Below are 72,089 nucleotides of genomic sequence, written 5' to 3' on the forward strand. Positions count from 1 at the left end.
AAGTTCAATGTTTTGGTATAGAAAGTTTTATACAACTTTGCAAGAATAACGTTATCAGCTCTTTGCAAATTTCTTTTATTACTTTATTATTCTATTCAGTATTCCACAGTTTGGAAAAAAGGTTTGTTAAAGTGTTATAAAACAATAGTCTAAGAGGCAGTATATTAACTTTGCAATACAATATTTAAATTAGCGTGCTCGAGAGCTCTGCTTTTCTGTAGCTTGGCAATGTTTTGAAGTATTATAAACTACGGTAAAGATGTTATGTAAGTATTTCCTCAACAAGTCCGTAGCTTACCCCAGACTACTCCACTTCACGATGAAATTTTTTACGAAGTCGGTTTATTTAAATAAAGTTCTAAAGCCTAATGTGGTGAAGTTGTCGGTGAATTCAGTGTATTGACAATACTGTCGTCTAATTATATGAATAACCTATAATTATATGTTTACCTTGTGTTTTATACACGCTGTTTCTTTGTTTATAAACACTTTGAATAAATGAACAAGCAAAATTGTCTTATATTCATTGATAATGGGCTTTAATTAGCGCATTTTATGTTTAGAAAAATTAAAAATTTTGTCTCACCACCAAGCCAATTGCAGTGAGTATTCAAATATATATGTGCGTAATGGGTGTCTAGGCTGTAACTAACAAGAATGCAATTAATTAATAGTTTTTTTAGTAGGACATCACTGTGGTTTAGATGTGATATTTATTTTAAATTAAACAATATTCAATAAAAATAACGATAATTCTTATTATGAAATTATACCTTTGGAAACAGAACATGACAATTCTACGTATTTAGGAATTCCTCCTCTTATGAGAATTGTGATTAATACAGTATATCATATAATTAATACACAAACAATTATATTTTTTACCTATCTGGTTAAAAAAAAATTCTCAGTTTATCTCTATAATATCACTAGTATTATGATATCGTAAGTTTGGAAAGATCAAAATTATTACTCAGCAGAGATGTAACAATTAACGAGAGATAACCCTCCGAGCAGTTGTAGCTCTGAGTAATCAAAGAAGCTAGGAATTCCAAATGTAAAGAATAATTAATGATCAAACGTGTCTGTTGTTTAATCAAATGTGGAATACTGAACTACATTTCGCACCCTTTACTTGAAGAGATATCGAGAGATAGATGCATCATCACTGATCAACACATGCCTGTTATATGCAAACAGGCTATATGCAAAATACAGACACCGAGTGAAACACGTTTAGGGGAGGATCCCGAGGAGATCCTGCCTCTCACCTGGCAAGAGATGCATGCGCCACTATTGACCAAGGAAATAAACAACTTTGTATAAAAACAGGCAATCTCGTATAAAGGTTTGGTACGTTTCGAGATGGAACACACGAGAATTGTGCGAGATCTCATCCGCTCTGATTCCATGAACAGTAGAACGGACTTTTATTTCCATAACTTTTCTACTTCATTTACTACGTCTTTTTGTGAACATTTTAATTTCTCGTTGAAAAAATCTGTAGTATTTTTGCTTAAAAGTATTTCAGTTGCTTCAGTTCACCCTGTAAATAAAATATTTAGTTCTCCTCTTTACACTATGCTGTTTTAAAATTATACCACTCCAGGCATTAAATTTGGAGCAATTTCTTGTTTAAACTCCACATATTCCAGGTACGTCACCAGAGCCGCTCGGGTACTGTCCCCACCCACATGCAGGATGTAACTGATTGATCTGATTGAAGGAAGTAAGGAGTCGTAGCCAGGACACCGAGGTGAGCAGGTCTCTTCCTATCTCCTGTATTGTTTACACCACACATCGTGTTTTTATTTTATTTTACATTTTTTTATTTGCGTTAAATATTATTTTATAAGCAGTCCCCTTTCAGATCATAATATCTTATGAATATGGAGATTTTAAATCATGTTTTTTATTTAACATATTATTTAAAATTAAATCTAATGATTTTGTTATCTAGTTACTTGTATAAATAATAACGAATGTTTAATAGTTCTTAAGTCTTGATTTTAATAAAATTATATATCCATATTCTATTAATATTTTAAAGTACAAAGTTTGTGAAGAATTGTGTTTGGATATTTGAGGATTTGTATGTTTGGATGTTTGATACTCAATCTCACATAATTTAGTGGAGAGATTTATTTTGGCATGCATATTGCTTACACATAAAAATAAAACATAGTATATATATATAGAATATATTCTTATTCAGAAATACTATTTATTATAAGTACTGATTCCAGAACTGGGTATATTTGCGAAAACAGAATACAATCTGTCGTAGTACGCCACAAATAGATATACCTAACAGTACTACTAGTTTATCCAACTACTACACCTCATGTAGTGTTATCTATAGGCGCATCAGTGAGGAATTTTGAATTTTTCATTTTCGTTACTCGAAATCATTTTCCTTTGACACTGGGGGATGATGGAATATTTACATTAGCTGAACGAACAAAATAGGGAGAGACCGGTAACTAATATGACTCGACGAACTAATTTGTAATCACAGTATGATTACTTTAATTTTTTTTTATTACAAGTTTTGAGGTAACAAACGAGCGTCACGAGCCTGTAACCATTGCAAATTGAATAACAAAACCAATTCCAAAGTGCAATTTTTATAGCAGAAAACCATTGAAGGGGCACTCCGTGGTGCACTGAATAAGAGGTACAATACTGATTAAGTATATAAAATATATAAAAACGCTGAACCAAAAAAATAGGCTGATTGTCGAAGAGAGATTAGGAATTAAGGGCATACGGTGAACTTTATCAGGTTTTCAGATATTCATACCTTTGAAAAATTATTCACTGTTATCGTGATCTCTGTCTGTAATTCTGTCTATAAACTAGACAGTTATGAATTGAGTTAAAATATCAGTATTTTTTTTTATTTTATTAATCATTTTAATTTTTTTATGCATTCATCAGTAGACAAGACCTTGCAGGTGGAAGTCACCTTTAAGCCGTTGGTCCCCTGGTTAAGTGTTAGAGAGGGCTTCTTAGCCCTAACTTCGCCTGGTAAAATAAGACTACTTTACTTTATTTTACAAGAGTTTATATGATCTTACAATAATTATAAGTTTGTTTTAATACTGAACAAGTTCTGTTACAGTTTCATTTGAAACAATGGAAAACTGGAAATTGATTGACAGTAATGATTTTAACATACATTTTAACAATAAAAATTAATTTATTGGGATTTATTAAAATATTCGTAGTTTAAATGAAAAATTTTATAATGTTTTAGTATTTTTAATAGTTTAGTTAAAAACCTGATATAATTGTTGTAACAGTAGCCAGGACTCTGAGTAAGGAGGAGCCACAACACAGTTGGCTACGATGTTACTGTTTCTGCAGGCAGAGGAAACCCCGTATTTTTTATTAAAATTAATAAGGAATTTTATTATGAGGGATTGGAGTGTATTATTAATAGGGCTGATTCTATTTTCCTGGCATGTACGTTATCATCTACTATAAATATTAACTTTTTGTGTTGTAGATGGGAGGGTTTACAAAGTGTATTCTTGGGTAGTTAGTACCTATAAAAAAGTGACATGAGAATTAATTTAAAACCAAATGAGAGAAATTTTGAATGTTTAAGTATTGTTTCAGTAAATGGTTTAGAATCTCTAATCGATATTGATACGCGTATTGAACCAGTAAGTGGAAGAGGGACATGTATGATCACATTTTCACAAAAACAAACAGTATTTTAATCAAGCCGTGTTGGTATCATCAGTAACCACAGATCAAGATAGTAACTAAAAGAAACTATTACAGTACATTTTTCAATAATAAGTAACAAGATTCTCGTAAGATGTTGGAGATGAGAAATAATACTACAGGTAAAAATAACAAAAATCTAAAATTAAATCTATTCTTTTTTGTTTAAAATCCAAAAAATCTATCACTTTTCAATTGACAGTGTTAATAATGACTACAATGGATACATACTAATACTTTCATAAATGAAAACTATAATTTCTATGTTTTCTCTCCAGTTTTAAATCAAGAAATTCTTTATGTAATATACAATTTAAAAATCGGGAAATCAACAAGTAAAGTCATTGTGTCCCCACATATTCGTTAAATCAAATAGTGATATCATTGCACCTGCTCTTGTTAAATTAAAAAAAAAGAAAAATTAAGCTTATTCTTAAAAGTATTCCCTGTTGAATTAAAAATTGCAAAATATATTCCCACTTTCAAAACAGGGCCAATTCATTCAGTTGAAAATTGCAGGCCCATTTTTTATTACTGCGTATATATTCAAAATTATTAGAAAAAGCAGTTATGAGAAAAGTATTAAATGTTTTAAAATTAAACCATTTTTACTCCCAGTTTGGATTCTGTCAAATACTGAAATTGCTCTATATAAATTTATGTCTAATATTTACAACGACCTAAATAATAACAAGTCTATTAAAGTACCAGGTCTCTTCCTGGATATTACAAAACCGTTATATACTGACAGTCACATCATACTAATAAATAAACTACATGCAGCTGGAATCCATCGTGTTTCAATTGGAGTGGTTTGTATCGTACCTTAAAAACGACAATAGTTTATAAAAATAGGTCAGTCAACCAGTTTATTGTATATCATAACGTATAGTGTACCTCAAGTTATTAATGATTTAATTTCCTGCCCTTTTTAAAGGTAAGATTACAGCTTTTGCAGATAATACTACTTTTTCTTATCATGCGGTATATATTAATGAGTTTTATATTCATCCCCAACATCACTTGAATTATTTGTCCTTATCGTTTACAAAAAAAACAAATTATCTCTTAATGACAAAATGAGTAATTATCTACATCTCTGACTATCCAATTCAGTGAGAGATCAATCTACATATTCTCTCCACCAATCTACATCTCTCACTATAATTGTGATTGCAGTTTAATAAAGTAACGTACTTAAATGTAACATTCGAAATGAAAATAATTGTTAATGTATCTATGAACGAAAGTATAGGTAAGCAGCCATTAATTATATGTTACATTTACATATGCGAGGATTATTTACATAATCCTTCTTAAATTTCACACAAAAATCAATGACTTGTTATTATAACAATGTTTAACAGTTTATACACGATAGTAACACTGCTTTGGTAGAGTTCACTTATATACATAGTATAACAACTGCATCTCTATACAGGATGAACCAGCTAAACGTATAGTTCACCTAATTAGAGCTACAATAAAGAAACGAAATGTAACCATCCTAAATCACACACAGTGAATCTATTTCAAGTATTTTGATCAAATTTAAAGAACAAGGCGTGCCAAAATTACAGGTCCCAGGTTGGAATAACATTTTTTTAGTGTAAACTCGTGATGGAAAATAGTTTTTTTAGTCAAAATAAACAAGTTTGTAGTTGGTTTTCAAAAATATTTTAAGGTTTAAAAGTTGGACCAAAACAATAAAACTATGGTTTCACATAAAATTTAGTATTTTCAAAAAAAAAATAAAAGTAAAGTGGTTAAAGACTAGAACATTCTTCATTTGCAATAAAATACCTTTAAAAGTATACGTTGCATAAACATATCAATAAAATTATCATACATTTTAGCACACCCTTAGATAAAATGTGATGTGAGTATTTAAAATAGATTCTCCGCTTGTGAGTTTGGTGGGTTTTCTTTTTTTTTTTTTTTTTTTTTTTTTTTTTTTTTTTTTTTTTTTGTTGTATTTAATAATCAATCATCAACCATCAATAATCATTAAATGCTAAATTTTAAATATAGTAACCTCTTTTAAGGACACGAGATCCATATCCGTACAATTTGTATCCCTCCAAGTACTGAGGAAGCTTTATCTCCCTTTTTGTTAAAGCTCTTACCCTTAAACTAGAAGTGACTAATAAATAATTCACTTGCAACTTTCACTGCAATCTATAGTAACACTTTAGATATATATATATATATATATATATATATATATATATATATATATATATATATATATATATATATATTATGTATATATAAATAACCCTATATATATTTATATATATATATTTGTTTGATCTTTCATAACGAGTAACTTACACAATAGCCTCGCTTCGCCACTTAAACCTGAATCTGGAATGACCTCAGAGTTTCAGACAGTTAAATTATTCCGTTTCTCAAAATCCGTACGCAACAACAATTTACACATCAAGTGTTCACACACAAGTATTTGCATAAAGTGATTACCTTTGAAGTGAGGGTCGTCCCCTTCCTATCCTAGATACTGATAATTCTAGTACATGTTACTGAAGATTCTAGAACCAAAATGGAAGTTCCTAAAAACCTAAACCTAAAAAACCTAAAAGTCTTTTAATCGTTTTATTATATTGGCTTCAACATTAAAAACTTCAACATAAGTAAATAAATTTCATGTTCATACAAATTAAGAATTTGCAACATTATTGGTCCAACTGTATCCAAAATCTCTAATTGAACTATTATAATTATCTTGGCACATTATAATAATCAAGGAATGATAGCAAATACATGCCATTATAGATGCTTTAACTAAAATTAATTATACATGGAATTATATTCATATAAGTCAAGCACAAAAACAATAAAGCTTGTAACAGGCTTACGAGTTGTTAACATTTACTTATCTGGTCAACTTCGCTATTAACATTTTTCTCTCACGAATTCCTTTTCCATTTCACTTAAACAATTTTGCAACAGAGGAAAGTGAACAGATAAGCTAGCTAACCCACTTATTTCCAACATAGAGTATATAGTATAAGAGTCCTGCAGTATAAACGTGTTCCTATATGCTGTATGTTACGGGAAGAAAGGAATGGAGGATGAAAAATAATTCTTTGTGAAATGGCTATCAAAATTAAACTTCTCTTTAGATAAAAGAAATGAAGAATGAACACAGAACAGTATCCCATATTTTTTTACTAACGGTAATTACACTATTTTAAAATACATAATTTCACAAGACAAGGGCACAACATTCCGATATAATATTGAACACTGCCCAGTAAACGCCATTTCACATGACAGGGGCACAATATTCTGATATAAGAATGAACAATGAACCGGTAGCTCGCCATTTCACATGACAGGAGCACAGTATTCTGATATAAGATTGAAAACTCACCCAGTATCCTGTCATTTCATATGACAGGGGCACAATATTCTGATATAAGAATGAACAATGAACCGGTAGCTCGCCATTTCACATGACAGGGGCACAGTATTCTGATATAAGATTGAAAACTCACCCAGTATCCTGTCATTTCATATGACAAGGGCACAAAATTCTGATATAAGAATGAACACTGAACCGGTAGCTCGCCATTTCATACGTCAGGGGCATAACATTCTGATATAAGAATGAAAACTCGCCCAGTATCCTGTCATTTCATATGACAGGGGCCAAACATTCTGATATAAGAATGAACACTCACCCAGTATCCTGTCATTTCATATGACAGGGGCACAACATTCTGATATAAGAATGAACACTCACTCAGTATCCTGTCATTTCATATGACAGGGGCACAACATTCTGATATAAGAATGAACACTGAACCGGTAGCTCGCCATTTCATATGACAGGGGCACAACAATCTAATATAAGAATGAACACTGAACCGGTAGCTCGCCATTTGATATGACAGGGGCACAACATTCTGATATAAGAATGAACACTGAACCGGTAGCTCGCCATTTCATATGACAGGGGCATAACATTCTGATATAAGAATGAACACTCACCCAGTATCCTGTCATTTCATATGACAGGGGCACAACATTCTGATATAAGAATGAACACTGGACCGGTAGCTCGCCATTTGATATGACAGGGGCACAACATTCTGATATAAGAATGAACACTGAACCGGTAGCTCGCCATTTCATACGTCAGGGGCATAACATTCTGATATAAGAATGAACACTCGCCCAGTATCCTGTCATTTCATATGACAGGGGCCAAACATTCTGATATAAGAATGAACACTCACCCTGTATCCTGTCATTTCATATGACAGGGGCACAACATTCTGATATAAGAATGAACACTCACTCAGTATCCTGTCATTTCATATGACAGGGGCACAACATTCTGATATAAGAATGAACACTGAACCGGTAGCTCGTTATTTCATATGACAGGGGCACAACAATCTAATATAAGAATGAACACTGAACCGGTAGCTCACCATTTCATATTTCAGGGGCACAACATTCTGATATAAGAATGAACACTGAACCGGTAGCTCACCATTTCATACGTCAGGAGCATAACATTCTGATATAAGAATGAACACTCGCCCAGTATCCTGTCATTTCATCTGACAGGGGCCAAACATCCTGATATAAGAATGAACACTCACTCAGTATCCTGTAATTTCATATGACAGGGGCACAACATTCTGATATAAGAATGAACACTCACTCAGTATCCTGTCATTTCATATGACAGGGGCACAACATTCTGATATAAGAATGAACACTGAACCGGTAGCTCGCCATTTCATATGACAGGGGGACAACAATCTAATATAAGAATGAACACTGAACCGGTAGCTCGCCATTTGATATGACAGGGGCACAACATTCTGATATAAGAATGAACACTGAACCGGTAGCTCGCCATTTCATATGACAGGGGCACAACATTCTGATATAAGAATGAACACTGAACCGGTAGCTCGCCATTTCATATGACAGGGGCATAACATTCTGATATAAGAATGAACTCTGAACCGGTAGCTCGCCATTTCATATGACAGGGGCATAACATTCTGATATAAGAATGAACACTGAACCGGTAGTAGCTCGCCATTTCATATGACAGGGGCACAACATTCTGATATAAGAATGAACACTGAACCGGTAGCTCACCATTTCATATGGCAGGGGCACAACTTTCTGATATAAGAATGAACACTGAACCGGTAGCTCGCCATTTCATATGAGAGGGGCACAACATTCTGATATAAGAATGAACACTGAACCGGTAGCTCGCCATTTCATATGACAGGGGCACAACATTCTGATATAAGAATGAACACTGAACCGGTAGCTCACCATTTCATATGGCAGGGGCACAACATTCTGATATAAGAATGAACACTGAACCGGTAGCTCGCCATTTCATATGACAGGGGCACAACATTCTGATATAAGAATGAACACTGAACCGGTAGCTCGCCATTTCATATGACAGGGGCACAACATTCTGATATAAGAATGAACACTGAACTGGTAGCTCGCCATTTCATATGGCAGGGGCACAACATTCTGATATAAGAATGAACACTGAACCGATAGCTCGCCATTTCACATTACAGGGGCACAACTTCATAATTATAAGAATAGGAAATTCGTACAATATAACAATATATGGAATGTACTAGAGAACTGGTATATACATTTAAAAAATTTTGACGCGGATGTTAAACGTGAGGGTTATCTATGTAACTTTTGAAGAAGTATAAAGCAAGGTTTACTAGAATCTCTTTAGCAGTTTATATAATTGTACCACAATAACTCTCTTTTATTACCTCTTTATTATGTATTATTTACCATAATGCCTGTGTATTACATATGGTTAATACTATACTGATATAATTTTTATAGGTGTACGATAGTGAACAATACTATAATTAAAACCCTTTTTTGTACTAGCAACATTTATGTACTGTTTCGTTTTTGACAAGGGAAGAATTGTGAAGGAAACAAGATTTTGCGGACATTTGACATCACTCTCACACAACAAAATTATTGGTTTTTTTTGTCTCTATACATACAAAATTATTTTACATTATTACGGTTAATATACAATTTACTGGTATATTAGCTATTTTGAAATAACTGTAGAGTTTCTGCTTTGGTTGTGATAATCCACTCATTTACATGATCCACAATGTTCTAAAAAAAAACTATACTTTGTTTCTTTACACAGACAATATTAATAAGTTATTACCTGACATATTATCTAATTTCTTATGTCTTATTAGAAACCCTATTGGTGTTTACACGATTCTAAATTATTCTTAAAATTTAAGTTTACCAATTAACTCGTACTATTTATCAATGTTTCGTGTTTTTATTTGATGTTGAAGCACGAAACGATGGAACACACAATATTCTGCAATGTTCTTGCATCAATGCAAAGGATAAAGCTATTCTAATTTATTCTATAAACATGCTGAACATGTAATCAAAACTGTCAAAGCTGAGTCTGGCAGCCATTTGTGCATGTTTACTTTGTCAAAAATGTATGTAGAGCATTTTACCGATAAAAACATCAACTTACGTCAATTAGAGTAAGTAATATAGCCTATTACATATTAACCTACTAAATTCGTATTTTTATTAAGTTCAGAACATTAGCAAGAGAAGTGACGACCTGAAGTTCGACATGTATCTGGTTATACGTAAGGAGTCTTTATCTTTTATATTTTAAAAGATTGATACTGTTACGAGAATATCTGCCCATGTTATGGAACGAAGTTGGATCTGATAATTATTATGCACTAGCAGACGGCGTGAAACTGTAAGCCTTATCGGGAACCAAAGATTCTTGATATTAAGGAGATTGTCATTTTGGAATTTTGGAGGAGGATTAAGATTATCAAAATGTCCTCATGATAAACATACGGATATAATAATGTTATAAATGACAAAATACTAACGCAAATACACTTAATTTTTCTTATAATTGTTTCGGGCGAATTCAGTTTTAAAAACAACTAAAAATATTTATTTTTTTATGTGTACTTTAAACAAATAAAATAAAATGTCTGCTACAAAGCAATTCAGAGTGGAAACTTTTATTTGTGGGTAAATGGAAATTGTAGCTTAAATTTTATGATAAAAAATAAATCAGAAATTTTAAGATCTGCAATAAACATAAATTGACATTTTCAGATGTAAATCTTACCGTTAACAGGGCCGCGGGACTGAGTGAGGAGACTAGCCGATCGCGCTCAGAGTAGAGCCCCAGGGTTGGCTTCTTTGCACAAACTGTCCCAAATTCAAAATGTTTGTAAATTTTGCTAATTTTCAGCAAAATCATAGCTAAATAGAAAACCTTTTACATTCTCAATTAGACAGGTTACAGAAAGAACTGTCGTATCTCACGATTTAGCCAAAAAGTGATGTCAAATTTCAAACTCACCAATTTTCAGGAGTTTTATAGCAGCCGATTACGATTCTTTTTGTATCGTTAAAACGGCTTACTATGGTATGGTGCTAGTCTCAAGTGAAAATTATTGGTATTAGATGTAATGAAAATGTTATTAGTATTTTTTCCGTTCTCCATGTCGCGTCGGACAGAAAGGATTTATTTTCGCCTGTCACGATTCTAAACTTTGTTCATGAAGAATCAATAGCATGCTTTATAGATGTTATAGGAATCAATAGCATGCTTTATAGATGTTATAGGAATCAATAGCATGCTTTATAGATGTTATAGGAATCAATAGTATGCTTTATAGATGTTAAAACTGTGTTATTCATAGTAATTACAGACATAATCACCAGCTTATTTTAGCACAGGAATATGTTTATAGTATATTTTGTAATTTCCAGATGAAGTTTGGGGTTGTAGGAACAATGTTGGTGGTGGTGGGAGCCGCATGCTTGGTTCACGCCAAGGAACCTGAACATTCAGGTACCCCTAAATTTAAACATTGTTGGTCACGGTTTCCTCCTAAATAAACACATAATCTACGTTACTTTGTTACTAATTTGGTGCATTGTACTCGTATTTATTTAATTCTTTTGTATTATTTGTATTTTATGACTTATTTTTAAACTTATGATATTATATTAATTTCGTTAGTACTTTTATCGTATATAATCCTTATTATAATAAAGTAATTAATTAGTATAACTAGTTAATAAACTATTTTTACTTTTATGAAAATAACTGCAAGAACTTTACAATAGAAATAATTGCATTTCTCTTAATTTATTCTCTTACTTGTTTGTGTTATCCGTATTATTATAAGGCTTTATAAAAATCCCAAGAAATTAAAAAAATAATTGACTAAAATACTATTGTACAGCTATAGCCGGTGATGTAAACGACCTGGTGGAGATGGTACCATGTGATCAGCTCGCTGCTCTCTTCTTTGAGTACCTGTCCTCAGACGTACAAGTGAACAAAGTCCTACATTACCTCACTGGCGACAGCTTCAAGTCCAACCTTGTTCAGTTCGAAACATCCTCGGCATTTCATGAGGTAGAGTAAATCTTCAAACTACATTGAAGACATACAATTTGTTACAAAGGTTCTTATTGAAAGTTTTATTGGTGATAAAATAATGACAACACATTGCAATCGTCATTATTACGACATTTAGAATACGTTTTCTTCCCTCTTCTTTGGGATTCTAATCATAAAACATAAGATGCATAAAGCTTTGGGATTCTTATCATAAAACATGCATGCAAAAAGTGAACAAACACTTTTTGTATATCATAAACACAACTACATTCCTGAAATCCAGCAGAAAGGCAGAAGAATCGCATACGAAGGAATTTATGTACGTATCAAAGTACTGAATGTTTTCTCTTTTGTATTCTTAACCTATGTTTTAGGATTTGACACCTAAAGAAGAGGATAGATTACAATTCTGGAAACGTAATGTACGATGTATTGTGCATCAATAATAATGAATACTTTTCCTATAGTCAATCCTAATCTTGCTATGCTTTTAAAACTATTTCTGAGATTCAAGAGGTAACGTGTAGTCGGAAAATGAAAAAAATAATTTTGTAAATATTTTTATGTATAATACTTGCATATCTGACTGTCACTTGTTACAAAATACGTTTTAATTAAAGAATTCCCATACTGTCAACTTATAACCTACCTCGTTATGAGCTACTTTAAAAAGGGGAAACTCTTAGTAAAACTATCAAAGGGTCATTGCTCTTGGTGAAAGGTATACACTAATTTACATTGTGTATAAGAGTCTGTGATGTCAGCTACAAAGCCTAATTGCGAGACCTAACTATAAAAGAGTTTCTAAAAAGGTGTACACATGGAGGCACGCAGAATTGTGTTGCTCTGAACAGTGTCATATAGACCAGGATTTCTAAATATAACTTTGTAAGTCTCCTTACCTTAGAGGTAAGTGTATGTGATGCCATCAGTACCAACAACACGGGGGTTGGGAAGAATGGGGGTTTTAGAACAATTATATGGTGCTCCAGGGAGTAACTCTGTAAGCCTCCAGCAAATTGGCATTGTGATTTTTTGCTTCCAACGAAAATATTTATGTGTTTTGTAACACAGGGAGTTCATACCAACCCACAGTACACATGGTTGCAATGAAATGCCTGTAATTTATTCGAATGACTTTAGTTATTGTGACATTCAAGCAGTATAAGGCTAGGAGAGCCAACTGCCGAGCACTCTAAAACATCAGATTTCGGATATTAGTTTTATATAATCAGCGAACTGATGAAACCTTGGTCTATTGCGTTCGCTAGACATATCGCAGGTTCAGATCCTGTCTGTGACCGTAGCACGGTTTATGGATACTGTCGACCTTGTACTGTATGGACTCTTCCCCTTGTTATTTTCGATAAGATATCGCATAGGCCATTATTCCACGAGAACGAGCAAAATAAAGGTTAAAAGGCACTGACTTCTCTTTAAAAATTATATATTATTTATAAAGTAAAAATATAAATAGAAAACTAATTAGAAATATATTCATTGTATCATAGCACCAAGCACGTGCATCAAGCTCTATAAAAATAAATAAAGCAAGTACTAAAAATAAATTACCTTAGAACGACTGTATTTCAACTACATACATAAATTATAATATATATTTGCTAGTAAAACATACTATTTCACATAAAACTCTATATAAATATTTATTTCACTAATGCCATTGTCCAGTATTTATTAGACGGCTTGGTAGAAGCATCAGTTTTAATTTGTTCCAGTGATAACACATAAGTCAACACTGACGCCACTGTACAAACAGCGCCACTCCGGCCATTGGCCTGGAAAAACATTAATTTAACTTTGGCCAAATACTCTTACTTTCTAAGACTCGTTGAAGAAGGTTGAAGAAGATACTGAAAATCTAATTTATCAAGAGTTCACTAATTAATTTAATGGAACGAAATAATCTGACATTAAGAGTGGCCGTGCCTTGGGACTGCTTGTTGTCGGTCTCCGCTTTGTATTAAAATGTTCCTGTCTTCAGAATACTCCCTTCGAAAATATAATGGCTTACATACATTTCCAAAGTGTGTTTTTGTCGAAACATATTAACTCTGAAGTAATTTTGTAATTTGTTTTATTTTAAAATACATTGTTCATCGCTCTATTTTCGTGCCTAATTTAGTTGTTCAGCATGTGTTGACCGACTTCAAAACTGTAATGGTTGTAAGATTCAACCTGTTTCCACGTGTTTTTTATGTTCCTCCATCGATTTTTTTCCCCGAAACTGCCAAACTGATTTTGATGGAACTTTTCTATTGAAAGAGGGCTTTCCACAGGATCTCACTCAAATGTTTTTTCGAATGGACCTGTATATGACTAGGAAACATATTGGAGGTCACACATAAAAAATATTAACAAAGTAAATTGACGAGATGCGTGTCTTTGAGTAAAAACAACTTTTCTCAGTAATACTAGGAAACGTCGCTTTTCGTGTTCGGCTTCGGGGTGACGTCGCTATTGGAAACAATATAAAAAGTTCGTCTGAAGCAATGACATGAGACAGAGAGCGAAGAGATTTATATTTAACCATAGATTACCTCAGAAGTCAGAAATGCTCTAGGAAACACCCCGGTGTCCAACAGGGTTCCAGATGACGTCGCTATTGGAAACAATATAAAAAGTTCGTCTGAAGCAATGACATGAGACAGAGAGCGAAGAGATTTATATTTAACTATAGATTACCTCAGAAGTCAGAAATGCTCTAGGAAACACCCCGGTGTCCATCAGGGTTCCAGATGACGTCGCTATTGGAAACAATATAAAAAGTTCGTCTGAATCAATGACATGAGACAGAGAGCGAAGAGATTTATATTTAACCATAGATTACCTCAGAAGTCAGAAATTCTCTAGGAAACACCCCGGTGTCCATCAGGGTTCCAGATGACGTCGCTATTGGAAACAATATAAAAAGTTCGTCTGAATCAATGACATGAGACAGAGAGCGAAGAGATTTATATTTAACCATAGATTACCTCAGAAGTCAGAAATTCTCTAGGAAACACCCCGGTGTCCATCAGGGTTCCAGATGACGTCGCTATTGGAAACAATATAAAAAGTTCGTCTGAAGCAATGAGATGAGACAGAGAGCGAAGAGATTTATATTTAACCATAGATTACCTCAGAAGTCAGAAATTCTCTAGGAAACACCCCGGTGTCCATCAGGGTTCCAGATGACGTCGCTATTGGAAACAATATAAAAAGTTCGTCTGAAGCAATGAGATGAGACAGAGAGCGAAGAGATTTATATTTAACTATAGATTACCTCAGAAGTCAGAAATGCTCTAGGAAACACCCCGGTGTCCAACAGGGTTCCAGATGACGTCGCTATTGGAAACAATATAAAAAGTTCGTCTGATGCAATGAGATGAGACAGAGAGCGAAGAGATTTATATTTAACCATAGATTACCTCAGAAGTCAGAAATGCTCTAGGAAACATCCCGGTGTCCATCAGGGTTCCAGATGACGTCGCTATTGTAAACAATATAAAAAGTTCGTCTGAAGCAATGACGTGAGACAGAGAGCGAAGAGATTTATATTTAACCATAGACTACCCCAGAAGTCACAAATGCTCTAGGAAACACCCCGGTGTCCAACAGGGTTCCAGATGACGTCGCTATTGGAAACAATATAAAAAGTTCGTCTGATGCAATGAGATGAGACAAAGAGCGAAGAGATTTATATTTAACCATAGACTACCCCAGAAGTCAGAAATGCTCTAGGAAACACCCCCGTGTCCAACAGGGTTCCAGATGACGTCGCTATTGAAAACAATATAAAAAGTTCGTCTGAAGCAATGACATGAGACAGATAGCGAAGAGATTTATATTTAACCATAGACTACCTCAGAAGTCAGAAATGCTCTAGGAAACACCCCGGTGTCCAACAGGGTTCCAGATGACGCTCCTCTAAAACATTACTTGAACGGAATAAGTTGTCGCCATTTAGTTTTCTTCATATGAAAGTCACTTACCTAACTGAGGCCAGGGAAACATGTTATTGTTAGTGCCAATTGTTAGTGTTATTCGGAACAACCTCATGTGCCTGTACATTGGGGTGAAGCCATTTAAGGCACTGCTTCATCAAAAAAACCGTCGAGGCAAAAATAAAATGTTTTGGAAATAAAATCAAAGCTCTCCTGCTAAAATAATGCTACTATATAGCATTGCCGAATTTTTGCCTGGACGTAGATAGAGTCACAGAGCTTTGATTTATTTCAACTTGTTGCCAACCTCTGCTATATCAGAATAATAAATATGTACTTTGACGCAATTCTGCAGTTTGTACCGTGATTAATAAAGATGACTCAGATTGAGCTACGTTTCTGAACTAAATTCCTATTGGAAGCAATGTGAAGTCTACCTTAAAGCATTCGGGGCTAATAAAGAATAAATATTGGAATTTTAAAAATGAACTTAGCCTACATCGGAAATGGCATTGAACATTTTTTTCCTTGTGTTAGGGTTATAGGTGGTCCACGTTACTTCGATGTTTAAATAGTATAGTCCTACTTTAGTACTATAGTATAGTGTATATTCGATAGTCCTAATAGTGTACTACTGCGATATTTAAATTTGAGCTTCCTGAAACTAATAATTACTTTCGTACTTTTTAATAATATCAGGATTTTCTATATGTTACAAAGTTGATGTATTTAGTTAAATTTGAAATGCATCACCCACATACAAAATAAAATCTCTGCGTCATGAAGGTGGGTCACTTTGATCTTCAAATACAGCGTCTCTTCAACACCACTCGCGCATCAAATTGAATTTTGTTTTCGTTGTTTGAAACAAACCTAATGTGATTAGCTCAGTAAGGTTAAATAATGTCATTCACTGATTTTCCAGTGTACAGTTATAAAAGGTTATATAATAACTATACACAATGTGGACTTGATATGTTTCAATAAAATAACTAGATTAATTTGGAATTGAGTAACAGTGCCCTAAAGAAAGATACTAATTCGTTTTATCTGGAAATTATATCATTCATCCAATTATCGCATTCGTTTGATAACTTTTATTTCAATCAAACTCAGTATAGTCTGGCAGGATGTGTGAATAAATCACATATTTCCTTTTTAATATTTGCAACGTATAAATCCAGAAACGGAACATCTTTTCCAGCACAGGCTGGCTAAATATATAGGCTTCATCTACAATTAGATATTGAAAAATCTTATTGATTATACGTTAGGTAAATGGTCATATACAGTTATAGGCTAACATTTTAATCTGAGTCCCATAACATAAATAATCGTGGCGTATAAAGGAAAGTAGAAAATCTTAAATAAATAACTACATTGTCCATATTATGTTTAAATAACCCAGAAATATATTTGTTTCTCCATTCATAATAATTGAAAGCATCCGATGTACTGAAACTTATTTCAGTTAACATTGTTTACAAACCCGTTCAAGGCATTAGTGCCAGATTTGGCTCTATTTGGATATAAACTGCGATAGTGTGTAAGGTTGCATTAGTGCCAGATTTGTCTCTATTTGGATATAAACTGCAGTAGTTGTCGTATTCACTTCGAGCTGGTCCTGTTGGTACTTATTTCGTATTCCTCCACTTAGTGTGTAAGATTGCATTAGTGCCAGATTTGGCTCTATTTGAATATAAACTGCGGTAGTGTGTAAGGTTGCATTAGTGCCAGATTTGGCTCTATTTGGATATAAACTGCGGTAGTTGTCGTGTTCAGTTCGTGCTGGTCCTGCTGCTACTTATTGCGTATTCCTCCACTTAGTGTGTAAGATTGCATTAGTGCCAGATTTGGCTCTATTTGGATATAAACTGCGGTAGTTGTCGTGTTCAGTTCGTGCTGGTCCTGCTGCTACTTATTGCGTATTCCTCCACTTAGTGTGTAAGATTGCATTAGTGCCAGATTTGGCTCTATTTGAATATAAACTGCGGTAGTGTGTAAGGTTGCATTAGTGCCAGATTTGTCTCTATTTGGATATAAACTGCGGTAGTTGTCGTATTCACTTCGAGCTGGTCCTGTTGGTACTTATTTCGTATTCCTCCACTTAGTGTGTAAGATTGCATTAGTGCCAGATTTGGCTCTATTTGAATATAAACTGCGGTAGTGTGTAAGGTTGCATTTGTGCCAGATTTGGCTCTATTTGGATATAAACTGCGGTAGTTGTCGTGTTCAGTTCGTGCTGGTCCTGCTGCTACTTATTGCGTATTCCTCCACTTAGTGTGTAAGATTGCATTAGTGCCAGATTTGGCTCTATTTGGATATACTGCGGTAGTTGTCGTGTTCAGTTCGTGCTGGTCCTGCTGCTACTTATTGCGTATTCCTCCACTTAGTGTGTAAGATTGCATTAGTGCCAGATTTGGCTCTATTTGAATATAAACTGCGGTAGTGTGTAAGGTTGCATTAGTGCCAGATTTGTCTCTATTTGGATATAAACTGCGGTAGTTGTCGTATTCACTTCGAGCTGGTCCTGTTGGTACTTATTTCGTATTCCTCCACTTAGTGTGTAAGATTGCATTAGTGCCAGATTTGGCTCTATTTGAATATAAACTGCGGTAGTGTGTAAGGTTGCATTAGTGCCAGATTTGTCTCTATTTGGATATAAACTGCGGTAGTTGTCGTATTCACTTCGAGCTGGTCCTGTTGGTACTTATTTCGTATTCCTCCACTTAGTGTGTAAGATTGCATTAGTGCCAGATTTGGCTCTATTTGAATATAAACTGCGGTAGTGTGTAAGGTTGCATTAGTGCCAGATTTGGCTCTATTTGGATATAAACTGCGGTAGTTGTCGTGTTCAGTTCGTGCTGGTCCTGCTGCTACTTATTGCGTATTCCTCCACTTAGTGTGTAAGATTGCATTAGTGCCAGATTTGGCTCTATTTGAATATAAACTGCGGTAGTGTGTAAGGTTGCATTAGTGCCAGATTTGGCTCTATTTGGATATAAACTGCGGTAGTTGTCGTGTTCAGTTCGTGCTGGTCCTGCTGCTACTTATTGCGTATTCCTCCACTTAGTGTGTAAGATTGCATTAGTGCCAGATTTGGCTCTATTTGGATATAAACTGCGGTAGTTGTCGTGTTCAGTTCGTGCTGGTCCTGCTGCTACTTATTGCGTATTCCTCCACTTAGTGTGTAAGATTGCATTAGTGCCAGATTTGGCTCTATTTGAATATAAACTGCGGTAGTGTGTAAGGTTGCATTAGTGCCAGATTTGGCTCTATTTGGATATAAACTGCGGTAGTTGTCGTGTTCAGTTCGTGCTGGTCCTGCTGCTACTTATTGCGTATTCCTCCACTTAGTGTGTAAGATTGCATTAGTGCCAGATTTGGCTCTATTTGGATATAAACTGCGGTAGTTGTCGTGTTCAGTTCGTGCTGGTCCTGCTGCTACTTATTGCGTATTCCTCCACTTAGTGTGTAAGATTGCATTAGTGCCAGATTTGGCTCTATTTGGATATAAACTGCGGTAGTTGTCGTGTTCAGTTCGTGCTGGTCCTGCTGCTACTTATTGCGTATTCCTCCAAATAGTGTGTAAGATTGCATTAGTGCCAGATTTGGCTCTATTTGGATATAAACTGCGGTAGTTGTCGTGTTCAGTTCGTGCTGGTCCTGCTGCTACTTATTGCGTATTCCTCCATTTAGGGTGTAAGATCCAGATTCGAGTCCCGGCGGAGCAGGTTCTTTTTTAGATTCAATGTCTATTGAAATAATTATTAAAATAAATCATATAACAACATTATATCAGGCGAAATAACACCTACAAAATACAATCACAGTAGCAGATACAGAGTCTACAAATTTGATTGGTTGACCAAATAACCGGCTGTAACTGAAAGACTGGCAATCATAAAGGTTACATACTCGAACAACGAGCCACTAATTAAACAGAACAGACCGGCGCTGATTGACATGTTAAATTAAAACGTCCTCGAGTTACACGTCAACTCTGTTGAACAAAGATAAACCATTTTGTAGCTTCAACGAGTACAACATAGCTGACACAACCCGTTACCAGTACGTACAGTACAGTACATAGCTGACACAACCCGTTACCAGTACGTACAGCACAGTACATAGCTTGACACAACCCGTTACCAGTACGTACGTACAGTACAACATAGCTGACACAACCCGTCACCAGTGCGTGCAGTACAGTACATAGCTGACACAACCCGTTACCAGTGCGTACAGTACAGTACATAGCTGACACAACCCGTTACCAGTACGTACAGTACAGTACATAAACTGACACAACCCGTTACCAGTACGTACAGTACAGTAGCATAACTAACACAACCCGTCACCAGTACGTACAGTACAGTACATACTGACACAACCCGTTACCAGTACGTACAGTACAACATAGCTGACACAACCCGTTACCAGTACGTACAGTACAGTACATAAGCTGACACAACCCGTTACCAGTACGTACAGTACAGTACATAAGCTGACACAACCCGTTACCAGTACGTACAGTACAGTACATAAGCTGACACAACCCGTTACCAGTACGTACAGTACAGTACATAGCTGATACAACCCGTTACCAGTACGTACAGTACAGTACATAGCTGACACAACCCGTTACCAGTACGTACAGTACAGTACATACCCGTTACCTACGTACATACAGTACATAACCCGTACGTACAGTACACTACAGTACAGTGACACACCCGTCACAGTACGTAGCTACAAGTTACCAGTACGTAGTACAGTACACGTACATACACTGACACATAGCTGACCGTCACCAGTACGTACAGTACAACATAGCTGACACAACCCGTTACCAGTACGTACAGTACAGTACATAACTGATACAACCCGTTACCAGTACGTACAGTACAACATAGCTGACACAACCCGTCACCAGTACGTGCAGTACAGTACATAGTTGATACAACCCGTTACCAGTACGTACAGTACAACATAGCTGACACAACCCGTTACCAGTACGTACAGTACAGTACATAACTGACACAACCCATCACCAGTACGTACAGTACAACATAGCTGACACAACCCGTTACCAGTACGTGCAGTACAGTACATAGCTGACACAACCCGTTACCAGTACGTACAGTACAGTACATAGCTGACATAACCCGTTACCAGTACGTACAGTACAGTACATAACTGACACAACCCGTTACCAGTACGTACAGTACAACATAGCTGACACAACCCGTTACCAGTACGTACAGTACAGTACATAGCTGACACAACCCGTCACCAGTACGTACAGTACAGTACATAGCTGACACAACCCGTTACCAGTACGTACAGTACAGTACATAACTGACACAACCCGTTACCAGTACGTACAGTACAACATAGCTGACACAACCCGTTACCAGTACGTACAGTGCAGTACATGACGCGTGCTGTTCACTTTACTGAAAAGCAAGGTTACACTAAAAACTACATCTAAATTTAGTAAAGTTTTTACATTGAAAACAATTTTTGGGTCTTTTTCGTTTAAGGGCCAGTACAAAAGACCTTAGCTTGCCTATTCAAAACTCAGATCACGCGATGCCTGCCCGCTGCGCAGCGCTTTGCGCTGCTTGCTCTTTTAGAAAAAAAAATAACTCGAGCTTGCAAAGTCCAAGCCTAGATCAACAACGCCATGACTGCTTACTCACACAAAATTCATACAGAACTAACGCAGGTTTCATTACAGGCAAAAGATAAGCGGCGCGCGTTTATCACTGATAAGATAAGACGAGTTTATACTAGAAGTAGTACCTGAACTACTGCCCTACGAACTAGTAACACAAAAAAAGTATTAAATGCACTGTCAGTCAGGTATAGTATGTTTGTAAGGTGCTGGCCCTTAAACGAAACAGACCCCAATTTTTCACTAAACAGTTGCATATAATCAGGGTTTTTTATATGAAGCTGTATCAAATGTTTATTTAAGTAGAAAAGGGTTAGGAAGTCATTCATTATGTCATGTTAATAATTTTAATTTTTATGTCAATGTATTAAAATATTATGAAATACTTCTGCATTTCATGTTAACAACTTTCGCAAAATAGCTAAGTATCTTATTAAAAACAAAATATTTCGTTCAACATGGAGGGGCGTAAAGCAACAAGTTTAAAACACTAACAATAATACGCTGTGGTAATATTCGAATACTGACAAGCCTCGACGCAAAATCTTAGTGTCTTCACGTTTGCTCGAAGTACATCGGCGCCGGTTTGGGCTTCTTTGCTGCATCTTAATTGTTTATTGCTATCTTGAATACACATTCACTCTCACGTGCTATATTTAGGCTTATTGGCGTACACGTAAATGTATCTTACAATGTCGCCCATATCTATCACATGCTATTTCCTTCCTTTATTTACATTTCTATTCATCTATTTACACCTCTTCATTAATTTCTTACTGAAATTAATTTCATTGATAGCAAAGTACTGGTAAAGTCTATCATTTTCAAATTACTATGAGTACTAATTTTTCTTAATGCGCTACTTTATTATAGTCAAACTGACCTATTCTGTAGCATCTACCTTACGATCACGTGACAAATCATATTATTCTAATCATGAGATGGCAACAAGAATAGGAAATCAACTAAAACAATGTTGCATTACATCTGATTTACAGAGGCTTTCTCGAATGTTTACTTTGCTAGAACAAAAGCTGAAAGTACAAACAGGACAGTGAGCCGGATGTGTTTCAGGGAAGTATCATCACTTGAATGTTATAAACGTGACGATTGGACTATTTGTGATTATATCAAGGAAATAGCTACTATGAACGACTAAAATTTTAAAGTAATTTTAATTTGGATATTATAATAATACTTATGTTAATGTGCATATTTAAGTTTCAAAAATCTCTCTATGAAATATATATATATATATATATATATACCGTAAAATGGGGTGAATAGCAACACTTTGGTGAATAGCAACAAAACTTCCGAAAATCTTTTACAAAATGGTAGAAAGGCACAAAACTGATAATCCACCGCGGGATATTTTTTTTTGAAGCTGCAAACCTTGAAAGTTACAGGGAAAAATAACGTTGTTGTGTTGGCATCACTGTACTGCTGTGTATTGAAGACGACACATGTGCTTTTAATAACCTCAACAATTGAATCTTTCTAAACTTCTCATGTAAGTACCAAACTAAGTTCTTTCATACAACCAAGTAGGTTTTTTTATTGTGCTAAAACATCTATGAGATCAATTACAGGAGTTAACAAATCTATCTATTCTGAAACATGTTGTTCAATAATTTTTAGGTTATCATGTCGGATATTTTTAAATCACGGGGTGAATAGAAACAGAGAAATTGTTGTGTTTCTTTTCACCCCAAAATTTAGGCTACTATGAATGTTACTAAAAGTAACCAATTTTCAACAGGTCTAGGCCCAGGTAACCTAAATTAAATCTCAGTACCTACGGTACATATCTTTCTTTCTCGTTTTAACAACTGTGTAGTAATGTTTAACATATATTACGTATCGTACTGTACATATAACATACCCATGTGTGTATGTTTAACATATGTACGGTAACTTAAGAAACATTTTTATGTTCGATATGAAACATATGTTTCAAGCACATTTTAAAAACAATTAGGTCTAATACAAATGTTTTTCCAGCATGCCGAGAAACTATATATCTCTCAACAAACATAAAAAACACTCGGCTGAAGACTTAAAAAGGGCTCTGAGTTTAATAAATGATGGTATGAGCTTAAGAGTAGCGGCAGTTTGCTCTGGCATTCATTACAGTGTGCTTTATAGACACATGAAGAAAGGTAGCGAGATGAAGAAGAAGGGGGGACAAACTGTATTGTCAGAAGAGGAAGAAAAAATTATTGTTGACAGACTAAAAACAGTCGGTGAATGGGGTTACCCGATTGATTCGATCACTCTACGGCTGTTGGTGAAAGAATATCTCGATAGGCGTGGAAAGACAGTGATCAAGTTTAAAGACAATCTTCCAGGAAAAGATTTTGTGTATTCGTTTCTACAACGCTACAAAGCTCAATTATCTTTCCGAATGTGCCAAAACATCAAACGGTCTAGGGCAGCCGTAACACCTGAACTCATCAATGAGTATTTTGATAACTTGGAAGTCGAGTTAAAGGATGTCCCTAAATCACACATTGTTAACTACGATGAAACTAACCTGTGTGACGACCCTGGCCGAACAAAAGTAATAACAAGGAGGGGCTGCAAATATCCTGAAAGAGTAATGAACTCGACCAAAGCGTCAACTTCTGTGATGTTTGTTGCGTCAGGTGATGGAACCATATTACCACCATATGTGGTATATAAAGCTCAGCATCTTTACGACAGCTGGAGGGAAGGAGGTCCAGCCAACTCCCGGTATAATCGTACTAAAAGTGGATGGTTCGATTCCTTCTGTTTTTCAGATTGGGTTGAAACTGTGGCTTTACCTTACTTTAGACGGTTTGATGGTGTGAAGTATCTCATTGGGGACAACTTGTCCAGCCACCTGTCACTAGACGTTATAAAAAAATGCAACGAGAGCAAAGTTAAGTTTATCTTTCTACCGAGCAACTCAACTCACATAACCCAACCACTAGACGTCGCATTTTTTCGACCGCTTAAGATATCATGGCGCGCTATCCTCAAAGATTGGAAAAATGGGCCAGGTAGGTACGAGGCTACTGTCCCGAAAGATAAGTTCCCCAGCCTCTTAAAAAAAGTTTTTGAGACTTGCAAACCTGATAACATTATATTACCTGACTCTTCGTCTGGAGATGACAAGATTAATTCTTTGTCTGTGTCTTGGACAGAATAGTCTGACATGTCACTGTCAGACGATGATGGTGACCATTAAGACAAGCTATAGAAACACAACATCAGTAATGTAATAGCGATCTCTAAAATCCTCCTAGATGTTCGACCAAATACTCTTACCATGGAATTTTATGTAAAAACTCGAGATATTTCATTGACGTTTATGGAAACTGTCTCACTCAGATTTATTCATCATTCACACTGTCTTTTGAACTTAAATATCCAATTATTTGAAAGTGGGTCCGGAGACGGAAATGACTGGTATACCAATTAATTGTACCATTTATGTATCAAACTAAGTCATCCGTGTGTGTTTAAAAGTGAACAGTTTATACTACAGGGAATTGTGTGAGGAGCTTTAGTTAACAGCTAATATATGTCTCAATCATATTGTTACTGTGTGTTACTCAATCACATAAAAACGATTAAACTGATTGTACTGAAATTTCACATGAATATTCTTAAGGTCCCAGGTTCACATGCCTATTCCTATTTGGAAAATCCCTCCGGATTAAACGCCCCTGGTCTCTAAAGTTGCGAAAATTTCCATTAGTGCCTGTTAAATTTAATCAACTGTTGTAAACGTTGTTTTATAACAGCATATATTTATTTTATTTTACTGTTATTATAAATTTCAGTTAATATTTGAGTAGTCTTGAGAAGCAAAGAGTCCGCTTGATAGTAACAGAACTTCTTATTTAAAATTTTTCGGAATCGCTGTTTAGTACAGAGTGTATCCGGATAATAAAATTAAAAGTTTAAATAAAAATATACTTTTAAACTGTACGTGTTAACACAAATTCAAAATATTAAGCGTGCAGGGCTTGACCAGCACTGTAATTATATTATTATCAAAATCTATATATCAAAGACAATGTTACTATCTCCTTTATTGTAAATTAAAATACTGTTATAAAACCCATCTCAGTTGTCTTTTGACAGAAGTAGGCTTCTCAGACGTCTTTATGTAAATCATCTTTATCAAGGCAACAAAGCAAATTCAGTTGTGGCTCCAGAAAGATCTTAAATTCGAAGTAAATTATAAAGACCGAAACTAGACTATGAACGAACTGTGTGAGTGAGTGAGTGTGTGCGCGCGTGCGTGCGTGCGTGCGTGCGTGCGTGTGTGCGTGTGCGTGCGTGCGTGCGTGCGTGTGTGTGTGTGTGTGTGTGTGTGTGTGTGTGTGTGTGTGTGTGTGTGTGTGTGTGTGTGTGTGTGTGTGTGTGTGTGTGTGTGTGTGTGTGTGTGTGTGTGTGTGTGTTCCATCGGGGAAACTAGACAAAATCAATGGCACAAAAAATACTAAAACCGGAATAAATTTAAATGGCCATAAATATGAGCGTGGTGTCACTGTTTCTTTTTTTTTCAACACGAAATTGCGTGCGAAGCCACGGTCAACTGCTATTCTTTAACCAAATAAAAAGTCCACTAAGACGTTCAGCTAAGTCAGCAAATAGTTGTAAAGTGCTTTCCATCCAATTTTAAATCAATCATGTAAACTACTGCTATTTAATGTTTGCACAACCGATAATATTACGAGTAATTCTTGGCTTGACCTTTTTCAGAACTCAATTGTGTCTACAGAACATGTATGTGAAGTCGGTTTGCTAATCAAAAAAGGGCCACTCTGAAAGTTTGAGAAATATAAATTGTTTTTGCTGGATCTACCAAACGTTAGGTGTATTCAAAGTAATCGCCTCCAGCATCAATGCACCTTTCAACTCCAATGTACTGTCCGTCGGTATCTCAAAACTTTCACAGTGGCCACAGCTGCTATATCACGCAATCAATGTTTCCATTGAAATCATTAACAAAAGCAATTCCGCTTCTCGTACAATTGCCATAAAAGTATAATGTATTTATTTATATTGACACATATAAAACTTAAAAAGTATTTTATCTCAATTGAAATCCGATTTTTCATTCAAGAGGTTTCGACGCTTAATACTGGTTTCTCTATAGTTCAGCGGGTGTAGAATTGTCTTGATACGTCCAAAGTAATTTCGATGGAGGATTTATATGTAATGTGATGTAAATGACAAACCAGGAGGTTAGGATGGTATATACTGATGTGCAAGGTTAATCTAGGATAGATCCTAGGTGAAATTCCAACACCTTTTCTTATGCATGTACAGATTATAATAATGATATTTAAATGTTACACGTACCGAACCGTATAGAGCAGTAACGAGTGCCGTGTTGCAGGCGTACGATTCCCTGATGCCGATGGGCTTGGACATGTACTCGTGGACCAACGAGCTCAACAGACTACTGGACATCGCCCAGATCCGGCCGGTGAGACAGCGCCGCTCGCCTGGAGACGGCGTCTACGGCTTACTCAAGGATGCCCTGGCCTTACTGCCACTCGCAGATATCAAGGAAAATTACAACCACAAGCTCGACACTAACCCGGAGTTCGAAGTAAGAACAAAATCAATTATTTATATTTTCTATACTTCCTGAAGTCATCTAATAATATGGTACAAGAAATGGACCTTATGACCTTATGAATCATTCATTCGCTCACTTTATCTTGCTCTCAAGTCTCTTTCTGTATTGTCTTCTTTCACACTAATTTTATCAACCCATTTACTGAAACACTCACTCAAGAATTACTTTAACTATAAATCTAATTTATACATCTTGTCGGGGCGTCGCGACTTCACTCAAATTAAATAATGACCGGATTTCAATTACGAACCGTCTGTGTTATTCCAAATTATATCTACTCACAGTCAACTACACTGCGCTTTTTACCCAATTTCATCATTTTGTTATCCTCAGAGATTGGCAGTAAACATTGGCGGGATTTGGAGAATGTCTTTGGAGGGCAAACCCAACAGGAAGGTTAAGAGGGCATGGAATGCCCCCCGGGGAATGGAAGTCTGGGGGTTCAACCCCGGAAAAGTTTTAGAATTTAATGCTCTGATACTTTCACTCAATTACCAATACATTCTGCTATATTATTTTAAGATAAAAACCTTATTTGAACTCTCGGTGGTTGCTTAAAAGGGCCGTGCTGTACAATAGTGTAATTTAAAGTTTATTGCATTTTATCAAGAATTATCTTGTGTAATAATTTGGAGTAAATAATAACTATAATTTTTGGCTTTGAACATATTATAATGAGAATATTGGGGGGGGGGACTGCCCCCTTTCGCCCCCTCCAGATCCCGCGACTGGCAGTAAACATAGAACTACTCTTACAATAATTCACAGTGTTCTATCCAACAAAATGTAATAACTAAGGAAATACGCGTAGCATATTCAATACTTGTAATAGTTATCTCAACATAAGCTCTTTTGGCACACATACTAATCCAACAGAAGGGATGTCGTTACTGTATGGATTTATAACATCACAGTTGGACGAATGGAGGGGGAAATGTTATTTACGGTATTTGGCTGAGACAAAAATTAATTTGGGCAAGACAGTTGTTAAGACCCCGTCAGATCTTCAATTTGAAATAAATTACAGCAAGGTTTATTTTATTAAAGTCTTACATAACTATGTTAACAAAAATGACAGGGTGGACATATGAACCGCTCATTGCCCATTCTTCATCTTATGATGTTTTATCCTTTAGTCCAAAGTAGCTAAATAATAGGGTTAAATCTAACAGTTCAATTTGAAGGTTACAAGTTAGTTTGTTTATAAATTGGGTAATTTCCTCAGGCCAGTTACTGTGCTTGGTTTTTTAACACTTCTATGAAAAATGTTGATTACGTTTAACTATAACTATAGTATATTTGTTTAAATTTTGAATAAGCCTATTATTGCTAGAAATAATTATTTAAATCAGAAGTTATACGATTATTTCTAGTCAAAAATATAATATTTGTTCTTTTATAGAATATTGGGGCCATCTAACACTATATTTATGTTGTAAATATAAAATACTAAGATTTTAAATTGAAACAACCTCTATTTTGATACAATGCAAAGAGAATATAGAGGAATGATTAAGCTTCCATTCCTAACAAATGCAATAATAGTATAATATTTAAAATGTTGTATTATTACATATACTACACTAAATACGAGTTACAAGTAAAATTGAATAAAGATAGTTATGTGAAAGCAGCCGGGAAACATTTGTGTAACAGATATGTTACTGACAGTACACTGCAGTACTCAGGTCGGGTTGTGTACAAGTATGTGCAGAGAATGAGAGGAGTTACAGCGCCTGAATGTGATTCCTACCCGCTTGTTTGTGGGATTGACATGTCACTAGCACTCTCAGCCTGGCTGGCTGCCCCTCTATCACAATCCGTTTAGATGTCTGCACAATTATACTTAGTTTGGGTTTCCAATAGCGAATCCACTTGATGAATCAAGTATAAGTATGCACTGTACACTCTACAAAAATTGATAATCACTTTTATCTATATTGCACATTATCGTTAATAACGACAGTGACTGCGCTGGGTGACTAAGTACTCCTGTTACGCCTGATACTACACACCTCCATATTTACACTTCATAATTTTAATCTTAATCACAAAAACTACCTTTTTAATCATTACATGAAAAGCTTTCGTAGTAGAACATAGTTACAGTTCCAATGGACAATATTGCTTTCTTGTATTTGGCTGAAATCAAATTTCCAAATCGAGTTCCCATCCCAACTTTATAACGCCTTCTAACATTACCTCGTGTTAATAATCCCATTAATGCAGATATACACATGTAGCAAAAAGTAATGACAGACTACTGACTATGGAGATGAGAAACCACTTGTACACTTTGATGGTTCACCATAGTATAGGAATACTATATTGATAATCCTAATAATGCAGATGCACACGTGTAGCAAAAAGTAATGACAGACTACTGACTATGGAGATGAGAAACCACTCGTACACTTTGATGGTTTACCATAGTATAGGAATACTGTGTTGATAATCCTAATAATGCAGATACACACGTGTAGCAAAAAGTAATGACAGACTACTGACTATGGAGATGAGAAACCACTCGTACACTTTGATGGTTTACCATAGTATAGGAATACTGTGTTGATAATCCTAATAATGCAGATACACACGTGTAGCAAAAAAGTAATGACAGACTACTGACTATGGAGATGAGAAACCACTCGTACACTTTGATGGTTTACCATAATATAGGAATACTGTGTTGATAATCCTAATAATGCAGATACACACGTGTAGCAAAAAGTAATGACAGACTACTGGCTATGGAGATGAGAAACCACTCGTACACTTTGATGGTTTACCATAGTATAGGAATACTGTGTTGATAATCCTAATAATGCAGATACACACGTGTAGCAAAAAGTAATGACAGACTACTGACTATGGAGATGAGAAACCACTTGTACACTTTGATGGTTCACCATAGTATAGGAATACTATATTGTTAATCCTAATAATGCAGATACACACATGTAGCAAAAAGTAATGACAGACTACTGACTATGTAGATGAGAAACCACTTGTACACTTTGATGGATCACCACAGTATAGGAATACTGTATTGATAATCCTAATAATGCAGATATAATAAGCAGCTGCTGCTTAATATGTATAACCGTTGCCTGCTGGAAGGCGTGTTCCCTCCACGTTGGAAGATCCAGCGCCTGGTGTTGGTCAGCAAGGGAAAAGGAGACCCCACAAGCCCGTCCGCATACAGACCCCTCTGCATGCTGGACACAGCGGGAAAACTCCTCGAGCGTTTGCTCAAACCGAGGCTGATCCAGGCTGTTGAAGCGGCGGGAGGACTATCTGACCGCCAGTTCGGTTTCCGCGCGGGTCGTTCTACGATTGGTGCTGTCAGCGAGGGTGTCAGAGCGTTCGAGTCAGTACAGCAGGGAGACCATCGGTACCGCAAACTGGTAATGCTGGTAACACTGGACGTAAGGAACGCCTTTAACTTGGCCAGTTGGGCTGACATGCTCGGTGCCCTACAGTCCACGTTTTTGATTCCACCGTATCTCTTGAGGCTGCTAAATAACTACCTTAGGGATCGGAAACTGGTCTTTGGAACTTTGGACGGACCTCGTAGTAGGGAAGTGACGGCAGGTGCTGCCCAAGGCTCGAATCTTGGCCCAGACCTGTGGAACATCATGTACGACGGCGTTCTTCGTATGGAGATGCCGCACACCTTCCTCGTTGGTTATGCAGATGACATTGCCGTAGTCATAACCGTGAGAGAATTGGATGAGGCGCAGAGATTGCTAAGTCTAGCTCTGAGGCGAATACTCTGCTGGTTGGGTGAGCATGGACTGTCTTTGGCCACCGAGAAGACAGAGATCGTGCTTCTCACCAGGAGGAGGATAGATCCCGTCGTGCAGCTAAACGTCAACACGGAGTTCATCGATACCAAACGCTGCGTCAAGTATCTAGGAGTGAGAATGGATTCCCGTATGACATTCTGGGACCAGATCGCCTGTGCGGCCGAGAAAGCTGAAAGGATTGTGGCCAATCTGAGTAGGCTCATGACCAACGTCGGTGGACCCGCAGAGGCTAAGCGCCGGGTCCTCATGTCCGTGACGAACTCGGTTATCCTCTACGGTTGAGAGATATGGGCGGATGCCTTGCGGCAGAAGCGCTACAGGAAGAAGGTCGTAGCGGTGCAGAGGAGAGGAGCTCTCCGGATTTCATCTGCCTATCGTACCGTTTCGGAGCCGGCCGTCCTTGTGATTGCGGGGGTAATTCCCATCGATCTTCTTGCTCTTGAGCGGAAGCGTGTCTACGATGGGAATGGCACTGTCAGCCGTGCTGCTGCCCGTTCGCACACAATGGATAGGAATACTGTGTTAATCCTAATAATGCAGATATACACATGTAGCAAAAAGTAATGACAGACTACTGACTATGGAGATGAGAAACCACTTGTACACTTTGATGGTTCACCACAGTATAGGAATACTGTATTGATAATCTTAATAATGCAGATGCAAACATGTCGTAGAAGATAATGGACAGTTTACTGGTTGTGGAAATGAGGAACCAGCTCTATTCCATAATGAGTATGCTCCAGTTTGAGGAATAGGTGCTACATCTCAGTGACCTTGTCATACAAACTTGATGATGAAGTCTAACATAATCTTGTGTTGATAATCCAAGTACTGTACAAACACACATGTTGTTGCAGAAAGTAATGGACAGACTACTGACTGTGGAAATGAGGAACCACTTGTACACTTTGATGAGTACGCCACAGTTTGAGGACACAGCACGACACCTCAGTGACCTGGGAGTTCCTGTCAGTGAGATTGTGGATATGATTGAAGAGCAAGTGGTAGACTTCTTTGATCTGGATTCAAAGGAAGAAGATGATGAAGATGTGGATGAGTGACTAATGTGTAATATTAGATTAACAAATTAACTTAATAAATTATTTGAATAAACTTGATTGTTTGTAATCCTGTTTAATTTTCTTTATAAACATGGAAAATCTCAATTTTCAAAATCTTTTCAAGTAAAATATATATGTATATATACTTTAATATATAATAAGATTTTGTATTTTTTTTAATTTCGTGTTTTTTACAAGACTGCCAAACATATCCAGTAGTAAATAAAGTATTATTCCTACATCGCATAAGAATCATCAAGCATTATCCTCATTTATCACACATTTTTTGGTAGTTGAATATTGGAGTAAACAAGATTACATAACTCTAAAAATTAAGCATAAGAAATTCTAAAATATCTTTGTTACTTGGTTTACAGAATAAATTAGGGATCCTCATATAACCTTCTTATTGGAGATTCTTCCTTATTGGAGATTATTATTATACCTGAAAACTTTAATTAAAATTTAGATTGTACAATGGGACTCATTCTTCTACTGCAATAGTTACTGAACAAAGTTTCATTACACACCAGAAGAAAATGGATATATCAAAAGTCAAGTATGTACATGCAATATCACAACTGTTCTATATTTGTGCATAATAACTAATTGTTCTCAAGAAAGAGGATTAAGAAGAATAAAACTTTTTAGCTAATGTTGTTCCCTGTAATACCCTAAGTTTATGCAAATTCAACAAAAGATTAATTTCCCATATGAAACATTACATCATTTCTGTACTTTAGTTTGTTTAACCATGTCTAGTAGTTTGGCAATCTATTTCAGACAATGAATAGATTGCCAAACCATTTAAATGTTATCATTATTATGGCTCAAGAATAAAATCACAATTGTTTTTATTTTATGGCTTTCTGTTAAGTACTTCCTGTAGGTAAAGAAATTATAGAATGGATACTAGTAACCCCATTACTTAACATCCACACTTGAGGGGGAGTTAGATGTATCACCTGACCATACATGGGGGAGATATTGAAAGATCATTTGACTTCCCCACATGGAGGAAAGGTGGATGGATCGCCTGACCTCCAAAAATGGAGGAGGAGTGGATGGATCACTTGATCTCCACAAATGGGGAAGAGGTGGATGGATCATTTGAACTTCACTAATAGGGGAAAGGTGGATTGATTACCTGACCTTTACACATAAGGGGATATGGACGAACCACCTGACCTCCATATGAGACGAGGTGAATGGACCACATGACCTCCACACATGGGGAGAGATGAACGGATCACCTGATCATCCTGTACAGTCCCTGTAGCTCTGGTGGTAATTTAACTCCACCTATTGAAGTTCTACAGCTGCTTTAGAGAAGTCTAGTCGTGTTTCATCCAAGCCCAAGTCGAGAAGCTAAGAACTCTGTGTTTTAAGCCATCCATTCTCTAAACAGGAGGGTACACTTCTGGCTGGTTTATACCTTCCAGTTGAACCCACACTGGGCACAGCAAAAACCGATGTGTCACTTAAATCTGGGCAACCTTATGGATGACCAGGAACTAACCGCAAATTTCGAGATTCTGGGGTGCAAGGGTAATTCGATAGGTCTAGTCTACTGCAGGAGATGACTGTTTGAGTTGGTTGGATCATTCCCTAAGAGTCAAAGGTTTTTCCTAGCCTAGACATAAAGGTGTGGTACCCCCTGCCTGCTTTAAATGGAGAGGCTGGTTCAAAGCTGGTCTCCCTTCTTCTGAGGGGACATGACTATTAGTGCACTAAATTCTTCCTCATTGATCTCGACAGGAGGTGGCCCCTACCCCAACCTTACCCATCCAGAATATCCTGTCACTCCGGGAGCAGCATAAAGGTCCTTAGGTGCTATTTCTAAGTGCCTTGTCCTAAGAGACCAAAAAAAGCCATGGTTTAACTGATTGTGCACAATGATAAGATAATGTTATTGGCCTCCCAATTATATTTTTCAGACAAAACTAACCTCAGTGTTATACATTCCTATCTACTTTCACAGTATACAAACCACTCAACACAGAGAGTTATTAGATTTACATATGCAAGATGTATAATTTTAAATATATTATTAACACACATGACTTTTAATTAGTAAGTAATGCTCATTTTTAAAATCTCAAATTTTTATTTTGTCACTTAAATATTTTAAAAGTATACATTTAGAGCTGACAAACAGTTGGCCATCTTGATTTTAGCCAAATTAGAACAATTTTATTCTTTAAACAGTGTTACTCCCTTCTTCTAAGGGGTAGCCCAATGCCATGTATTTAAGCCATGAGGCTCTTTTGGGCATCCTGGAGGTATACTATAAGGTCAACCAGTTTACAGTTTCAGCAGTTCTACAAACCGCCAAAAACAACCGATCAGGTCCTCCATAGGAAATTCACCACCTTGTCCAGACTACCAAAGATATCGTAGTGCTCCCTTATTATTGCAGGACAGTCAAAGAGTAGGTGTTCATCAGTTTCCTCCTGATCGTCACACATTCTACGGAGTAGATCCTCCCAGAGAATGCTAACTCTGTGAAGATGCTTCCTCATGTGACCATGTCCTGTAATTAGACCCACGAGAAGACACCAATCTAGTTAAGAAGAGAAGGTCCACCACCCTGGGGTAGGGTGGCTGCAGGAACATTTTGCTCATTCTCAGACTCGGACGCAGCCTTATCTCATGTTCAGCGTGAACTCACTTCAAGACAATACCAAAGGATTCACACCTAGAAATACCACAGAACTGTTAAGGACCCGTCATGTAGGACTCAGGCCGAAGTTTTTGCCACTTGTTTTAGAGCCATCTGTAAAACATTCAAGCTCTACTGCTGGAAGAGATTTTTTTTCCTCCGACCAAGCTTCTCTAGAAGGTATAACAATCCTGAAGGGTGTCGAGTGAAAATCTGAGTCATCTGATCAGAGATCATGTGCAGAACATTCCCTAAATCAGGATGCTAATTTTGCAGTGCCCTCTGTTGCAGCCTGTGGTCGACCAAAGCCCCACCTGTTGAAGATAGTAGGCACTCCTGCTGGCCATAAGCCTGCATGCAATGTCCAGAGGGACGAGGTTGAGGCGACAGTCTCTAGAGCTGCGCCCAGCACAATCGGAGATGCTATCCAGACTACCTACTGCCGTCCTGGTCTCAGTTTTTGGCCACCAGACAATAGACCCAAACATTAATGCAGGTATAACCAAGGAAACATAAAGCCAATACAAAAGCCTCGGCTTAACTCCCCAAGACCCATCTATCTCATGTCTGCATTGTATCAAAGACCACTCCCTCTGGCAACGACCCTTTCCAGATGGGGTCCCTAGTTCAGGACCCTATCAAGGATGACCCCAGCTGGTATGCTTAATATCTGCATCAACACCAACAACTGCTTGTTTACCCTCCCCCTCCTCAAAACACCCAAGAGCTCCATTCACAGCACACTATCCTTGTGCCATGCATCTCTTAGGCACTGGTTGCTTCCGTGGGATAGGAGGCCCCCAGTCTAAACAAATGTATGTGTGTGGTACAATTCCGGACAGACCAGTCAAGACTGGCCATGCTCAAACTGCTACCACTACTGTGAGACGCTTATGACAACTGTCTTAGCAGAGTGCATGATAAGGTCACTAGCCTAGATTCTGGAGTTCTGTTAACACTAGATAGTGTCACCACTTGAGATGTACTTTCCCAGTCTATTGGGGATCACCTAAACTAAGGTTAGCCCTTCCCCTAGGCCCCCTAACATGTTGTCATAAGGTTATGAGAGATATCTCATTATGAACATATACTTATTATATATACATCCCAATATAATGAAATCGTTTTTAAGTTCTTTTAAATTTTTTTTCATTGGTTACCTTGAAAAATATTTTGAAACTGTTTGCCCTTTTTCAATTAAAAACTCAAAAAGTATACACTTCACAATAAAAAAATCATTTGGATGCACATTAAGTATATCTTTAAAATGAGACATCTCCAATAATTATGTCAGCAAATAAGGATGTAAACATGTTTATGGTTTAACATTGTTTTTATACAAAAAAAATTCAAGATCAAGTCCCCATTAAAACTTTGGTGTACAGTATTACTTTACATAGTTGGTACTAATAAGGTTTAATGAAAATTAAGTTTAGAAACAGATTTTGTAATTTTTTTAACTCAAAACATAATTGTTAAGCCCGAGAAAAAATCTCTAGCTCAATAAGTAATTTATTAAAGGAAGTGACTGTCTACTTAAGGATCAGTATTTCATTTCAGAGTAATTTGTAGTATAGTTTTGTACACTTGTCAAAGAGTAGTTTTTCAGTAAAGTAATATGAATAATAAAAGTACTAAAATATTGCACTCAAAGCCACAAAAAAAAAAAAGGTATGACATGTTTGACGAATAATATAGGATTTTTTGCTGCTTTAGACAACAATGAGGCGTATCCTAGAGGGATTTTCGAAATAAGAATAGGTCTATATTCATCCCAGGGACCGTAAGAATGTCCATGTAAAATTTCAGTATAATCGGTTGAATATTTTACATGTGAAAGCAAAACAAACAAAACACTTTAGTTATTTAAAGATCTCAGATGTCCAATTTATAAAGGTTTGATCTATTGACCAACTTAATATTATTTGTATTTCCATTGCATGTGTTTTGTAACTTAAAATACAATATAATGAATTGTTTTTCAATTAAAAAATACAATTTGTTTAAAGTTTTCAGAACACCATTCTTCATACATTTACCTTAATTTCTCCATCCAGTTCATTAGTAGTTCAATTATGATGAAATTGTCACTCTAAAATGTAAAGTAAATCTGTTTTTGTAGTTCTCTATAATTTAAGGATCCAGCTATTAAATCTTGCAGTTAAAATGCAGAGTTTTAGTACAGACTAAAACTTACTGTTCCTTCCAACAACAATGGACCCTCTCAATATAGCACACATTTGGGATTTGAGATGACAGATTATAGATTTTTTAAAGATTACGGAAGTGTTTTTTCGGGACATAATATATTAAATTTAACATTAAGTGACGCCATATTACCCTTTTCTCACACATCTAGCCAGACACAGCAGGACAGACAGCATCTAGCCAAGAACATCACTTCAGTTTATTACTCCTTCAAATAAAGCAAAATTAGGTTGTGATAGTTCTGAGAATGGCTTTTCATGTATATACAATGTTCAAGCAGTGCACGGGTCTCTTGAAAATTAAAAAGTGTGAGAAAAGAATGTGGGTAGAAAAAATAAAATCAAACACAACAAACTAGTTCCACTTTAAACAATTTAATATAACTTAATTGATCAACAGTAAATTCATTCAACAAAATAATAAATAAATTACATTCATTAGTACACAATATTTGCATATAAAATTTAATTAAAACTAAATAAAAATATAATTTGTAGCTGACTTTATAAAGATTTTTGTAAAAATTGTATAATAAAATTAATCTCTTTTAATATTATGTTATAGCTGACAACTTTTTATACGATTCATTGAGCTCTAAAATAAACCCCAAATAATTAAATATTACCAAATACTAATTAAAATATTGAAGGCTAAAGTAAAACAAGACAAACAGAAAGGTGTATGGAAAGATAAAATTCTTTCCTGATATGGTATGTGACGGGAACAGAGCATGTTGAAATACATTACAACAGAAGTAACAGTTTTACATTTTAATTATATGATTCATAGTAAATTATCTACACAGTTACTAGTAATGTTAAAATGAAATTTCCATAAAAGTGAACACAAGATGGTATTTGTTCAAAAACTTTCTATAAAATATTTTTCTTTCTCGTTATCTTTTCAATTTAAACATTTTTGATCAAATTATAATATAAAGAGTATTGTTGTGTCTAAAAACAACATTTTCCTTTTGCAATTTATGTCAAAACTATAATTCAAGTTAAAAATAATTAAGGGATTTTTTAAATTTAAAAACTATGATTTATTTTAGATTACTAAACTATTTTTACAGTACCATCCAGCATTTAATACCCCAACTTTACTTTTATATTATGTATACAGGCTTAAAACAATTTTAAAATATCACAAACATTTTAAAAACAATAAAATAGATGTATTCTTTATTATGATAAAAAATTTCACACTTTAGTAAATTTCTTTCATGATGATGCACCTAAATGTAAAAAAATATTTCCAAACTTGAATCACATTTTTTGTTCAGCATGTTGGAGTAAAAAAACAGTTAATCCCATAAAAATTTAAATAAAGCTAGTCTTCAACATGTGGGTGGAAAATAAATATGAGTAAAAGATATAAGTAACAATATTTAGTCAAGCTTAAAATTTGACTAAAAATATACTAACTGCTTCACTGCAAAAATTGTTTAAAACAATATTGAAATAATATTTTTATCAGTGAAGTGGATATTAAAGTATACATTTTATCAACATATATTAACTTATTTTTCAGTAATATTTTACAAATTTACACGGATCAGAATGAATAAATGAAATACTACTAGAAAGGAACATGATGGGACAATAAGTGCAAAGTATGATGCGTGCGTAGAGTCTTTAACCTTCTTGCCTCTGCAACAGATATAATAAAAATTACAGCTTGCTAATATAGACAGGTATTTTATGAGATTAAAAATAATGTACAACATTTTTACCAGAAAATAATTGTTGCTACAAGTAGATTACAAAAAGATTGCACAGCACTTCCAGGTAATTATGTCACAGGAAATCAAAAATATACAAGCAGTTTGGGTTTCTGCTGGTTAAGTGCTATGTTTTTTATGCGTATTTATTACATAAATTAATCTAATTTCGCACAAAAGTTATTATATTTACAAAATATAAGTATGAAATAAAATATTCAATATTTTGTCATAAACATACTAAGGTACATGTTAGGTACAAGTTAGTAACAGTACACAAGTTTCCTCATAAATCTTTGATGGTATAAAAGGCGCGGAAACAGTAGGACACACAAAGCGGACCGTCGCTATCGCAGCACATCCATGTTGTGTCCCGACACCGCCGCTCACCGACACTGGTCCATACGCACAGGTAACATGTTCTCCTCGGCTTGTACTTCATATGTGTAGCAGGGATGGTAATGGGAAAATACCGTGCAGTGAGTAGTCTCAGGGGAGCATATCAGCAAAAAATTCATCAGAAAGTCTTTTTCGTGCCATTTTGTACACTCAGTAATTATACACAAACATCCACATTTATTTATTCACGGTAAACACAACAAAATGTCTACAAACAATCAGACCAACCGATAACGTATAAGTGAAGTTACAACATGAATCCAGTACACAAATAGAATCAGCTGATTACTTGGAACAACCGATTGAATACCGCCATATGGCAGTAAATTGGGTCTAAAAGAAATTAACAAATGAGCAGCTGCAATCTAGTGGGAATGACGAAAACTATTTGAAAGAGTATCTTATCACTAGATCGCATACATATCCAGGCAAGAGATTATACATCACGATTCATTATTGTGAAAACTGTTTAGCAACATAGCGCTTCCCACATGGCTATCGGGATTGCAGATAGCACGTAGAGCGCTCCCGAATTCGTTATTTGAAAGGGTTAAAGGATAGTGTCTTTTAATCCATTTAAATTCTGAACCTTTTGTTTTATTTTAAGAAGTCACACCTTTATTTCAAGTAATGATTTAAGTTTTATTTTGGAAAAACATTCTTTCTTGAGCAAATTTTTCAAATAACAATTCAAAAAGCTATAAAGCAACAAAATTTCATGACATTTTTGGCACCATTTCTCAATCACCTAAGATAAAGCCAAACTTTAAATACAAAAATTTCGTTTGTAAGGGAGCTATTGATAGGTGTAATGAAACTCATACCTTGCTATTTGTTTTTTTTTATGTTACATGAGTTTTAAATATCCTAAATTTTAATTATTTAACAAAAATTGGAAATGTGCTGAAAAGTAACAACTGTAACATATTTTTAGATGGATTTGTCTTTGGTAACCTTGGATGAAAATTCATTTTGCTAAAATTTTTAACGAGCTAAACAAACAACATTCAATATGAGGTACATATCAACCTACCTTTACATTTTAAAATCTTTCAAAAATGACCCCTATCTCTTCCCCTACAAAAGTGTCATTTTGAGGTATTTTTAGGGATAACAATTATTTTCCATATTTATTTGCGGTTGAAACATTCACGTTTCGTTAAAACAAATAAGGTAGGTTTCTCGGTTCAGCCACTATCCTTTGCAGATGTGTGGTCTGCCTCACCCTGTCTATATAAATAAATCGTGTTAAAGAACGGTATTTGATTAATTGACTCCAACATTACATAATAATCTTAAATATTTTAATCAAATCTTACACTAAATTACCTCTTATTAACTTGTTTGGTGTGAATCGACTTAAAACTACAAATCCCTCATAAACAAAAACAAGATTATGGAGCCTACTTAGACTGTGATTTGCAATCCATAGATACATGGGATCATTTCTTTCTTTGTTCATGAAATATTGGTGTAATTTTTTATACCAAAACACAAATTTCTATTATGATGTTGATATCAACTCGGGTTTGTTTAATGATAATGGCAAAAAGATTTAAAAAATAAATTTATAAATATTGTATAAATACACAAGATACCTCCTTGCATACTACAGGACACCCATCTCTGATGGTGCACCATTAAATAAATTACTGATACAAAGTGTTTTAGTTTGTATATTCATATTAATTAACTTTAATACTGTTGTTGGTTAAAAAAAGAAAATATTGTGCATTATCATATTATTCTTCTACAGTAGAAGCTCACAGACATGTTGTATTTGGATCAAGTGTTAACATCGCCATTAGAATTGTTAACGTGTTACCTTTTAGTAGCTATGTGCCTCCCTAGGGATTAGCGACAACCAATGACATAGTTTTAAAATTAAATCAAATTAGTTATGGTAGAGAAGGAGGAAAATTCCTTTTCTTCATAACACAAACACATTAAATGATCACAAATAATATATTTTGTGCCCATTGCACATTTTTGTCACAACACACGAGTACAAATGTTGAGACACGAATATTCATGACTTTATAAATATTCACATGTTAAAATTGAAGCTCAGAACGTGTGACTTGCTGCTAACTGGCGTGTCCTCTTAAACTTAATCATTAGCATTAAAGAATATTATACAGAAACTAATACTCACAAAGATTAAAAAGAAAGCCTATAGAGGCATCTCAAAGTTGACATCCAGCTTAGCAGCCCTCGCCAGACCAACAATTGAGGACAGCTTGACTGCCAGTCGAGCTGCCTCGTCTAGGTTATCACAGGGCAGGATCTTCATAGCACTGGACGCAATTAGCACCTTGGCGTCATCCACATTGGTCCCCTACACAACGTTCATATCAGTACTTTAATAATTGTGCATAAACACTTAACCAAACTGCCCTGTCCATGTTATCACAGGGCAGAATCTTCATAGCACTGGACGCAATTTAGCACCTTGGTGTCATCTTAACTTAAATATAACGAACCTTATTTTTTAACCCTTTTCATGAATTCTTTTCACAACCAATATTGTTTTATTTGTTAACTATCCTGCAATGGATAAATAATAGTTCACATAGTACTTTATATTAGTGAAGATAAAAAAAAACACAGAATAATAGAAGCAACAACAGCTGGCGGTGATCAGCCGGGGCATCGTTGGCGCGTAAAAAACTCGCTACGTATAGCAGTCTGTTCGATCACATGGTTTGTGTTTACATCGTTTTGAGGTTAGGATCTCTAACATGCTTTGTTAAATTGATATCTTTGCAAGTTTTAGTAGTTCTTGTGACTGTTTTTTCATGTGTTATTAATAATAGACATTCAGAAATGGATCATGATCATTTAACTGTAAGTGAAGTTGACAGACAACTACTGAGTGATTTGTCGGGTAGTGTTAACGATTCAAACTTTTCATTGTCCGATATTTTTAATGACACTGATGAAGACCCTACTTACACACCAGAACAAGACAACCAACCGAGATTTGTGAGTCGTAATTCCCCGACCATAGGCTCTCAATGTGACAGTGATACTTTAGTTCAACCTGGGTCCTCGACAAGACCTACGTTACCTAGGCCTACAGTTGACAGGCGAGTCTTTAGTGACAGCTCGTCTGAATCAGACAATGATGATCATGAAGGTAATGAAATTTGGCAGGCAATCAATGAAGGAGACACTAATTTTATTCATGACTTTTCTTTTAACGAGACACCTGGCCCTAAACATAGCCCTCCAGTTACTGCATCTCCTATTGACTACTTTAATTTATTTTTTACACAAAGTTCTATTACTATGTTGGTCACTGAAACCAACAGATATGCTAATCAAATAATCACTAATGGAGAAAATATATCAGCTCATAGTCGCTTGCAAGGATGGCTTCCCGTCTCCTATTCAGAAACAAGGGCATTCATTGCTGTTATCCTCAACATGGGTCTTATAAAAAAACCAACCATAGCTTCTTACTGGACAAAAAACAAATCACAATCTACACCATGGTTCCAAAATATGTTTACACACAATAGATTTCAGACTATTTTACAATTTTTTCATGTTATTGACAACACAAAATTTCCAAAACATAATGAACCTGACTATGACCCTACACAAAAATTTCACCCTATTATAGACCACTGCAATTCTTTGTTTCAACGCTATTATGTAGGACACCAACAGCTGTCTGTTGACGAATCACTAATAGGAACTAAGTCCCAAACATCGCTGATGCAATATCTCCCCAACAAACACCACCACCGTTGGGGGATTAAATTGTGGATCTTATGTGATTCAATTTCTAATTACTGCTTGAGCTTGTTCTGTTACAAAGGAAAAAATGACCAGGAAAACAGGGAAGAAATCAAGCAATTTGGTCTTTCATACTATGTGGTAAAAAGACTTCTTACAATGTGCAACTGCCTAAAAAAAGGCTACCATATTTTCACTGATAATTTTTTTACCAGCATTCCCTTGGTAAAAATGCTTTACAAAAATACACTTTTCACACTGGCACAATTCGGAAAAACAAAAAAGGGCTACCCGATGCTGTTAAAGTTCAGTTACAGGTGGGACAAAAAGTTTATTGTAAGCAAAATGAAATTTTAACTTTAGCATACAGACAAAAGAAGTCACAAAAAAAACCAGTTATTCTTGTTTCTTCAAACTCCAAACCAAAAGAAGTAGAACATTTGAGAAAAAGGCATGGTCGTGTAACTACAGAAAAAAAAAAAAAAACCTGAAATGGTCTTAGATTATAACAAATATATGGGTGGGATAGACTCATTCGATATGATGTTATACACATATCTCGACGAAAGGAGAACTTTAAAATACTGGATAAAAACCGTTTTTAACACGTTTTCACGAATGGTGTTGAATTCCTACATTATTTATAAGGAACTAAAGATTAATAACAGACAAAAACCAATGTCATGTTACAAGTTTGTAGTCAGCATAATTGACTCAATTACAGATGAGTGGATTGAGGCACAACAAGAGGCAGCTACAGATTCTGGTGGAAATAACCGAAAATCAAGGTGCCTTGAAAAATTACCAGCTAAAAAAGAAAAAAGCTTGTTGGGTCTACACCAAGAGTGGAGCAGAGTACAAAAAAAAGGGAAGAAAGAGGTCTAGAACAGTGTGTTCACAGTGTGGAGAAGGCTGCCATGGTGTGTGCTTTCCCAAACGTGTGTGTGTGTGTGTGTGTGTGTGTGTGTGTGTGTGTGTGTGTGCGTGCGTGCGTGTGTGCGTGCGTGTGTGCGTGCGTGCGTGTGTGTGTGTGTGTGTTGTACATATTTTTTTGGACAATATGAAGACTATATATTGGATATTGGACTTTAGAACCAACGGATAAATGTAAGTAATGCATTATTTATTTTTGTTTTAGTGTTGTTTTAACGGTACTGAAATATGATTTTTTTATTATGTACACAATTTCAAACATTGTTATGTAACTATAGTAATTATATAAAAAAATTAACCATTATTTTTTTCAAATTAACAATGTTATAAAGAATATTTAAAAAATTGTTCCCATGATAAAACTGTTTCTTATTAATTTGTCAAAAAAAAATAAAAATTGCTTTATACATTTTTTGGTTTTGACATGCCAAAACTAATATTATTTTCTGTTGTTTCGTTTGTTTTTTAACATTTTATTGTAATACAATTTATTACAAACATTATGATACCTGTTTCAAAAAAAATTTAAAAAAAATATATTCTTTTTTCTGAAGCCCAGTAATACTTCTTATTATTCCCTGGCATTTTTCGCATATGACTTGCAATATAGTTGCTAGTGCCTTTCTTTTGTACTAAATTTTTTGCCTCGTGGCATTCAAAGGGTTAAGAATGATTTTTAACAACACTACCTTTGGGATTACAAAGTTTACATAGATTAATAATATTTAGATTCCAGTATAATACAATCTTCTTATTTTACATCTTCTTTTTAAAGCATTGTATTTCTTTATTCAATAGCTACTCGTGTTATCTTGTTCTGTTCTTGCTATCTGACCCGAGGTCATGTATTGTCTACATGGAAATCTGGAAACGTACGATTGTAAATAGTACAAAACTCTAATTTAACATATAAGTACCTGAAGCCTGCAAATTATAGGGATTTTGAGATTCAGTTCTTTGGCAGCAGCAATGATTCCTTCTGCAATGACATCACACCTCATGATGCCTCCAAAAATGTTTACCATGATAGCGTAAACCTGCAAAAATATTAACAGATCTTAAAATTTAAATCCAATTCTCTTGAACAGTAAACAAATGAAAATATATACTTATTAATTAATCAAGTTAGTAGCCTAAATTACTTTTAAGTAAGAAAACAAGACTTAACGTTCTGAACCAAACCCTAGGTGACATGAACATACACATTAACTGTACCTACAGTAAAATAGTCACATATGGTCTGGAGGGTTATTAAGAATGTAAAGGATGTTAATTTTATGATGATTAACATGTTCAAAATGATGTGGGTCATTTACATCCCTGCCACCTTCATAGATAGCCAGTGTGGGTCACTAGTGGTACATGGCCAACATTGTTTAAATCCTGTTACAGTGGCCCACGAATAATTCATATTTGTAGATCGTCTCTTTTACATCGAGATCTTAGTAAACATGTTTAAAGAACTACACCCAGTCCTATAAAACCATTTTAAGGTTCTTGAATTTTTTCAAGGAAAAACAAATCTACATTACGATTTTAGCTTTAAAAGAATTTTGATGTGTTTTAATTATGTCTTTGAAGGAGACATCTCACATAAATATGTAACAAAAAATAAGGGTGGAACTAAATGTGTTAATATTTATATTGTTCTTTTATTAATCAATCATCTTTATTCATCATTGAGCATTAAAACTAACAAAGAAACATGTCTGACACAGGTACATTTAAAAATGTGTGTAAAAAGGATTTAAAACCAACCACTTATAAATTTTACTCTTACCGCTTTTAAAGTTGAGTTCTTTAGTTCTCACAGGCATTTTATTGTAGGGACTTAAGCCCATTATGATGTGGCTCGACATTAACTTTTTCCAGTCTAGTGAAAGGAATATCCAGTAAATTACAATTAAGAGTATTCAACAAATTTATTACAGTTCTACATTGATAAGATTCTTTTCTTCTATAAATAAATAACTATACATTAATATACAGGGTGAGTCAGAAATATAGGCAGGTGGCCGATTGCCTACAGCTGCAAACAACTCCGGCCACTGGGTGTTGCCCGCAATAACTTAAAACTAAATTTCACCCAGCAAGACACTTAACACAACTTGGTACACACCCACCACACCAAACAGACAAAAAATAAAATCTCCAAAAGATGCAAAGATAAAATCTAATGAAAATTACATTCTTAGTTCAAAAAACAAGTGTAAAGCTGCTTGGAACGTAATTAAGGTAGAAGGTAATTTAAATTCAGTAAATAAAGAAATAAGAGTTGATTCTGACATTTTTAATGACTATTTTATTAACTCCGCAATCACTCTAGGAGTAACTAATGTGAGTAATAGTAATAACTCTGCTATAAAATTTTTGAGTACATACACTTCTAATTTAAATATTAGAAATAATATTTTCCACTGGAGACAGATATATTCAAATGATGTGCTTGAGTGTGTCTCTAGATTGAGCTCATCACAAAGTGAAGATGTTTATGGTTTCTCCAACAAAATAGTTAAAGAAGTAATAAATATTATACTTGAGCCCTTAACTTTTCTTTTTAATTTGATACTTGAGAAGACTATTTTTCCAGATATTCTTAAAGTGGTCAAAGTTATACCGGTCTACAAAAAAGGAGATAAATCATGTCCCTCTAGTTATCGCCCGATTTCACTAATACCTATATTTAGTAAGATTCTTGAATATTGTATGAAAGAGCAATTATATAATTACTTTTTGGAGAGCAAACTTCTTTGTAAAGAGCAGTTTGGTTTTTTGCCTGGTAAAAACACTATAAAAGCGGTTGAATTGGTTGTTGAAAAAATCTTGAGAAGCTTTGAAAATAAGGAAACATTATCTGCCACTTTAATTGACCTGTCTAAAGCACTTGACAGTATATCTCATGATTTGCTTATAAGAAAACTCCAATGTTATGGTATACGAGGTAAAGAGTTAATATTAATGACGTCCTATCTAAATAATAGAAGGAAAATGGTAGCTCAAGACTCTCATGTATCTGAGTTTAAAACTGTTAAAATAGGTGTCCCTCAAGGCTCTGTCCTTGGGCCTTTTTTGTTTATTGTAGCCGTAAATGATATTGCATTTAATGTACCCTGTATGTCTGTCTTATATGCAGATGATACAACCTTACTCAATTTTGGAAAAGATTTAACCCTCCAACTGTCAGTCGGCGATTTTTGCGCCGACTCGGTCGTTTCTGTAGTGTCACCGGTGATATTTTCGCCGACCGACATGTACTGGCTTTATAGGTTTTATAAATCAAAATGCGTTCAAAGACACATAAATGATATATCATTGCAACGCTAATGAAATAGACAATCGTTTTGTATACCTTTGAATTCCTTATTGTCTGTTTCCAGACAGTATTGATACAACCAATTGACGTGATGATTTCTCGCGGTTGAAATACGTAGAGTGTTCGCGATATTGTGAACGAGCGGTGTTGTTGTTTCTCGTGGCGATATTTGGTATGTTTTATTGCGCTAGTATTGTTGTTTTACTGTGTTAGAGTTACAATGGGTGAGCCTTGTCGGTCAAGTGACATTAGGGAAATTGTTGCGGACCAAAATCTTAGTGAATTGACCGAAACGGAAAACGAAGATAACGATGCTGGATTACTTCGTGAGACTTTTCATGGTTCTTTTGAGTCTTTGGCTTCAAATAATGATGACATTGATTTTAATTTGGTTGATTTGAATGAATTAACTGATTTTTCATCAGGTTAAGATGATGATTATATTCCAGATTTGTCCGAACTTGAACCAAGTGAAAGGGATAAAGTTTTACCCGGACGAAGTTTTTCTTATTTTGTCGTTGCTAGGTAACCGCTTGCATAATAAGAGCATAGTAATTCCTTTTTTTAGTATATCATTATAAAGTTATATATTTTTGTATTCACAATGAAATTACAGATTTTATAGCAATCTCATTTTTTTAGAAAGATGTGAAGTAAATTATGTTATATACACTGAAAGTAAAAAAATTAAATGAAAAAAAAAAAACAAAAAAAGTTTTGACTTTTTTTAAAAAATAAAAAAACCATTTTTTATTTTAAAATGTATTTAAAATTGTTCTACAGATCTTTCCAAACAAAATGATATATTTAACAAGTATTTACCATAACTATTGAATTTTTTATGAATTTTTATAAATGCCTCTGCAAAACCACCAAATATAGGCGACACTGTGGAAAATATGATAGACAGTTGGAGGGTTAACTAACCTAGACATTGTACAAAGTAATGCTATGAGGGTTGCTTTTGAGTGGTTTAGGGCAAATTATCTAAATATAAACACTAATAAAACTGAACATATTTATTTTAGTTTAAGCTCTGCTGTAACAAATATAAATGGCTCAGTTAAGTTGTTGGGGGTTCATTTGGATGACAGGCTTAGTTGGGATACTCACACAAGTAGTTTATGTACAAAGTTATCTAGGGTTACTTATTTATTGCGTAGGTTAAGTTTATGTGTAAATAGATAAATATGATGTTAATAAACATATAATATATGTTTTGCCTTTTTTCACTCACTTCTGTCATATGGAATAATTCTGTGGGGCAACAGTAGTGGAGCCCAAAGAGTTTTCCTGTGGCAGAAGCAAGCTTTACAGTTGATCAAGAATGTGAATGGTAGAGAATTTTGTAGATCAATTTTTAAAGAGTTTTTAATAATGACTGTACCATCTATGTATGTATATTATTGTTTAATTAAAGTTAAAGAAAATCTGAATGAGTATGAGATGCGTCATGACATTCATAACTACAACACAAGGGCCAAACATATGTTGAATTTAATTCCTGTAAGACTTCAGAAATTTAAAAAAGTCACTGCTTTATGGAGATTCAGCTTTTCAATAAGTTACCTGATAGTGCATGGACAACTATCAATAAATTTAAAATTGTTCTTAAGAATTGGTTTAAGATAACTACTTTATACACTGTTGATGAATTCTTTGCCTGTGATACAATTACCTTAATATTTTAACTGTAAACTTTGTTGTTTTTAAATTTTTTTATTATCTGTCTGTAACTTGGTTTTGTTATTAAATAAATAATAAATTTATTAAAATATTAAAATAATAAAAAATTATAAATTTTATTAGTATTGTTCAAGTGATCATTTTAATTGTTTAAATTTTAAGTGTTAACGTTGAAGCTTCTAGTCATACTGATAGTACCAAGTTGTTTTATCTTCCTCTTTTGTGCATTTTTATTTAATAAATTATGTATTTTATTTGATAAAATTTTAATTTCTACCACTAGATTAACACATTTGAGTCTATGCTCGAGCCAGACGCGAGCGCCATTGTTTAAACCCCCGGCCGGCGCTCGAGCGTGACTCGAGCACAGCTTTGCCGATTGATATACGGAGTTGCTCGAGTGATATTCGAGTGCCGTCTGCTGCATTAGAAAGCCAGCTTTAATGGTTAGTTCAGAAAAATTCCGCTAGGCGCTACTACGTCATACCCGCTTGAGGCTTTTGTTTATCCACTGACGTGGCCTGGCGCGTCGTCAGTCTATCTACGACAACAATCATTTTTTTAGCATTTGAAATTTTTTTTTCAATTAAAATAATTATTTGTAAATATGTATATAGTAAATGCCTTTAAAAAAATTGAAATTACTTGTTTTATTTATTCAAAAGTTAGTTTTCAAGTAACACAAGACATGCGGGAGTTTTTATTTTTCTTCAAAAATGTAAGTTTTGAAATCTTTTTAAAAATTAATTAGATTTTATAGGAATACAGTTTTACATATAATTTTAAAAGAGGAAAGATAGAACTTTCAAGAAAATATAATATCTTATACATAATATTTAACAGTTTTCTAAAAAAAAATCTGAAAACCAATTAATTTATGCAGACCGGGTTATAAAAACAGCAAATAGCGAGCCAGACTCCAATGTGTTAATGTTTTTCTACAGACCACAAATTTGTTAATAATTTAAAGGAAAACATTTTAGTTAATCTAGTTTATATTAGTATTATAGTACATGCTTACTATGTTTATGACTATGTCTATTATACAATTTTGTATTTAATGACAATAAAGCTTCTTGATTCTTGACAGACCCATATTCTTTGGATGTCAAAGTCAAAGTCAAAAAATCTTTATTTGTTTTAGTTACAATGATGTAACATTTGAATAGTGTCAGTTTAAACTAGCTAAAAACTAATATAAAATAAGCATATAATAAAACTACTAAAATAAAACTACCTGATTTGCAAATCAAAATATTCATCTAATGAATATAAAGCCTTGTCTATCAAGTATGCCTTAAGCTTTCTTTTAAATATTTTTAAGCATTCTTTTAAATATTTTGTGTTCTGTTTCTTGTTTGATAGCAAGTGGAATGGATTTAAGAAATTTGGTCCAATGTATGTTGGTTTTTTGTGAAAAAATTTTGCCTATGGTGAGGTATTAAAATATCATTTTTATTACGGTATTATACAAATGAATTACGTTGGTCATACCAGTATTTAAGTTTTTTATTTTAGAACACATAATTGTATCCATTATATATTGACCGTAGACAGTTAAAATGTTCAATTCCTTAAAATATTCTTTCACAGAATCATTTATTTTTAGTCCTAACATAATTCTCAGAGATTTTTTCTGTATCTGGAGAATTTCATCAAGATTTGATTTTTTCTTAGCACCATACAAACAGAGGCCATATGCAATATAAGAGAAATAGATTGTCCTCAGTGATCAGTGCTACAGATAAAAGACATCTTCATCAAAGCATAAATTCCCGAGTTTAATTTTGTAATCAACAATTATACATATTGATCCCAATTGAGATTTTCATCAATAGTCAGACCTAAGAATTTGGTACTCTGATTTTTTGTTACTAGTTGGTTATTTACTATGATCACTGGCTCAATTACTTCCTTTTTTATTGGGTTTTAAAAGATATATAGTTTGTTTTATTTATATTTGATTTTAAATTGTTTTCATTTAAAAAAGAATTAATGTTATTCAATTCCAAATATGAAAGCCTCTCTATCTCATCTACTGAATTAGATGATAGTTTGAGGTTTGCATCATCTGCATATAAACACAGGTTTTCCTGGGGAATGTGTTTTAAACTAAATTGCATATCTTTCAAGTAACACAAGAATAACAATGGTCCTAAAATTGAACCTTGCGGAACTCCAAAAACTATTTTTTTAAGTTTGGAAGATACTCTCGAGATTTAATTTTGTAAGGATATCGAAGGAACTTCTACATATGGAAATCTATTAGTTAGGTAAGATTGAAACCATTTTAAATTTGTTGAATTTATTCCTAAACAATTTAATTTCTTAATTAAAATTGAGTGGTCTACACTATTGAAAGCCTTCAAAAGGTCCATAAAAATACCTAGTGCAAGTTCCCCTTTATCAACAGAATCTATTATCGACTCTAAGTATTGTACTGCAGCACTTATTGTCGATCTACCAATACGGAATCCATGCTGGTTATCGTCTATTATGTTCCTCTAAAAACGCCATTAGCTGAGAGTGAACGATTCTTTCATAAATTGTTGATGTTGAGGGAAGTAGAGATACTGGACGGTAATTTGACATTTCTTTTTTGTCATCCTTTTTATGTATCAGAAAAATTTTGGCTATTTTTAATTTATCAGGGAAGATGCCAGATATAAATGACGAATTTACTAAATGTGCTAGTATTTCACACAGATGTTCTCTAGCAGATTTCAAAAGCATAACTGGTATTTCATCAATTCCACTTGAATAATTATTTTTCAGTAAGCTTAATACATTATTGACGTCACTAGCAGTCACAGGTTTAAATCTAAAAGTTGGTTTTCTTAAATTATCATTTGAAAATTTGTTAAATGTCTCATCAAGGCAGACATGCTGGAGACTATGTTGGCAAGATAAATCAACCATATTTACAAAATAATCATTAAAATTGTTTCCAATATCTGTAGGGTCTGTTAATGTTTTATTACCTACTTTAATTTTAAAGTTATCATAATGTTTTTGACAGTTTTTGCTTCCTACTTCAGAGTTAATTATGCCCCATACTGTTTTTACAATATTTTCCGACTTGAGAATCTTATCATTATAATATGCTTTTTTTGTTTCATTAATGTTTTTCCTATAATCCATCAGTTTTCTTTTCAATTTTGTGTTTGTGTCTTTATCTTTAGATTGTCTAAATTGTTTGCTTAATTGAACCAGGTTGGTTTTTTCTTCTTTTAACGCATATGTTATCCATTTATTATTTTAATTTCTCTGTTTAATTGTTTTCATGGGGAATGCTTGATTGAAATAGAATTTGAGTAAGTAATCAAATTTATCATACTTTTCCTCAACTGAACAAAAATATACATCATACCACGATGAAGCTCCAAGTTTATAAATTTATCAATATGTAATTATCATGTCATACTTATTATTATTATTATTATTATTATTATTACTATTTATGAAATAATAGCAATCTACATTTGTTCAAGAGGAACAATGTGTAATATACACATTTAGAGTAAATCTGGTATATGTTGCAATTTTTAAATAACAAAATGAAAATAGGATGAATATTTATTTATGTACCTGCAGAGATTTAGGATTTTTTTCAAATTAGTTATGAAAAGATAACAGGATTTCGGACATTTGCCATCGTTATATGTTACAAAAAGTGTAACACTAAATGTTGAAGTTTTAAATCCGCCTGCAGGAGTCAATAAGGACTCTGATACATCATAAAACATTTAAAAACCAGAAATTGCAGCTATGGACTCATGCCACAAGATACTTCATGTAATGTCTGACTGGTAAACGTGTTATACATTTTGTAACATATAACGATGGCAAATGTCTGAAATCCTGTCATCCTTTCAAACCTTCCATACTTTTTTATTTTTTAATATTAGCTCACAGACCTTGGGATCAGCTGTGATGATCTTGAAGGCCTCTTTGACCTGCTGGGCTGTAGCACCACCTCCTACATCCAGGAAGTTGGCTGGATTGCCACCGTGCAGCTTGATGATATCCATGGTGGCCATGGCCAGCCCAGCTCCGTTCACTAGACACCCGATGTCTCCTGTGACACAAACAAATCACATTACTTAATACAAGATTACAAATAAAATATAAGACACCATCACATTAGAAAAATAAAAACCGCCAATACACATTCACATTAATTCATTCAGCTCCCTAAAAGTGATTAAGTTTGAACAATGCTTTCATTAAATATTTGAGGCCAAGTATTTTTCTTCACTACATTTATAATCAGGTACTGCGTATATCTTACTTAACTAAAATTGTTTTTAGTACTATTGGTGCTCAATAAATGAACATTACAAATTTTCTAATTTAAAATTGGTGTTGAGAATTAATTGCTTGAAGTCAAGCAATTCCAGGTTCAGTCACCTCTTAGTAGCAAAAATATTAATATTTAAATAGAAATTATCTTCATATATAATTAGCTAGCTAACAACTGAGATGATGAATCAGTGACATGGAATGCCAGCTTGATTGTGACCATCTAGAGGGCACCACAACACTTTAAAACCTGCTTCCAGATGTAAATATCATTCCTTCCCTTTTTAATTCCTTTTGCTATTATGTGCAATGTTATTGTAATGTTCTTATGTCCTTGAAAATACAGAAAATAAGTGGTTGTTTAAGCCTTATATCATCAGGAATATTTGCTCTAAAAAGCAAATATCTGTTTTGCATTCTTGTGTGAAAAGTTTAAAATATTTTTTTGTTTATTTAAAAAAACATATTAGAATAATGTTGAAAATGATCTGGAGAGACATTATAAGAAACTCTTTTACATACCTTGTAATTATGATTAATGCATCTTTCAAACAATTTTTGTCCAACAATGACCAAATGTCAAATTTAAAATCACAGCAATGTCATATGTATTACACTTGACACAATGTTTTCTTACACACAGTGATCTTACACTGTTCATGTACAACATTTGTATTTGTGTATTAATTAATTAATATTTTGAATTTATAGTTGAACTAGTGGCTGGCTCATAAAATCAATTACTGTTCTTGCACACTGCTCCTAAATACTCTTACATGAACTAACACTATACATTACAATTAAACTGAACACTAAAATTACACAGAACGCTAAAATAATAATATACGCAATATTTCCATCAGCTTTGTTTAAATGATTTAATTTGAAAGAATTAATAGTTTGCAGTTTGATGCAAATATGAATACAATATATGTATATTTATCCATTTCTTTAAAGCACTTCAGTATTTATAAACCTATTAATCAGTCTCATTTTTTGAAATGTTAATAGCATTTTACTTAATCTGCTTCACCACAATATTTTAATAATTGCAATTTTTTTATTTTCTTTCTGGTATAATAATTAAGTCAAAAGTAATAATTTTTAATAATATACCATTCAGATGGTCTATCCATTTAATAAGTCACTGTCCGTGCTACAGTAGATATAAATCTTCTTCAGGGATTTAGAATGAGTATTATTTTCTTCAGAGCTCTAGAAATTTCGTAGGAACTAATTCCCTTGCAGAATTGAATATATAAAGATTTAAAGCAGCATATTTCACTTACTCTATTTCCTAGTTATTAAAGGAAACTGTTTCCTGCTTACCAATAGAACGAGAAAACAAGTAATATAACAAAATTTATATTATTTATATTATTTGCTTCACGTAATTTGTGTGATTTGATTTGTAAACGGATTTTACTTTTATCTAAGTAAACGGTTCTCCTCTTCTTCATTTACAAGCTTCTCTTTCTCTAATCATTGTTTACGTTTTGATGTAGTTTCTTTCCGCGTTACTTTCTCACTGTACATTTGAAGCCGAGGTCGTAACAGTAAATCCAATTTTATTAAGATTATTACTTGAATGTATTGTAATCCCATGCATTACGGCAGGAAAAATTGAAAACAATACATAGCTACATTAAATTAATGGTTTATATTTTAGCTACACCAACATAACATAAAATTACTTTACACAAACACACGCTCTATACATTTCAAACAGAACAGTAAAATAATACACAATAATATAAGCAATGTTTGCATCAGCTTTGGTTAATAACAAATAGAAACAACCAATAAGATTTTCAGTTTTATTTGATCAGGTAATAATGTATCTATTGCTCCCTGGCTGATTGTTTGACTAACCTTCTATATGTTTTATGTATATGTGATACAAAAGACTGGTTTTATTACAACAAATGTTACATATGTTTGGACATGTATACTTTTTATTCCTAATACAATACTTCCTCTAGCCTATATATAAACTGATTATTTGAGCATGTACATAATTTTTTTAATGAATCACCCATTCAAAAAACAAATTTTTATGTGCGTTAAGCTATGCAATAAGAATGTGTTTACAACAGCAGCATGCATCTCTCAAAATCTAAACTATAGGGTTTTTCATTTTGGGCGGGTAGATGTTGAGATGAAATAAAACAAACTATGTATGATATATTAATGAAATTTATCTTTCATAGAAAAAGCCCATGTATGCTATTATGTATGGAATATGACATCGTTTAAATGTCCACCGCGGTTTCTCACAATGGTACGGATTCGAGTGGTCCAATTTTCAATTACTCTGCCGCATAAATCCTGTTGGATTTGAGCGATGGCCTGGGTTATGTTGATCTTAAGTGCATTCGGCCTGATTGAGGCCTATTGACATAGACCTGCGACTTCAGAAAACCCCCATAAAAAAGTCTAGGGGCATTAAATTGCACGATCTTGGTGGCCAATTCACGTCACCTCTGCGAGAGATAATCATACCCTCAAATCGTTCATGCAAAATGGTCATGGTGTCGTTCGCTGTATGGCACGTCTCCGTCCTGCTGAAACTACATGTCGTTTACGTTCATATCGTTCAATTTGGACCAAAAGAAATTTGTTATCATTGTTCTGTAGCATTCGCCGTTGACAGTGATGGCCTCACCAACGTTGTTTTCAAAAAAATGCAGACCAATCACACCGCCAGACTAAAATCCGCACCAAACAGTAACTTTTTGTGGATGCATCGCTACCTGGTGAATCTCATATTGGTTGGCGTTGTCCTATATACGGCAATTATGCTTGTTAACATAGCCAATCATCCAGAAATGTGCTTTGTCGCTGAAGATAATTTTTCAGCTGAAATTAGGGTCTTCTTCCAAACGCTACAAAGCCCACTCGGCAAAAAACGGCGTTGTCTATGGTCATTAACTTTGAGCTCCTGGATCAGTTGGATTTTTTACGGATGCAGGCCTAAATCCAGACGCAAAATTAGCCAAGTTGAAGTTTGCGAAAGGCAAAGTTCTTGTGCACGGCGAGGAATTGACTGCCTCAGGTTCCTCTGCACACTTTCACGGACAGCGGCGACTCGAATTTAGCTACAAACGTTGAAGAGTTGACATTGAAGGGCCTCCGCGTCTGCCGTAAAATGGTCGTAACGTACATAACGTTTTAACTAGTGAACACTTATTTTGATAATAAAAGTGTTATCATCTGAACATGCTGCTCAATCGTGTAACTTGTCATGAAATGGCAGCACTCACTGAACAATAATACACTAATAAAACAGCTTACACCAAAACAACATGGCCACCAACATCTACCCGCCCAAAATGAAAAATCCTATTTATAACACAACCTGGTATAACTATAAAGCAATAAGAAGTATTTAGATTTTGAAGTGCTTTTATATTTGATGCACAATTTTATAGTTGATTTAAATACAAATGCTTAAATCCTAATAAAAATATGCAAATTTATTAACTAATCACTTGAATTGGTTCTCTAGGTAAATTTATAACATTAACATTTAAAATTATGAAGCTGTTCATCAATAATATTAGTTTCACATTAGTTTCAAAATTAATAATTCTCAAAATATTATATCGTTTACATAATATATTTTTAGATTCACTAATTGCTTATTTAGTACAATATGCTTTTCTTCACTTGTAGCAAACTTACCATCAAGTGCGATATAATTAAGGTTATACTTGGCCGCCTCAACCTCTTTCTCATCTTCCTGTGTCCAATCCCGCAGAGCAAACAAATCTTTCTGTCTGAAGTCTGCATTATCATCAAACCTCATCTTAGCATCCAGAGAGAAATCTGCACATCAATATTATAATGAAACATTTGAGTAAATTAACCCGTAAATGTCACAATAGTCCTGTATGAAAACGGTATCTAGCAGCAATTCATGGATTTATTTTATATATGAAAATTTGGATTGCTGTACGCACTCAACAGGATAGACCAATTGGTTTTATAAAAATATTAATATTAAACCATTTTTAAACTTAATAACAGCTAAGAATAATACAAGGGAATTTACACACAGTGTAGAGTTTAGATTGTTTAGATAATTTCATATGTGCACAATTAAGGAGAGTGGAAAAGGTTAAATGTTAGTGTGATTCTACAGTTTGGCAAATAAGTCAAAAAGATGATTCAGTTCTAACTACCTGCGAATATGGTGTGAATAGAATGAAACCATAACTGGGGTGTGTATTGGACTGTTTTCTAAGCAAACAAAGTTTCACTCAATCAGTAAATCCACTCACTGCAGTACACAACCTGTACAAGTGTTTGTGACTCCACTACCTATATGTAAACAAGGTTTCACTCAATCAGTAAATCCACTCACTGCAGTACACAACCTGTACTTAAGTGTTTGTGACTCCACTACCTATATGTAAACAAGGTTTCACTTAATCAGTAAATCCACTCACTGCAGTACACAACCTGTACAAGTGTTTGTGACTCCACTACATATATGTAAACAAGGTTTTTTAAAAGGAAACTGAACAATACATTAAGTAATTAATCTACTGTTTTTCAATAATATCAAGGTTTACATAAAAACTTACAATTTCCTGCTTGGTCTTCAGCATAAGGATTGATTTCAATTAGTAGAGCGTCTTTCTTGAGGAAGAGATCATACATTTTGAGCAACATTTCCGCAGTCTGGTCTCGTTTGTCTTGTAGACCAACCTTGTCTGCAACCTTCAGTGCCGTGTCTTTAGACAGACCTAAACACACAATGTAACACTAAGGTGAAGTACATTAATTTAAATTCTATGATATATTGAGGATTTTTATTTCTTTTAACTTGCATGTATTCTTACATGTTACCAGAAACCTCTTCAATTCATATTAAAAAGTATATCAAGTAATTAAGAATATATTGCAGAGAGTCTTATTAACCAAGAAAACTTTAAATAATTCCCTAAAAAATCTGTTTGGGTACATAATGCTACTATACAAAACTATTTAAGTGGCCTTCAAAAAGTTTAAACTATGTGCTCAATAAACGTTTATCCCTCCCAGAAATCATGAAACCCTCTCCTGGGCAAACACCTCTAATCAATGGGAAGCCTGCTCCTTAAGTCCAATCACATTCAATTGCCACTAACTATTTTATCATTGCTCTCTGCTTTGTGCTGCTATCATATGAATATTACTTTTGGAACTGCTAATGCAAATATCTATAGACAGTGTAATCTCCATTTATTTAATGAATTTATGCCTAGGTATTCTATCTAGGAGTAATACATGAAATTATTTATCAATATCTTCAATTGCAATGATCTAGTCGTTTATCCGCAATTCCTTTAACTTAGGTTGCTATCTAAGAATTATTACAGAATTAATTAGAACTATTGGTAACTTTCTGCAACTACTTTTTTACTGAAACTATAATATTTTCATGTTGTTTTTGCAATTAAATTTACATGACAAAACAGTCTAATATGTTGATTTATCAGTTGGTTCAACTGTATTCTAATCTGTCTTAAGATCTGATCATGAGTTGCTCAAAAGAGAGATAGTTTACCGTAAACAATTTAAGAACAAAGAAAACCTTGTTAATGGAGATTGTTCAAGTAATGGCCTGTACTTTTGAACGTATTTATAGTACCTAAGATATAAAAAACTACTTTTGTCCAGATAAAACTTTTAGAGGTGTTTCCAACAAAGCCATAGAGTACCACAGATGTTGAAAAGTAAAAAATTAGAATAACTGCAGCAACTGTACTAAATTTATTTATCTCACCTTGTGTTATGTCCACAGGCTCGTACAGGATGGCCTGAGGGTTCTCTGCAGCTACTTCTTCGATGTTCACTCCTCCCTGAGATGAAGCTATCAACACTGGACCCTGTATCACCACCAAGACTATAATTTGTTTGCGAAAACCAACCAAATTTTTAAGGAAGAACAAAACATGCAAATACTGAAAATAATTTTTTGTTAATTCCTTATTTGGTTTGTTTAAGGAAGGATAAATAGCATTCTTCATACAAGTTTATATATATACACATTATATACATATATATACAGTATATATATAAATAATATGAAATATAGTCCAAATTAGACAGAAAAATCCAACCTCTTGTACATCTTACAAAATGTTGCATTTCATAGTGCATTTCAAGTTCATAGTGTTTGCATTTTAGTATGTATGATTTTTTAGTTTTTTATTTCATCTTCAATTAATAGAATAAGAAGGTAAGTGGGGCCATAATATAAAAGTCTATTGGAAATTCTGCAAATTTTATATAATAAAAACTGTGTAACCTTTACTTGGTCATTGCCAACATGAAAAATTGAGGATAAAAATCTTTCCCAAACGAGTTAAATCTGAGAGAAATGGAGATCGGGCTTACTTGGGTAAATACATGAACTCTGAATCTTGAGATCAACTTAACTTAAAAGAAATTAGGCACAAACACAAAAGAGAAATGAATTGAAATGAAAAATGTCTTTATTACAGGGAAAGTTAGGACTATAAAGTCCTCTCTACCACTTAACCTCATAAAAAAAATAAACTAGCATAATATCATGTATAACTAAACATAAATCCATTTATTTAAATTATATATTAAATGAATCTTAGCTTTAAAAAAAGCATCAATAATTAATGTAAATTTATATATATTTGCACTATTATTATAAGACACACTCGCATTCATTCTATTGCATTCCATTGCACCAAGTATCACACTCCAAAGCCGCCAACCGCTATACCCCCTGAGGCCCCAGCATCAAGGCCCTGACCTCCGCCCCGAAGCGAGCACGTATCGATGGCTCTGATGTTTACAGGTAAAGCACTCCACAATCGGCAGGCAGAAACTGTAAACGACTAACTAAAGGTAATTATTCGATAAATTGGGATAGATAATAAGGACGTACCCCTCCTTGTACTTAGTTCACTTATTTCAGACATAAATTGAAAATTGTTTGATAGATAACTGGGACAGTTTGTATTTAAAAGAGCGCACAACAGAGTTCGCTCGAGTGTGATAGTCTCAAAGATCTTGTAATTTTAAGATAGATAATTGTTTGAAGTAGGGTTTTACGTAATCATCATGTCTGAGATTGAAAATGGACCTGATACAAAAGCTCTGAGCACGCTGGAGTCAATTTGAAAGCTCCACAGCCATGTCAGAGAAGGTACCATTAGTACAATGGAGCCACTGTACAATAAATGTCACCAACAATGAGTTGTACCATTAAAAAAACAATGTTTTGAAATTTTAACTGTTTTGCGGTTTCATGTAGCCAATGAAAGTTATCAAACTTTATAATAATTTAAAAAGTATAATATTCTTAGACATATACTTTATGTACTATTTTTCTTCCATGTTGATGATTACAATTTAGTAGAGTTTTATTGGAGAAGTTATGACTTTGGTTGAGCATTAATTTTTAAACTTGAGAAATTGTTCTTCTAGATGACAAAATCCAAAATAGTAAAGATCAAATTAGACCACAAATTAAACTCAAATTGTCACAGATATGATTGATTCAATATGCTTTACAAAGACACTCAGTAACCCAGTGGTTACTTACAGCGAAAGCACGTTCCATCATGAAGGCAAAGTAAAACTCTCTGCGAGGAAACTTCCTCTCCGTGACCATGACAGCATTACAGATGCGCCCCTTCTCCCCTGTCTGTTTGGTGATGAGGAAATCCCCGAGCATCTGGCCTGCCAGATCCTCTGCCTCCTCCGGCCTGTTATCATCCAACATTATCACTTTATTTCTTCCTTTACTGTTACATTTGCAAAGTATTACAACAAATCAATCATATATATATATATAATATATATATATATATATATACATTAATCAAGTTCGTATAAATGGCAATAGCCTTATTTTATTTTTATCAATAAACATTGAATCGCAAAAAGTACTTGCTCCGCCGGGACTCGAACCCGGATCTCTCACTTGCCGGGTGAATGTGCTACCATTACACCACAGAGCCCTCACTTTTTACGATTCAATTATTTTGTATTTGGCCGTATCTGTCACATATGCGTTTAAATAACTAAACTTAACATATGATCGGAAGACCAAATACCTGTCAAACGTCTATTGTTTACATTAATCAAGTTCGTATAAATGGCAATAGCCTTATTTTATTTTTATCAATAAACATTGAATCGCAAAAAGTACTTGCTCCGCCGGGACTCGAACCCGGATCTCTCACTTGCCGGGTGAATGTGCTACCATTACACCACAGAGCCCTCACTTTTTACGATTCAATTATTTTGTATTTGGCCGTATCTGTCACATATGCGTTTAAATAACTAAACTTAACATATGATCGGAAGACCAAATACCTGTCAAACGACTTTTGTTTACATTAATCAAGTTCGTATAAATGGCAATAGCCTTATTTTATTTTTATCAATAAACATTGAATCGCAAAAAAGTACTTGCTCCGCCGGGACTCGAACCCGGATCTCTCACTTGCCGGGTGAATGTGCTACCATTACACCACAGAGCCCTCACTTTTTACGATTCAATTATTTTGTATTTGGCCGTATCTGTCACATATGCGTTTAAATAACTAAACTTAACATATGATCGGAAGACCAAATACCTGTCAAACAAACGACTTTTGTTTACATTAATCAAGTTCGTATAAATGGCAATAGCCTTATTTATATATATTGTAAACTTACATTATATATAATGTAAACAAAAGTCGTTTGACAGGTATTTGGTCTTCCGATCATATGTTAAGTTTAGTTATTTAAACGCATATGTGACAGATACGGCCAAATACAAAATAATTGAATCGTAATAAGTGAGGGCTCTGTGGTGTAATGGTAGCACATTCACCCGGCAAGTGAGAGATCCGGGTTCGAGTCCCGGCGGAGCAAGTACTTTTTGCGATTCAATGTTTATTGATAAAAATAAAATAAGGCTATTGCCATTTATACGAACTTGATTAATGTAAACAAAAGTCGTTTGACAGGTATTTGGTCTTCCGATCATATGTTAAGTTTAGTTATTTAAACGCATATGTGACAGATACGGCCAAATACAAAATAATTGAATCGTAATAAGTGAGGGCTCTGTGGTGTAATGGTAGCACATTCACCCGGCAAGTGAGAGATCCTGGGTTCGAGTCCCGGCGGAGCAAGTACTTTTTGCGATTCAATGTTTATTGATAAAAATAAAATAAGGCTATTGCCATTTATACGAACTTGATTAATGTAAACAAAAGTCGTTTGACAGGTATTTGGTCTTCCGATCATATGTTAAGTTTAGTTATTTAAACGCATATGTGACAGATACGGCCAAATACAAAATAATTGAATCGTAAAAAGTGAGGGCTCTGTGGTGTAATGGTAGCACATTCACCCGGCAAGTGAGAGATCCGGGTTCGAGTCCCGGCGGAGCAAGTACTTTTTGCGATTCAATGTTTATTGATAAATATATATATATATATAAATTATTATTATTATAGGATGTGAAACTGTCACAATAGGAGGTTATCTACATCATTAAAGACTAACCCTGGCAGTAAAATATTGGTTGACACATTTTAATCTTCCTGTAGAGGTTCAATAACTATGGCATAAAACACAATGTAATGAGCCAGTGATCTAATTATCACATGTACTTTTATGTATTTATCATATAAAAGTAGCCACAGTTTATAATTATTATAAACTATAATTACTCACACTACAAAATAATTAAATTAAGTTTAAAACGCTTGATTTCATTTTTCTTGATATAAATGTCAACAGTAGAAGGGTGCCCAGAGTAATCAATAAAAAAACTATCTAACACAACATTTCTTAAGTATATTTAGCTATAAAAATACTTATATTTTTTAAATGTTAATTAAGGTTTGTCCTGTGTAAATGTTAAATTTACATAGATACATGTGAAATTTGGACAAAAGTTACAGGTTACTATAGTTTTAAATGCATATAAAAAACAAAGAGTTATGTAGAATAGTAACTAAGAACTATTTATTGTATAAAATAAATATTGTGTAAATTTAAATAAGAAAAATGATAATGTAGTTATGTAAAAAACCGTATGTTGAAAAGCGTTGTTTGACTAAAAGATTGCATGAAATATGGTAAATTCAGTGAGTAATTACAAATAGCATTATAAATTATACCATGATTCCTGTAATATGCACATTTTTTATGTAAAATAACTCATTTAAAGTTTTAACAGGTGTAAAACTTGAAATGCTCTCCTTTGTTTTGTGTACAATTAACATTCACTAAAAATTATTTTATGTTTTACTTATTGTATTTAAAATTCTGTCATTTTATATTTATGAGCAGACATTTCAAATATAGCAACCATTAGTAAAATCAGTCATTTTAAAGAATAACTCATAGAAAGGAACACTCAACTGTAATATTGTAAATAAGAAGATACTGAACATTTTATTGTTGCAAATCAGAATTAATTACAATCAATAATGAAGCTTGTATAATTAAATACACATATATGAAATTTCTTCATAATGATAACTTAGGCACAAGAATTATTATTTTTACAAATTTCGTAGAAAGACCAAAGTTCTTAAGACGTTCTATCCTCATAAATGAAGATTGGAATCTCATCTTACTATGTTTTTTACATAAAATCAAGAATTAAATTGTCTGTCTTTTATTTTCATTAGTTAAACAATGAATACCACCTCACATAACTTAATTGCAAATAATATTTGACCACTTCCACCTGATTAACTAAATTACAGCTAATCAGTAAGCTTATACTGACGTGTAACACATCCGAACTCCGCCCTTGAGTCCACCCTTGAAGTGGCCCTTGCCTCGACCTCCAGCCAGCACTTGGGCCTTCAGTACGATGTCCTTGATGTTAAGTTTCTTGGCAATGTCAGCAGCCTCTTTTTTGGTCTTAGCCACACCAAACTGAGGCACCGGGATCCCTGCCTCCTTCAGTAGAGTGTAGCTGATATGCTCGTGTACGTTCAGGTTTCTGTGGGGTTGCTGGTTCCATGGTAGGGCAGGGGTGTTGGCCACCAACAGCTGAAAAGACCTTTCATATTACACCAAACCTCATGCCACACAGAAGTCTCTGTATTTGTTTGTATAACTAAAGAGAAGCGTCAATATGAACTACTACTGGCAGCTGCTACCTTGTGCTTCTCTAGTTTTTATTTATGAGCTGTTTTTATTTATAAAGTGGGATGTTATGTTATTATTATTACTGGGCATAATACTCTAAAATCCAACAACTGTACCACTTGTAATTAGAGACCCTGTTATGTGTAGACATTAATAATTCAACAAGGAGTTTATAACATTTATTAACATTTCTAGTTTCGACCACTGAGTATAACAGTGGCCTACAGTGTTGGTGATGTTATAATAATAGTTTGCTATTTTAAGCTGTAAAAGTAAACTTATTAAGGATACTTTCATACTTTCTCATTTCAAAAACAAAATGTAACCTATTCAACTTTTTATATTACACCATGTGTGTAGACAAGTGTTTACCCAGTAACTCACCTTTTTCTACAATAATTAAAACAAAGACAGTGTTTAACAACTCTTTAGAAACTGTTAAAATTAAAAACATAAATTTATTCCAGTATCATAATACATTTTTGTGTAAAACTATTTGGTCTTATCTTTGTGCAGATTTCTTTGCAAGTGACACAGGGCACTTGATTCCCAAAAAATGTAGTCTCTAATCATCCCTAAAGTCCAGCCATCAAATAACTAGACTTTAGAATCTCGCCACCAGTCTTTACCGATTGTTTTAGGTGTGAATATTCTACTTGACATTACTATCTTTCACATTTATATAAATTATAACAGAGCTAAAAAAGTTACCATTATTTTATATTAAACATTGTTCATGCATAACAAATCTCTCTATTTAACATTCCATTGTTAAAATCATTTAAAAAATAATTCAAAATTTTGCTGCAACTTATTTTATTGAACACTTATTTTACAAGCATAAAACTGCAATTCTTGTTTGTACCTTCCAAATATTACGAAGTAAATCAACAATTAAAAATATTGTACCAAAAGAACAGTAGAACAATTACTGTTAAATAATTTCTTAACATATAAAAAATTTGAATAATTTTAAATATTTCCAGACCCTGTGTTTATTTCAATATAGAATCGAGTAAAAGGATTTGATATTGTTTAAGTTACACAGTGATTGTAGCAAACAAACATTTGGATTGTGACTAACTCAAATCAAACAATTTAACAGATGGTTAAAATATTTTCCATAGTGGAAAAATACCTAAATTAAAAAAGATAATTTATCAAACTCTACAGTCATTTCTTTCATTTATAATTTTTCTCAATGAAAGAGTCCTCACTACTTCTACTAACCAAGTGTTCATTCTAAAACAGTGCTCAGACTACTAAAACACATGAATTCTATTTATACTTCAGATTTTTATTTTAACTGTACATGTTAATAAAGAGAAACAAAACATTAATTTAAGAGACATACTATTATTTTGTCTTAAATGTTCACCTTAAGGTAATTAAGGAACTGAAGATTACATCAAGGAGGTAATAGATAGAGGGATTTTCTCATTCATAGCAATCTGTTACACTCTATCACTAATTCTTAAAAGACTAAGCAGAAAGAGAAATTATTTATAAACCTATCTTTACAACTTTAAACTCTCAGAAGGATCTATAATCAAGGGTTTAGGTTATTTCAAATATAACTAGCAATTACCCATGGCTTTGCACGATTTTCCTATTGAATTAACGGGTACGCCATATTCATATTCTTTATACTGGCTAAATTCTCGAGAAAATAATCTATTGTCACTGGAAGATATTCCAATCTCTCAATCAATTTCAAAATAACTAAAATCTAAGTTATAAGGCAATTAATATATATATATATATATATATATATATATATATATATATATATATATATATATATATATGTATATATATATATATATATATATATATTTTTTATGTAGAGGTTAATGTACACTGATGATGGTTGAAAACCGAAACACGTGTATGTCAATAAAAGGGTTTTAGTTACTTTTCATTACATTAATATATATATATATATATATATATATAAACTGCTGGAATAAACATTATTCATTCACTGTCATGAGAAAAAAATAATCTGAAAGAATATATTTAACTTGTTTGTAAATTAATGACTTCTATATGACTATAGCAATTCTAGTAGGGGAGATCGAGGCAATACCGTACATTGAGGTAATACCGTACACAAGGTTTGTGACTTCTAAAAGGCGACTACAGCGCTGGAACTAGTGCTGCTACCTCGCGGCAACAATACGAAACATATCTGGAGGGAAACCGCCGGCAAGCTGCACCGCGTTTATTTTACAAAGTTTTTATAGTTTCTTCAGTTTTCTTCTTATTTTGAATTCTTGCTTCATCAGAGGTAAGTAAAACTCTGCTCCAGTTATAGTCTTTAAAATATTGGTATTATAATCTTTACATATAAGATCATAAATTAGTACAACTACGACCTTCCTAGTCGGTGTATTTTTTAGATTATGAATTTTAATGCTACGCAAGACAGATCGGGGCAATGCCATACAAAGTGTACGGTATTGCCCCAACAAGTGTATGGGATTACCCATAATGCAATGTTATGATAAAAATTGTTCTTAAAACATTTATCTTAATATCTAATTCTAAATTCTTTAATACTTAAATGTCTATAAAAAATACTTTTTCAACAGAAGGTGAAAAACCGTCCACGGCTGACGCAGAAAGCAAGCTGGACTAATGAGATGATGAAAGCTGCTATCAAGGCTGTGAAAGAAGATGGCAAGAAACTTCGAGAGACTGCTCGAATTTACAACATTCCCGTGATGACACTCCGTGATCGACTACAAACAAATAATTCGAGTGAGGCACAGTTAGGACGAAAACCCACGTTCACCAATGAACAAGAAAACGATATAGCACAGCAGGGATTAACTTTAGCTAAAGTATTCTATGGGCTGACTCCAACTGAGCTTCGTAGACTAGTGTTTGAATATGCAGAAGTGAACAAAATAAAACACAACTTTAATATCTCATGTAAAATGGCTGGGTGGGACTGGTTGCAAGGGTTTCTCAAAAGAAATCCAACTGTTAGCGTTCCAAATTGTTCAAACCAAAACATGAGGTGACAAAGGCAAAGAAAAAGTTATGTCACAGAAACATTTCGTTCAGCTCATCAGAGGACGAAGATAAATGCAAGGAAATAATTCTGTGCGATGACAATGAAATGGATGACGTAGACCTTCTCAGCTTTGGAGATTCTGGGACCATATCAGGAAAGGAATTGCCTACTGAAGCTGGTTGCTGTCTTCTTTGTGGGGAGATTGGGAGGGACAGTGAACTTTGGTTCAGGTGTGGTTTTTGTGCAGGTTGGGTTCATGCAGAATGCAGTGCTGCCGATTCGGTCGAGAACTTTGTATGTGACTATTGCAAAAATGTATCATAGCTTTTTGTAATATTTTCTTAAAACTTAGATTTATTGTTTTCATATATTTTGACAACAAAATATGGGCTAACTTAGCTAATTTGTAATTTGTTTGAAGATTGTAATTTATACGTAACACTAAATACATTTTAATTGTGTTGTATTACAGTTTTTTTCATAGCTGTTATAGTGTACATTATTACCCCAAAACAAGTACGGAATTGCCCCAAACCTTGGGGAAATTCCGTACAATGCAATGTTCTAGTAATTTTTATCTTAACTATGTTCTACTTGTAGAAAAAATTTTTAAAAAATCTATTTTGTAAATAACCTTTTAATAATCATTGTATACAAATTTCAGGTAAAAATATTGAAAAATACAAAAGATAGATACCCTCTTTTCTTAAGTGTACGGTATTGCCTCGATCTCCCCTAATGTTGAGGCACTGAATAGTTGTTTAGTAACTAATGACAAGCTCCATTAATCGGTATTTTATAAAAAGTTTGATTTCCACCTGTTCCTGGAGTTCTCTTATTACATTGAACTTTGACAAACATGGGCATATAAACTATCTAAAAAGATTCTTTAAAAGTAATAAATTGCTTACTGCAGTTTAAAACATTCAAAAATAAAATTACAATAGTCGTATTTAGTAAAGGCTGTAGTTATCATATTGCGTAGTTAAATTTTCAAACAAGATAAAGTGTTATCAAAAAGTTTAACAGTGGGTCACGGCAGTTTATTGAGAGCATGAAAAAAGCCTTGAGAAAGGCTCAGCAGATAATATTAGGAGAATCACATGTACAATTGGCCAGCAGCCAGTGCTAATGGCAAGGTTCAAACTACTGTAGTGGCTAGCAAACAAAGCCTACTGCTTTACAAGAATATTCTTTTTAACACAGTAAATTCTCTCACTACTTTATAGTTTTCATTTACCATTGAATCTGCAGAATGTAATTCACAAAGTAGTTACAACTAAAAGTATTATGATAGTAAACATTCCATTCTTAAATCAACTGTTAAAAATAGAAATATTCATATTAAAAGATCAGTAAATTTCAAGAGCCTTAATTTTAGAGATATACAAACATAAAATTATATAGTAAGCTCATTTTAAAAAGCTGTTTAGGCAAGCTTATTGATTATCTGTTAGTAGTAAATACTTAGATATGTGTGGTTCCTCAACAGTTTGACAATCAGGTAGCCAAAAGAAAGGCTGCTAGTTCTGATGCAAAAGGAGGTCTTTTAGAACATTTAAAACACATGAAATATACATAAACATTTTTGCAAATGTGTAGCATTTTAAGTAATAAAATCATGTGTCAAACAAATACAAGAACATTTTTGGATTTAGAGAAAAATTATCTTTTAGTAATGTTCTAAAAACATGACAATCAAGCTTAGTAGAATTCTATGAGTGTTCAAATAATAATAAAATAATAGTACAGTACACAAATAATACTAAAATTTCTAACACATTTTTACAATTCTATTGGCAGCAAAAACATCACTCAATCTCCTGTTTTTCATACAAGTATTAAGTTAACATTCCCGAAACATTTTTTTATAAATAATTATGCCAATTAGGGAACTGTATCTCAAACCTTTTATTCAAATTAAGGATTTAATACTTTACAATCCTCTCCCATAACTAAAGATACCAATAATTTAGCCCACATGTTTTAATACAAAAAAGTATAATACTATTATTATTGTAAGATGTTGATTCAAACAACAAACCTAACTCAATACAATTTCATGTGATGAAAACTAACACAAGCGTGTGAATTGTTTGTCTGTGCAATTAACACTCTCCACAACATGGGAGCCATAGAAGTTTCCTCCTTGTTTAATTCACTGCACTTAACAATAAAAATATCTCTGAATGTCGATATTAATTACTACAGATACTGATGGTAAATGTTGTCTTTGCTTAACTTATTACCCATTAATACATGTACTATAAATAATACAACATATATAAAATAAAAACTCTGGATCACTACCAACGTTAACATATCTATTTGGAAGAGTCATTGCATTTTTTAAATACTTTAACAATTGTTTAAAAATCTAACAGCTTAAAGTATTTAATTGTTAACAAAACCACAGGGAACAAAATGGTTCAATAACTTCTTCATGAATGAGTTGGCTTAACTGTAAATGCCACAGGACAACAAGTAGCAACCTTTCCTGTAAAAATCTGGGACCTGGTAGCCTTTGTAACTAAGCAAGGGATAGTCCTTGGCTATTACTCCAGTGCTCACACCAAAGCTTGGGACAATGGGGATACCAGCAGGAAAATTTCTTACACCCCTTCTATACAAACAAGGGCTCACTGGAAAGTATCCGATATTTTGATACTACTGAGAAATTAAGCTTATCAGTTGCAATCAAACTTTGGTCTCCTTCAAAGTGCTCTCCATTGGATAATACAATAACTTTTTTAAACAATTCTACCACTTCGAGAAACAAGTAGCAAATTCTGTCTTTAGGACAACTTAGCTCTGCAGTAGCACTCAGTTTGACCTTATTAACTAATTGAAATCTGGTTCCTCTTAGTGGAGATTTCAATTTTGGGTACAATTAGAAATCATATGATGCCATACCAGGACTTTACAGAGGATGTGGCCACTTAGCTGATGTGGGACTTGGCCAAAAACTGTTGAATCATGTAAGAGGAATGTGTCTGTGCATTATCATAGTGTTCAATTTTGAGACAAATTTTGTATACACTTGTTTCAAACCCTAATTCTAGAACAGAATTTCGGCAATGATTGTTTCTGGTAAACCCAATACATAACTTGCACACCATTAAGTGATGATATCCACTTAATTGTTATCCGCACAAATTCGATCTTTTCTGGGCTTCGCTTGATAAAGGCCGATCAGAACGTGGATCACTTCCAACTAAATCGTGGTCAATTTTAAAACGGTTGAACCATAAATTCATGGAAGTTGGGGACATGGCTTCCCCCTAAATGACTTGCTGGATCATTTGAGTTGTCTCCACACGTTTTTCCTGAGTTTAAAACAAAACTTGAGAAATACATACACTGAACACTCTCTGACAGCTGACTTATTAAAATAGGTACAAACACCAGTACACTGCTTATAGCCAATGTTCATTCATAAAATATTCAAATAGGCATTGTGACTATTAATAACACAAGAGGAATGAGGAAGGAAAATGTACAACTCCAAACCATCTCTTTAAGATGAATACCATAAAGAGCATATACTGGATTTATACCGAGAGTTACTTATAGTTTAAGTTGAATTGCAACACACAAAACCAAGAACATAAAAGACCAAAATTATGCATTCTTTTATCTGAGGGATGCTGAGGTCTCTTCATTTAAAGCCAGCCGCCTCCTGAGAATTAAGGCAAGCTGGTGGACATGAGAAATAACACTTTTATCTATAAAAACATTTATAAAAATTTTTCGAGAGAAAAAGACAAAGATAGGGGGATCAATATCCAAAATGCAGACTTATGTTACAATAAAAGAAGTAGCCTAAAGAAAGTTTTCTTATATACTTTTGTTCAATAAAAACTCAAAACAGTGACACAGTGGCTATTGCAACAGAGGCTACTGGCTGGTCATAGTCATGTTCACAAAAATGGTGGTGAGACGGTCCGGGAACTTCCTCATATCAATAGAAAATAACAGCACACTATCTATGTCAAATACTGAACCATTCTCGCTATCATACTAGAAAAGAAAGCATTTCTACAAGAAGATTAATATAATTAGAAAAAAAACTGCAGTGCTCACCAATCAACGACCTGAAGACGAGTACTGAAAGATAAATTGAAATGCAGGCAGCAATAGATCTGTTGTCTGTTTATGATGTGTCACACAAGATGAGGAAAAGCTAAAGGCTGCACAAAAGTGGCTAACAAACAGCTGACTAAAAATATTGGTTTTAATTCTTGATATAGATATTACCAAACATTGATATTATAATGGTGAAAACAAATAAAATGAAACAAGAAATGTACAAATACAATAATAAAATTCAAATTTTGAGTTTAGCTCCATTTCACCTTCCACTTACTACAGTGTTGGTAACTGATGTTGTCACAGACCCGACTTTTAGGATCTGATGAGTCCACATCCGTTCATGTTCATAATTTTCCTTGGCCATTTTGATCCACTTATTAGTATTTAACCACTTATTACAACTTGTTCAAGTTTTTGATCTGGTAAAAATAAAGCAATCGTATCTGAAGGTGACCTAATTCTGTGAGCATGTCCTCCATACCCCGGAAGTTATAACTACAATATGTACTACAGCTTGACCTTGAGGTGG

The 72,089-nt window shown here is 34.1% G+C and overlaps 2 protein-coding genes across 2 annotated transcripts in view; one reads left to right on the forward strand and one right to left on the reverse strand.

The window, feature by feature from the left end:
* The first annotated feature begins 1,723 nt into the window (after nt 1-1,723).
* Nucleotides 1,724-32,404, forward strand: LOC124359612. The gene is made up of 5 exons (XM_046812497.1): nt 1,724-1,756; nt 11,575-11,656; nt 12,054-12,229; nt 27,219-27,434; nt 32,134-32,404. The coding sequence occupies exons 2-5, from the start codon at nt 11,575-11,577 to the stop codon at nt 32,335-32,337; spliced, it is 678 nt and encodes a 225-aa protein (XP_046668453.1). The 5' UTR covers nt 1,724-1,756; the 3' UTR covers nt 32,338-32,404.
* A 5,703-nt stretch (nt 32,405-38,107) lies between these two features.
* Nucleotides 38,108-72,089, reverse strand: part of LOC124359613 (succinate--CoA ligase [ADP-forming] subunit beta, mitochondrial) — a 37,284-nt gene continuing 3,302 nt past the window's right edge. The window contains exons 2-10 of the mRNA XM_046812498.1: nt 64,079-64,347; nt 60,881-61,043; nt 59,081-59,183; nt 57,897-58,058; nt 56,992-57,135; nt 52,923-53,083; nt 44,924-45,043; nt 41,485-41,667; nt 38,108-38,859 (exon numbers count right to left, since the gene is read on the reverse strand). Of these exons, the coding sequence (XP_046668454.1) occupies nt 41,503-41,667; nt 44,924-45,043; nt 52,923-53,083; nt 56,992-57,135; nt 57,897-58,058; nt 59,081-59,183; nt 60,881-61,043; nt 64,079-64,347 (1,287 nt within the window). The 3' untranslated portion in view covers nt 38,108-38,859; nt 41,485-41,502. The remainder of the gene's footprint in view (nt 38,860-41,484; nt 41,668-44,923; nt 45,044-52,922; nt 53,084-56,991; nt 57,136-57,896; nt 58,059-59,080; nt 59,184-60,880; nt 61,044-64,078; nt 64,348-72,089) is intronic.

The sequence above is a fragment of the Homalodisca vitripennis genome, chromosome 4 (genome assembly GCF_021130785.1).
Source record: "Homalodisca vitripennis isolate AUS2020 chromosome 4, UT_GWSS_2.1, whole genome shotgun sequence".
NCBI classification, from domain to species: Eukaryota; Metazoa; Arthropoda; class Insecta; order Hemiptera; family Cicadellidae; genus Homalodisca; species Homalodisca vitripennis.

Coding starts and splice junctions, on each gene's coding strand:
- LOC124359612 (XM_046812497.1), top strand. CDS start 11,575: ATGAAGTTTGGGGTTGTAGGAACAATGTTGGTGGTGGTGGGAGCCGCA. Junction 11,657..12,053: donor CAAGGAACCTGAACATTCAG/GTACCCCTAAAT, acceptor ACTATTGTACAG/CTATAGCCGGTGATGTAAAC. Junction 27,435..32,133: donor ACACTAACCCGGAGTTCGAA/GTAAGAACAAAA, acceptor ATGTTGTTGCAG/AAAGTAATGGACAGACTACT.